Here is a 62,415-nt window from a genome sequence, read left to right as displayed (position 1 = left end):
TCAACTTATACGACAAGCACAAACAATTTCTAACAATATATATACGACAAATTTTCAACTTATACAAATGTTATACTTATACGACAAATATATATACAAACGACTATTTTGCACATACTATAATTTAACTATTTTTCACTTTATATAAACAATTATACGATAAGAATATATAAGTTTTCAGGTTATACAACAACTAAACAAACAACAAAAATAACAAATTGTAAACATTATCTACGCAGTCTCTATTTGTACATTCAAACAAACACTAACAAACTAGCATTTAAACTTCAAGTATACCAAAGAAATATTAAAACTATCAAACACAACAAAATTACCTTTTTTTAACACTAAATAATACAATAAATGATAAAATAAAAAAAAAGTTTAAACATTAAAATAGTTAAAATTTAACCATATTTGCGGGATTGTTGACATAATCCTCCATTTTTTTCAAAAACTAGCCAAAATTCCGAGAGAAGCCCAAAGATAGATAGAGTTTTTGTGTAGAGAAGGGTGAAAAATGGAGAAAAAAAACGTTTATATAGTGAAAAACAAGGGGATTTCGCAGATGGTCTTCAATTTCGCAGATGGCACATCTCATCTGTGAATGTACAAGCACCTAAAGCACAGCTGTGCTTTAGGTGCTTGTACATTCGCAGATGAGATGCTCATTTCGCAGATGGGGCATCTCCATCTGCGAAATTGTAGGCTAATTTTGTAATTTCGATTTTTTGGCTATTTTTGTAATGCAATTAGTGTAAATGACTATTTTTGTCATTTTCTCAATAAAAAAAATGTTAGAATGTAAACTCATACATAAATGTTAGAGATAAATACAAACTATGAAAAATACAAAATCGAAACGTAATCCTGACTTGTTGGTGACCGGCGAAGGGCCCAAAAATAAAATATTTTTTAAAATATAATGACAAATAATCATAATCATATGTATTTTGAGATAAAATACAAAAATACAAAAACGATCGTACATTTTATTATATTTAATTTTAATATTTTATTGTATTTAACTCCATGATAAATTAACAAATAATCGATAATCATATGTATTTTGAGGAGATAATGTCATAAAAAACCTTAAGTTTGGCAGAAAATGTCGGTTTTACCCTTCAACGGATTTTTGGTTTGTTTATACCGCAAACTTGTCATTTTTTGTCGGTTTTGCCCTTGTTACCTGTAATAGCAGGTTTTCAGGTTACTATGAATTACTTTTTGCTAAAAAACCCTTAAGTTTACAAATATTTTACAAAAAAAACCCCTTAAGATTATAAACATATAAAGTATAAATATATATTCAAAATTTTATAAAACTAAATAGTTTTCTACTGAAACATATTTTTAGCTTTATGTACGATAAATTTTATATTTGTTCGATATAAGGTTTTTATATTTAAATTTTAAAAAAGTTACCTAGTTTTATCAAAAGTTAAATATTTATTAATTAATACTTCAATTTTTCAAAGTAACATTAAAAAAGTCTGTTAGCTAATAATAATATGACATTAGTTACATTCAATTAATTTTTATAAAAGAAAAATAAAAATATTTTATATGACAAGGGTAAAACCAACAAGGGTAAAACCAACAAAAAAATAATTCATAATAACCTGGAAACCTGCTATTGTAGGTAACAAGGGTAAAACCAACAAAAAAATGACAAATTTGCGGTATAAACGAACCAAAAACCTGTCGAAGGGTAAAACCGACATTTTCTGCCAAACTTAAGGTTTTTTATGACATTATCCCTATTTTGAGATGAAAAAAAAACATAAACAACTTTTTATGGAATTAACCTTTCTCCAAATTCTCACCAGTTCCTCTCCTTCTCACCAGACTACACCTCACCATTCGCTCTCTCTAGCCCTAGACAAAGCCACCGCAGAAGCTTATCTCCGGCAAGGTCTCCACCACCATCACCACCTGCTATTTCCCTATACTCTCTATGATGAACCCCAAATATCAACGTTCACCGTCACAGTCACCACGATCTTCACCACCATCGGTAAAAATAAAGGCTTAAAAAAGCGCTCAAAACAAGGAAGCTCTCTTTCCGGACATTCCTCCATCTTTCATTCCTCTCTCTAAACCTGTTGTTTCTCTTCCCTATCTCTAACATAAAATCTAAATACCACCATCGTTCACCGCCGTTGTCACCACGATCTTCACCACCATCAGACAGCCACCATATTTAGGTAAAAATGAAACGAATCTTGGCGTTCTCTCCTTGCTTCTACTCTTCTTTGCCAACTCAAAAACTGTGTTCTCCTTCTACTTTTCGTTCCCAACAGATCTAGGTCAGATTCGTATGATTCCAAACTCACATTGACGGATCTGGATCGAGGATCTTCGAATGTTTTAATGGTAAACATCCATAATTTTCTTTAAACATTTATTCAATGAAATGCCTTATTTCTGTCTGGTTTACGTCATGATTCAGATCTTTAAGTGGTTGATAGAAGCAAAACATTGCAATGATTATTCCACCATAGATGGGTTAATACTAGGAAAAAAATCTTTATGGTAAATATGAAACTGTAGATGGTAATTGATGTAATCAATGTTTTAAAAACCGGTTTAAACCGGGAACCGGAGAGGAAGCGGTTCAACTATTACCAGTTTTACATTGATTTCTGAACCGGATTGAACCGGCCGGTTTTTAGAAAAAACCGGTTGAACCGGTCAAAATAAACCGGTTGAACCGGTTAAACCAAATAAAAACACATGAAAAATAACCATTTACATAATAAACTTTGAAGATTTTTTTTTTTCAAATCTATTTAGTTTTCTCTAAATTAAAAGATATGGTAAATGTTATAAATTCTTTTGATATGTTTGTATTCATCAAAAACTATATTTCGTTTTGGTATTATATTTTATTTTCTTTTTGAAATATATGAATTGATGTAAAACACTAAAACTTATGGTTATGTGTTATTTTAATGTATTTGGATTCATCTACAACTTATTTTTATATGTATGTTTAATGTTTGAACTTGTAAACATTAAATTCATAATTTCTATATGTACGTATGTGTAGGAAAATAAAAAAAAAACATGAAAAATATAAAAACCGGTTCACCCGACGGTCGAACCGGTTAAACCAGTTGAACCGGGAACCGGTAATCATACCGGTTCAATTAAAAAACCGGTTTTTAAAACATTGGATGTAATTCCTTCAGTTTTATTTTTTGTTTTTTAAAAAAGTTAAACTTAGCCTTTGGAATTAGAAAATAAGGTAAAATTATAGTTTTTGTCTATGTGAATGTGTGACTGAAAAATAAAACCAAATTTTTGTAATTCACAATCAGGGTGGTGTGTTTTGTGAGTTAATATAGATATTCAAAGATACAAAAGCGTAAAAAGGGTGCTTATCATAATATTTATTTGGATTTTTTTTTTTATTATTTTCCCTATTTTCTGGATTATTGTTTATATGGTGTTTGACTTTCCTAATCTGCTGTTTATAGGTTAGAAGGGCTACAATCAAATCATGATTCATGTGGCCTAATTTATATGAAGGTGCGTGCGTGCTCTTCTAATTTCCTTAAAATTTTATGGTTTTATTGAGATTTGGGTGTGGGCTTGTAAGTATTTGCAATTTGCATTACTAATTATAGCAACTTGCATAAAATATTACAATATCAAACATCATTAACATAAATTGTGAAAGCTTAACATAAGTTAGCAAAAAACTATAATAACTCTTAATTAATCAAAACATCATTACAGTCAACAATCCCTTTTCATGCTTAAAAGAAAATATTTTAACGAATATATCATTTGTTAGTATCTCAATTGATAGTTGATTTTACAAAAGCAAAAGAATCACAATTGAATAGATGAAATTTTTTATCATTTTTTTTGTTAAGGATAACATCTACAAAATTTCATGATTACATGGAATTAAAACCAATACTTGTTATTCGCGTTTAATCAAAATTATATATATATATATATATATATATATATATATATATATATATATATATATATATATATATATATATATATATATATATATATATATATATTGAAAAGATTATTTAGTGCAACGAAATAATAAAAAAAAATGCATTTTTGTTGGTATTTATTTCATTCAACGCATGCCACGAAGCAAACTAATAAATAAATAAATAAATAAAGTTTGTTGTTATATACAACTCACAAAATATTACGATCGAGGCTAAAATATATATTAATATTATAATAGTCCTTGTGAAAATAAATTACATAAATGGTCCTTGTTTAAGTAAACAATAAAAGATTTGAAAGTATAATGCTAAAGAGGGACTTTTTCAAAATATATTCCTAAAAACTATGTTTGGACGCGAGGATTCAAGTATAAATGTCTCTTCTTTCGAATAAATATAAGCATGCAATTCTAAAAACTAAGGCAACAAAATCAGGTGGAGCTGCACATGCTAATATCGACCTATGGACCAGAGATAAGTAAAGCTTTTTAACTTAGCAAGTTGTTTAATAATACACTTGTCATATAGATTTTTTGTACACAATTTGCTTGAAAATGAAGACCAATGTCTTAGGCATGTTACATTGCTTGAAATGGACCAATGTCAACATGCAGTTCGGATGGCCATAGAATGTTAGAGTTTTGATATACTTAAGAAGCAATTTATGCATGTCATGCCTTTGTCAATCAGAGGGAATACCAATGTGAGATAAATATGCATACCATATAGATTGTATATTTGGTTATGTGTTTCATTGTTTTTATATAACATTTTTGTAAATTCTCCGTTTGCCTTTTGAGGTTTATTAGGGTTTAGAGCCTCGAGATTTATTTAATATCTGCCGTTTAGTTACTAAAGGATGTTGTTGGATGAGCTGCAAGATGTTTCAAGCATATTAGTGACACATACGTTCGAGAGCCGAGAGGACACATTGATTAGGTAGGAAATAAGACGTAGATATAGTAGAGGATGGAGACGAGAGTATTCTGTTCACTTATTCACTATGTAGGATAAGTTTTTGGTTTTGACGTCTCCCAAGTGAGGAGAGACATGTTGCGTGGCATGCTAAAATTATAATTTTTTTTTTTATCCGGAGTGTCTTCAAATTAGTTGACCCAACTTTCTTTAAGACATCATAACAAGAGAAGAACCAATTTTTGTCGTTTTATCTTTTGTTTTCGGTAAAATGCAAGAAAAACAATAAACTTGCATCAATCTTTTTACTATAGCACCTTACTTTCATCTCTTTCCGGTACACCATTTTACTTTGAGAAACCTATAGTTTATAACAAATACACTAACAATTTTTATATTTCAAATGTATAGCGACTTTGTAAGAAAAAAAAACTAAAATTAGGTTGATTTTTGTTTGATTTAGCCTTTTGTGTTTAATCATAGAAGATTTTTATAACAAACAATACATATCCACATATTATTACTATAATAAGATGTTCGGTGGAGATACAAAGCCTTGTCCGTCATAGTGCAAATATATATATATATATATATATATATATATATATATATATATATATATATATATATATATATATATATGCAAATACAATCATTTATGCTGGTACCACTGTGTATGGATTTGTAACGCAAAAATCCAATATATATCATATGCACTATATTATTTGTCAGTCACGACGAGTTCAATGGCTTGTTGCATTGGGTTAGGTGTTATTCGTAGAGGTAATTATAAACAAGTATATATTCTAATGCAATGAGTTGGTTGCATTAGAAGTTATACTTGTTATGAATTACCTTGGGAATAACACCTTATCCCTCGTTTGCATTGAGTTTCGGCCATTTTGTAGCCCGTCCACCCATCCCACCCAAATGTGACATCATAATAAAAATGTTTGTGATTTTGTTTAGATCAGTTGATTACAAATTAGGTATGATACATATCACATCTACTTGATTCTGAGTTACAAATCCATCTACAATGGTACCAGCATACATGATTGCATTTGCATATATCCTTATATTATGGCAAACAAAGCTTTTCATTGCCATTGATCGTCGTATTGTAGTAATGATACGTGGATCCGTCATTCTTGGTTATAAGAAGCTTCCATGATTAGAAACAAAAAGGATATAAATAGAAAAGTGATTAGCATACTTCCATTTATCTGTTTCTTTCTATCACATCATTATTGCAATTCTAAGAAAGCACTGTATGTCGAAAAATCAATCTAATTATATTTTTTTATCAAGACTTATTTTTGAAATATAAATACTATTTTGTATTTGCTATAAACCAATAGTTTTTTCAAATTACAATGTTATATCGGGAAAAGATGAATATAGTGTGCTATTATAAAGAGATCCGTACAAATATGTTATTTTTCCTTGAATTTTACAGAAAACAAAACATAATGAGACAATAGTTGGTTCTTCATTTGTCATGATGGATGAAGAAAAGTTGGGTTTGATTTGAAGTCTCCAACTTTTTTTATTTTATAACTTTAGAATGCTTCTCGGCGTATCTCTCATCACTTAGGACATTAGCAACAGACACACGTGGGACATTGTTAATCGGGGAGCTGATCTCGCATACTCATTAGAAAACTCCCGTATCCATTTTCCATAATATCCAATCCTATATGGTATCTAATCAATGCATTATTACGACACAAACAACATACATATAACATTATATATCATGTGTATATTTACCTGACATCGGTATTCCACTGATTGAGAAAGGTATGGCATATATTGTTCATGTTGTTTCCGGTGTGATTCATTATGTTAAAAGAACTGATATGTTAGCCCTTGAGTTTGTCCCTTGCTCCGAATCAGAATCAGAAGGGGTCCATGTTGTTTCTCTATAGCACATTCCAAATTGATGTGCTAATAAGTATAACAAGTCTCGTTTATTAGTAAAAAAATTTAAAATATCATTAAACAATTATATGACTAATTTAAACAATATCTTAAAATTACCGCAGACTACCCACATACTTCTCCCCCTTGTCATAATCCTACGATTCACACGTTTGCTTTGGGGTGGTTGTGGTGCTTTGGGTTTCATGTGGTTGTATATTCTTAGACAATGCTATATCGTTGCTCCAACCTCTGTTGTTATCATACAAGTCTTGGTTGATTTTGTTCGTCACGCTGCCTTTATAGGAATGTCAATGCTCATGATTAGGATTTTTCTCCAATGCTTTCTTTTTGTCTAAACAAGTTCATTTAATAAAAGAATATGTTTGATTGCTTAACATATTTGATTGGAAGGAATCAATAGGTTTTCTCTCCAATGTTTTCTTTTTGTTAAAAGTTCATTTAATAAAAGAATATGTTTGATTGCTTAACGTAGTTATTCAAATGCATAGTATCTGGGAGGGATAATAACTTGAAAGGGTAACGAACTTTCGAATTTGTTCACATTTAGTCACTAAACTTTTTTCGTTATCTATTTGTCATTGAACTATTGAAACTCTTCATATTTTACCCTTATGACCGGCTGTTACCGGTCATAAGGGTAAAATGAGAACAATTTCAATAGTTTAGTGGCAAATAGATAACGAAAAAAAGTTTAGTGACTAAATGTGAACAAAATCGAAAGTTTATTTCCCTCTAAAAAGTTCAATGACTAAATGTGAACAAACTTCCTTTTGTATTATGTTTTAGCAAATAATTTATTTTTGTTTAATTGTAGCAACATTTGTTGATGAAGAAATCTATGAAATAAAAAAATAAAAAAATAAAAAAACAAAACCCCAAAAAATGTATTAAAAAAACGAAAAACCGAAACCGAAATAAAAAACCAATGGTTTGGTATTTTCAAAAATAAAAAATCACAATTTTCCAATCTGATTTTGGTTTTACAAAAATTCAACTTTCGGATTTCCATATCTAAATCCATCTTGCTTTTCTATCCAAAACTCCCCCTTTATGACATGAGAGAGAGAGACATGTAAACACCTCTATATAAAGGGGTCCATACCACATGTAGAGGTGTGCTTGAGAGATGTAACATTAAGAGTGTTAGTGTGTGTTAATTATGTAGATTTAGATCTAGATCCTTTTTTGTAAACATCTTTCATAATCGAATGCATCTCTTAACAAAAATAAATAATTTGCTAAAACATAATACAAGAGGAAGTTTGTTCACATTTAGTCATTGAATTTTTTAGAGGGAAACGAACTTTTGGTTTTGTTCATATTTAGTCACTAAACTTTTTTTCGTTATTTATTTGCCACTAAACTATTGAAACTGTTCAATGACAAGTAGATAACGAAAAAAAGTTTAGTGACTAAATGTGATCAAAGTCGATAGTTCGTTACCCTTTCAAGTCATTATCCCTATTTGGGACCAATTTTTATTGTTTTTTTTAATAAAACTAAAGGTTGATTTTTTTCAAAAACATTCTTTTATGAAGTTAAAAACTAAGTTAAATGGTGTAATTTATTTCATTTTGAGTAACGAATAATGGTGTAATTCTTGGTCTCATTTTGAGCTTGTTGATGAAATATCTTAAATGGTGTAATTATTTCATACATTGTGATTTAGTTTTAATATATTAAGTAAATTAAGGTAGCAATTGATGTCTTAAAAACAGGAAAAATCAAAGGAGGTTTAATCTTACAACTGAAGGTAAAGAACAGGAGGGATAAAAAAAATATATAAAAAGATAATGGCATTAACTGTGGAACTCGTTTTTAATCCTGTAAAATCTTTCTGGGGATAGGTTCTTATCTAAACTGCTATTTTTATGTACTTTTTTTTTGTAGTGATGGGCTCTTAAAATCTATTAATAGTTTCATTGTTGGCAACTCAAGAAGACAATTCTAGATGAGAACAAAATATACACTTACCAAGAAAGCCAGGATGAATGCATTGATTGGGCTTTATAACTGACGACGGGCATAGGGTGGAGTCTTACAGATATAAGTAACGGGCATAAGTGACAGACATAAGTGAAGGACAGAAATGACGGACATGTCTAACGAGCATGGCTCAACGGGCATGGCCCAAAGTGTTGGCCCAAAATGCATTACTTGTTGATCAGAACGTGTGATTCAGCATATCAAAATATCTTGAGCTAAAAGATGATCACGATTCAAACTCATGAACAAATTCTCCTTTTAATTGAGATGACAGGTAATTATATCTTGTAAATAGCTAATGTTTGCAGTCCAGAAAAAAGGCAGAAAAACTCTAACACCCTACTTTTAACTTTGATTGGTTTCTCTCGTTGAAAACTGACTTTACCATTGAAGTGCCATCTTGGGTCCTCACCCGAGATTGTTTCAAGTATCATCGGAGTCAAGGCTAAACGAAGGACAAAGCGAAGATTCGTGGCAAGTCTCTTTATCTCAACCGTCTCGTGAACCTAAGTACTCATCATTCGCCAATGATGAATACCTGCGTTCACGAGACGGTTGAGATAAAGAGACTTGCCATGAATCTTTGCTCTGTCCTTCGTTCAGCCTTGACTCTGGTGATACTTGAAACAATCTCGGGTGAGGATTTGAGATAACACTTCGATGGTAAAGTTAATTTTCAACAAGAGAAACCGATCAAAGCTGAAAGTAGGATATTAGAGTTTTTTCTTTGCCTTTTTTCTGGACTGCAAACCTTGGCTATTTATAAGATATAATTAGCTCTCGTCCGAATCAAAATGGAAATTTGTTAATCAATTTGAATCGTGATTATCTTTTAGCTTAAGATATTCTGATATGGTCAACCAACCTGTTATTAATGTCCGTTACTTCTGTCCGTAAGACACAATTAAATATAGAAGTAATGCATTTTGGGCCAAGTATTTTTGTTCGTAACTTTTGTCCGTCCGTTATTTACGTCTGTTACTTCTGTCTGGAAGCCACCCTATGCTCATCGTCAGCCCCCCTATCTGAAGTGATATGGGTAGTACACATTTCAATCCATACTTAATAGTATGCCCGCTTTGTCACTCTAACATCCATATGTATTTGAGAAAAACAAACCATGTACATTTAATTTCAACAAGAAGCCATTATACATATAACCCAGTGATAAAAGAATCTTGACATGCATAGATCAATGTCAATTGAAAGAAGTGGCATGTATCGGTTGATGTCAATTGGGAGAAGGAATTTTTGCATGCATGCGTCAATATCAATAATATAGATAATATTTCCATTGGAAAGAGTGACATGCATAGGTTGATGCGTCAAGTCGAGTGGGAGAAAGAATCTTTGCATGCAACTACAGAGAATCACATACGATATATTAGGCCTGGCAATCGTGTCGTGTTCGGGTTGGCGTGTCGTGGGTTGGCGGTTTGGCGGGTCAAAATATGTCAACCCAAACACAACCCATTTAAATATACAGGTCACGGGTTGGCGGGTTTGAAACATAAACCCATATATGATCCACCAGCCCATTTATTTATACGGGTTCACAAGTTGGCGGGTTCGTGGGTCCGAATTTTAGATATTTAAGTCTTAAACATCCACATGAAAATTAAAAAGATTCACAAAAACATGTTACAGACTTAGCCTTATAGGTTACGACTTATGACCTTAGACCATCCACCACGAGTCATAATGTCAAAACAGTCAAATGGTCTATGAATAAATGGTATATATTATATAATACTTATTAAATATTAATACTTGATACATAAATACATTTAAAAATATAATAATTTTTTTTATTAAGAATATAAACGGGTTGGCGGGTCAACCCATTTATTTTTTGAGAAACCCATATATGACCCGTTTAATAAACGGGTTGACGGGTTGGCAGGTTGAAAAACCCATTTATTTCGTGTCGTGTCGCGTGTCGCGTCGAGAATTGCCAGCCCTACGATATATATATATATATATATATATATATATATATATATATATATATATATATAGAGAGAGAGAGAGAGAGAGAGAGCAAAGAGCAAAGAGCCTGAATTAACAATCACATACCACACATACAAAATATCTAGCAAAACATGAGTAATGAGAAGATGACTTGTGAACTGGGTATAGAAGACATATTCTCAACTCTTTTGCAAGCAGGTTTAGAAACTCTTTTGCAAGCAGGTTTAGAAAGTGTGGCTAGCCAATATGGATTGCGTCTGTCGGATGGAGTTCTTCTACCTGTCCTACTCAGCATATCAAGGATCCACCTCCAAATAAAATGTGTATTTATGTCAAAACTATGGAGGCATGCCTTTGTTTCCCGATCTCCAAGTTTTTTGAAGATTTATTATCTCATTATTTTATACACATAAGCCAATTAAAGCCAAGTGCGATGTTCAAAATTGTGGCATTTGACCTCCTATTTAAGGAAAAAAAAAGTTGACCCTTTTGTTCCTTTATTCTGTATTTTCTACGTAATGTTTTAGTGAAGATCAATATGTTTTCTATAACCGTGATAAAGAGAGACAAATTGCAACAAATCCAAAAATACCATCTAGAAATGGAAAAATGAGTTCTTTTAGGCGAGCCTAAACCTCATACCCTAAGGGATGGTCTTTGGTGACAAATCAAGGATGGTCAATGACCCGACCATAAAAATTATCACCCCTCAACTTCGTAAGGACTTAAGCAAAATAGAAGGGTATTGTGTACCAGGAAATGAGATCGACATACTCGTTTTTGTTGCTAGTGGAAAAAGAGTTGTGTAGGATCGACACAACAAACTCATAGTCTCCATGCTAAACGTGAGGATTAATGGTAAGTGACTGTCATTTTCTAACAACTCTTACCCATAATTTGAAGTGTGATTTTCATATTATTTTTTCTTGTTGCGTTTAGAAAAAAAAGTATATTTGAATATGTTAAGGCTCTTCTGTGTGATTACCAAAAGGAATGCAAACTAGAGGCAAATGTTGTATCTTTAGATTTCTACTAGGGTAATGAGAGGTAATGGCCTGTGATGAAGTCAACAAGAGCAATATTACATGTTAATGAAGATGATACCAATGACCAGAGTGACAATGATAACACATGTCAATCTGTAAGCCTTGTAAGCAAACCACTTTTATGTCAGGCTTTGCCTAGTTTGCTAATACACCATCCAGAAAGAAGAGAAAAAGACTGCTCAATTGGTGTCTACTACCAACATCACAGACGCGAAGCACCGTCAAGGTTCTGGCGGTAAAAGCAGAGTTGATTTTATGAATGCCATGCAAGGAGTAGCCATGGAGGTTCCTTCCGTTTGAAGAGGTACCACCTTGTTAGAAATTTGGGTTTAATGACACTTGGAAATATGAGAATCGTGAATATCACTTTCAAATCGAAGTATTTGGGTGATACTCCCAAATCCACAATTGGATAAGATGCGGAGAAAATTAGAGAAAAAGAAAGAGAATGAGAGGGTGTTTTTCGTGAGTACCAGATTATGACAAAAAAAACTGGTTTTTGATCTTTTTCTGAAAACTGTCACAAGACAGTTTCAAACTGTCACAAACCGCCAAAACTGTTAAAACGGGTATTTGAATAAGAGTCAAAAATTGTTAAAACAACTTGACCCCAACTAGGGGCTCTGCCCCTTGGACCCTGCCAGGGGCTGCCACCCTTGGACCTCCGTTCGTTTAGGGGCTTCGCCCCTAAATAACAATATACTTTGAATCTTAAATGAATTTAAACAAGTGTGCACTCCGTACCTTTCTTACTTGTTTAATATTTATCAAAATTGATTTTGGTCAACAAGTCAACCTATTACACTTAAATACAATTAGCGAAACAATTCACCAATAATCCTCAACCCCCCCCCCCCCCCCCCAATTTAAGTGTAATCTTGATTAACTTAAAACATAACATAACAACAACAAACTCATGCATAAATGAAATGTCGTGACGATTGAATTTCACATTAGTATATTATTCATTCCAAATATTCAAATAACAGGGTGTCATTAAGGTTTGAAGTTTGAACCCTTTCTATTTATAATGAATACATGAAGATAATATACATCACAATTTACATTCTCAAAGTTCTAACTTGACACTATATTTTACTAGCTCGTGTTTCCATCCTTCAATAAACATATCAAAGTCAAGTCTTAACTTCTTGAAGAAGCTAAACTTTATGCTTATATAGGTAGTTCTTTTGTTCTTGCACCTAAAAATGCAATTTTCAAAGAACTTATAAGAAATAAAATGTCAACCTCTTTAACTTGTAGTATTAAACATATACCTTGGGATGATGATAATAATGTGTTTCAATCTTCAAATATCAAGCTTTCCACATTGAACTCAACATCTAATATTGTATTAGATTAGAATTGGGTATCTTAATATAAAAAAATTTAGATGGACTTTAAACCCATCCCTACAGCTGCCTTGTGTACATGATCTCTAGCTAACCCTTTGGTTAAATGATTGGCTAAGTTTAACCGAGTTCTCACAAACCCCACACATATCACACCAGTTATGATGAGCTCACGAATCATGCTATGTATAACACAAAATTGTCTAGACTTCCCATTATACACTAGACTATAAGCTTTAGCCAAGGTTGCAACACTATCACACCTGATAGAAATGGTAGATATCGATTTTGACCAGAGTGGAATTTCATAAATCAAATTGCTTAGCCACTCAGCTTCTTTACCAGCAATAGAAAATACAACAAACTTAGATTCCATGGTTGAGTTAGTAATACAAGTCTGTTTCTTGGGTGCCTAAAAAATGACACTTCCTCTAAGAAGAAACACCTAACCACTTGTAAAGGAGTTGTTAATCCAATTGGCATCAGAATAACCTTCCAAAACAGAAGGATAACTACTATAAGTTAAACCATAATTCATGGTCCCTTTCAAGTACTTGAATACTCTAACTCATAACTTGCCAATGATGTGTACTAGGATTACTATTTACTAGTATATCTGCTAAGCCTTCCCACAGAGTTTGCTATATCATGCCTAATACTAATCATGACATACATTAGACAACCAATAGCTCTTGAATATTCAAGTTGAGAGACTGGAGATCCTTTATTAGGTAGAAGCTTGAGACTAGGATCTATAGGAGTGCTAACAGGAGAACAATTCTCAAAGTTAAACTTTTTCAATATTTTCTCAATGTAATAAGATTGAGAAATTGTAATCCTATTGTTTCCTTGTTTAATTCTTATACCAAGAATTACTTCAGCCTCCCTTAAGTCTTTCATTTCAAAACTAGATGTTAATAATTTCTTGGTTTTATCTACTTCTTCTAAATTAGTACCAAAAATCAACATATCATCCACATATAGACACATCATAACTCCTTTACCAGAAGTATCAAATGTGCTATATACACACTTGTCAGCTTGATTTAATGCAAAACCATTAGACAAGACAACATCATCAAACTTTTGATGCCATTGTTTTGGTGCTTGTTTCAAACCATATATGATTTCTTCAACTTGTACACTTTGTGTTTATATCCAGGAATCACAAACCCTTCAGGTTGTTTCATGTATATTTCCTCATCCAGGTTATTATTCAAGAATGCAGTTTTCACAATCATTTGGTGAATCACAAGATTATGTATAGCTACAAGAGCTAATAATAATCTAATAATTGAAATGCTGGCAACAGGAGCATACGTATCAAAGTAATCAATGCCTTCCTTTTGTCTAACGCCTTGGATAACCAATCTGACTTTATACTTATCAATTGTGCCATATACCTTCATTTTTCTTTTAAGGATCCATTTACATTCTTTTGCAACCAGGAGGCAAATCAGACAATATCCAGGTATTGGTATGCATGATAGAATCAATCTCATCCTGAATTGTCTCTTGCCAAAAATGAACATCCCTAGAAGTCATAGCTTCACTGAAAGTCTTTGGATCATCCTAAATATTAAAACAATATTGATGTTGAGACACAGTCTCATCCCTTGTTCGTTCAACTAAATATAATTGAAAATTAGAGCCAAAAGATTTAGCTTTTCTAGCTCTAGTACTCTTTATAAGTTCAAGCACAAAACTTCTACCACCAAAAGCATCTTCAGCTTGAGTTGTGTTCTTGCTGAAAGATTGATGAATCATGTCCCTTGGTCTAGGTATAGATGTAAATCTTTCTTTATCAAAGATAGCATCTCTTGACTCTATATCAGTGTTCACAGACACAAAGTTATTAGATTCTAAAACATAAAATCTATAAACTTTGGAATGGTCAACATATCCAATAAAGATACAATCTATACCTCTTTCACCCAATGTTTTCCTTTTGGGTTTAGTGAGACTCATAACTGCTCGACAATCCCAAATTTTGAGATAACTCAAATTTCATACATTTTTACACCAAAGTTCATAAGGAGTATTCTTACTCCTTTTGTTTGGAGTTCTATTCAAAATATAACATGCAGTTAACATAACCTAACCCCTAAAACCTTCACTTAAACCTGAATATGACAATATGAAATTACCCATTTCTTTTAAAGTCCTATTTTTCCTTTCAGCTACACCATTTTGTTGTGGTGTATAAGGAGCCGTAGTTTGATGTATTATTCTAGTTGATTCAAAATAAACCGGATCATAATACTCACCGTTTCTATCAGTACGCAAAACTTTTATTAATTTATTTTTATGAAGTTCAAACTCTTGTTTATAAATCTTAAATTTATCAAGAGCTTCATCTTTGGATCGTAGCAAATAGACATAACAATATCTAGATACATCATTAATAAAAGTAATAACATACTTTTTGTTTCCAAAGGAAGGTGTTGCATGGAAATCACATAAATCACTATGTATAAGTTCCAACACCTTGTTTTCCCTAACAACATCTTTGAAAGGTTGTCTTGTGATTTTAGTTAACATGCATGTTTTATATTTTTCATTATTTATATCAAAAGCAAGAATTAAACTCATTTTGACATGCCTTTTAATCTCTTATAATGAATATGTCTTAGTCTAGCATGCCATAAATCAAATTTATTAAAGTTATGCTAGTGGTAGAAAAAGCCATGCAAACAAAATTATCATAACTAGGATAATTAATATTAAGCATAATCATTCCATTACATACATATCCGAAACCCATAAAAGAACCATGTCTTAACAAGATATATTATTCACTTCCTAATACTTGTTTGTAACCATAATTATTTAAAACAATTTCAGACACAAAATTCTTTTGAATCCTCTGTACATATAAAACATTGTTCAGACACAAACATTTTCCAGAAGTAAAATAAAGTAAAACAGATCCTAAACCCTTGATTGGTTCAGTTGTAACATTTCCCATTTTCAATACATATATACCTTCAATTGGTTGACCTTCCTTGAACCAACGAAGATCTTTACATATATGGCTTGTTGCTCTCGAATCAACCCACCATGCAACATCATCATTCTGCACATAAAATGCTTCAGAAATCACATAAATATAATTATGAACATATTTAGAATTCTGCATGGAAACATAAATCTGACCTTGTTACTTTTCTGGATCCTTGGATCCACTTGGTCCAACACTATCCTTCTTTACTTTACGAAGACGTCAATCTTTCTTGAAGTGACCCGGTTTGTTATAATTCCAACAAACCAACTTAGCCTTCTTGTTAGAAGACTTTTCATCCTTTCCTTTAAACTTCCTTTTTTCCATTAGACTTTTCGGGGTTCTTTAAACTTTCTCCTTCTACGATGTTCACAGAAGAGGAACCAACTTGGTTCTTGCCTTTAGGATTGTTATCAAGTTTTTGAGTCCTTAAGGACTCTTCAATCCGTAAATGGCTTCCAAGTTGAGTCAAAGTTAATTCCTCTTTGTTATGTTTTAGATTATGTTTAAAATCTTTCCAGGAAGGGGGCAGTTTTTCAATGATCACAGTCACAGAAATGGCTTCATCCATTTTCAGATTGTGTTGAGCAAACTGTCCCGGGATCCTTAACATTTCATGGAATTGTTCCATAATAGGCCTATAGTCAGTCATCTTGTAACCCATAAAGTTACTTACGAGAAACTTATTGCTTGAAGCATCTTCAGTCATGTATCCGGATTCAAGAGAATCCTACAACTCTTTTGCAGCTTCAACATTTTGGTAGATATCAAACAGAGAATCAGACATACCATTGAGAATATGACCATGACAGATGTAGTTATCATTGTCCCACTTTGATCTTCTCCTTGTTGCCTCCAAAGTTTCATCTTCAACAAATTTTGGCATGGGTGTACTCAGAACATCGACCACTTTCAGAGTAGTGAGAAGAAAGTGCATCTTCTTTTGCCATCTATGGAAATCTTGCCCTTCAAACTTGTTTAATTTGTCATGATCACAAAATACTTCGATTTTTGTTAGAAATTTGGGTTTAATGACATTTAGAAATCTGAAAATCGTGAATATCACTTTCAAATCAAAGTATTTGGGTGGTACTCCTAAATCCTCAATTGGATAAGACTCAGAGAAAATCAGAGAAAAAGAAAGAGAATAAGAGGGTATGTTTTTCATGAGTACTAGATTATGACCAAAAAACTGTTTTTGATCTTTGTCTGAAAACTGTCACAAGACAGTTTCAAACTGTCACAAACCGCCAAAACTGTTAAAATGGGTATTTGGATAAGAGTAAAAAATTGTTGAAACATCTCAACCCCTGCCACAAGCTCTGCCCCTTAGACCCTGCTCCCAAGGAAGCTGCCCCGGACCCCCGTTTTTTCAAGGGATTCGCCCCTAAATAACAGTGTACTTTAAATCTTGAATAAATTTAAACAAATGTGCACTCCACACCTTTCTTACTTGTTTAATATTCATCAAAATTGATTTTGGTCAAAAAGTCAACCCATTACACTTAAATACAATTAGTGAAACAATTCACCAACACACCTTTGGTACAACAAGCTCACTTGTTATTCTGGGTGATGGTTCAGGCTCTAATTGTGGGTCGTGGACACCTCAAACGTCCTGCAAGGCCGATCGTAGTGGAATTTTTCATCCATCTTGGAATATCACTTGTGAAACCGATGTGTTGGAATCGACATACATCTCTGACTTCATATCTAATGTCTTTCCACAAGTAACTTTATCCCAAATGGTCAAGATGAGCACCGACGAACTCACCAATAGACGTCATGCCCACATGGTGCAGTCAATGGCCTATAATGTGGGGTTTGATAAACGGCACAAAACTGAACTTAAAGAGGCTCGAGGTCTAACAGTCGTGGCCACCACTGAAGTATCCGAGTATAAGACCAAATATGAGCTTACCAAGAAAAACCAACAAGAACATGATCGTTTGGTTCGTCAGGTTTCCAACCTAGAACTCGTAGTAGCCAACCTTCGTGTTAGCAATAGTAAGTTAAATGGTCGACTCACCCACTCAAGGAATGATATGGATTGGATGCTACAAGAGCGTATTTCCGAATCTTTTGATAAAGCCATGTGTTCCGAGACATTTATGAGTAACTCCAAAAGACTTTACAAAGCATATAATGATTATTGTTTAGAGCATGTATGTGACATCCCCAAACTCTCGGCCAGAAAAGACCGATTTTCATTTATGCTTTTAAATAAATTCAGAGTAAATCCTTTTGATTTGAAAGAGTTGCGGAATTTGTTCCCAAAACAAAACATGATAAAATAATATTTATCAAATCATTTCATCAAGAGATGCATTTCATTATATAATCAAAACTCGGGATGTCATGTTCCGATACAGATCATGAAGCATAAACGATAAACATTACAAGTCATTCAACAAATATATACATACACAGACTTGTAAACAAAACAACAAGATGATCCATCCATCTTACGCCCTTGTGCCACTTCCTGTAATACAAATAAAACTGAGTGGGTCAAGCTTGGGAGCCTGGTGAGCATATAGGGTTTTCAACCCACAATAAATAAGTTATATTTAATTTCACCAACCAATCACTATCCCGATTACCCATTCCCGTTATCCTCACTTTACGTCCCTAAAACAACAACTATCTCAAGGGACCTAATCTAGGATTTTCATCGGGACGGACATCACTGCTAAGGGGTTTCCTCAACAATAGATATCCTAAAGGCAACCATGAGGGGGATAGAGTACACCGGTGAACACATCGTTCACAACACCTACAGGTTATGAACCTGCTAGCGTTCCACTGGACTGTCTAGAAAGAGTCCGTGGTCGTTATCCATACTCCGCTGAATAACTAGATCAACAACAACAACAACATCGAGGCCTCTCATCTGTTTATTACACACCAACTATCTACCCATGTTCTACCCAACATATTAGTAGATAAGAATATATTTTCATACATAGTTTAAAACCTATATATCATTTTCATTCAATATATATATTCCATATAACAGATGAGGCATACCACATAACACATATTTCATAGAAAGCAATTCAGATCTATGAGATGGAATAAAGTGAATATCCATTCACGCATACAATCACAAAATATACACATAGCAAGTATATCGCATAAAATACTTCATAGTTACTTGTTAGAAGAAAGTAACTGCACCCTCACACATATAAACCACAATTTACTTAATACACTCAAACCGCACTTGTATTATTATCGTGTTTATGAAAGGTAGTATACACTCACTTGATCAGAAGATGATCAGACAGCACTACGGCTTGTAGAAGTAGTAATCCTCAGCAGATCTGGAAGATCTCTACAAAAATCGAACTTCTCGCGGGCAGAGCTTCGGCTCGAGAACCGCACTTCTCGGGATCTTCGGGATCTCGGGACTTGCTTCGGGGCTCGAGAATAATACCGGGGATTCGGGGTATTTATGGCACGCAAATCGAGGTAAAACGGGAGAGAGAAGAGAGAAAATAGCAACCATAAACGGCTGGCCCTTCAAATCTATTTATAGGGCAAATTTGGCCCTTGCCACGTCGTGGCAACCTTTTTCCACGTCGTGGGCTTGGTCGTCACAGCATGCGTCATCCCAAGTTGCATCTGGGGGCCTTCCGGAGGTGACAGGAGATTTGCCACGTCGTGGCACTGCTTGCCATGTCGTGGCATCTGACAGTTTTGGGGTTTCGCGCCCCGAACTTCAGAAATTCATAACTTTCGCATACGAAATCCGTTTTCGACGTTCTTTATATCACCGCGAAGGTGAGATTATGCTCTACAACTCTCGTTTAGACTCCATTGGCTAATTGTGACTTTATTTTTAATATATTATAAGTATATTACTTATATATTATCTTTAGTAGGCCGGGACAGGAAAACTCCGTTCGAAATTCGTAACTCCTTCATCTAAACTCCGATTCCGTCCGTCATTCCGTCGTTGCACTACCATCGATGAGATCTTCAATTCTCATTTAGATCACTAAGGATAGTTATCTATCTACCTTAAATTCACTATTTACGCCGCGCTGGATCGTGCCGGTTCTGTCGCGAAACTTTGACAGATCATAACTTCTTCGTTATAACTCGGATTTCGGCATTCCTTATATATTCGGAAACCTCATTTCGACCACTACAACTTTATGTAAAGATATCAGACTTATCTCATACTTTACTTTTGACGCTTATTTTTATTCTTAATTAATCAAACCACATAATTAAGCAATTAGGCACAAAACACATAATACTCAAATAATATACTTATATTATTTCAAAACGGGTTACAAAAGTTAACCTAGACTATTACATTGCTAAAAAAACGGCAAGCCCGGAAACACAGGCGTTACAATGTATGCAAATTAATGAAAGAAAAGTATGGATTTCAGATCCCGGAACATCGGATGCTGAGTGGGCGTTACGAAGAATTGCAACATGCTTTGCCAACCTCTCCCAACGAAGATTATTTGGCATCATCTGGACTGGACCAATCCAGTTTTGAGGCTTTTAAGGCCTCTTTGATTGAAGAAGAAGAATGATCTAGGCTTCTTATAAGATGTATTGTTGTGTACCCTTGTAATGAATGTTTGTACTTTTTTCATTTGTAATGAATGTCTTTGGGTATTTTTAAGTTCAAAAAATGATGATTGTATACTCTTTAGTGCATGGGGAGAGAGTATAGGACATGTTCTCCTCTCGTAAAGGGTGAATTGTGTAATGTATAATGCTCAAACTCTCTCATGTCGTCGAGAGTAACTTCTAGGTTATTTGGATAACCCAAGGAAGTTTGTCTATGCTAGGTGTGAAGGTCACCCATAATATGTCTCATGTGAGCAATCATATGCGGGATAATGAGAGAAATTGCTAAAATTGATCACATTTAGAAGTTCACATTTGAAATTCCTCAAAGCACTCAAATGTTGTGATTCAAACTTGTGAAGTACCAAATGTAAATGTAGGACATAAGTACGAGAGTTCAAATTTAGACGTGTAAGAAACAAAAAATAATGTAAATACCGAAACTTTTGAATGAAGGAGAATGCTTTGCCTCCTAGAAGTTATATTTCCTTAGGTTTATGATGTTCTACGTGTGAGGCATTGGGATGCCTTTGAGTGTTTCGAGCACATAAGACCCGTTTTGGTGAGCTTCTATCACTTTGTAAGGGCCTTCCCAATTCTGGCTCAACTTCCCCTGATCTGCAGCTCTACTCGCTTCGTTTCGTCTAAGCACTAAGGGGCTCGTTGTAGCCAATGGTTCCTTTCGAAAGCATCGAGGAATAGGTCAAAGGTGTTTGGCTCGCTCAAGTTGAGTATCGATTGTTGAGAGATTTGTCAACTTGTTGTATATCTTGATATCTATAGTCTATGATGAGCAGTTGTTGATCGGTCGATCAGTTTCAGAGTTTGGTATGTTTTGTTCCTCATTCTTGTTTATGAAATTATTGTTCATACCAGGCTCGAGTTTGGCAGATGTCCTTGGTTATTGGAAGTTTGGATGTTGGGGCAGTGTTGTTTAGTTTTTCAGGTGTGGCTTTGGATTTGCGCAAAATCAAGTTTTGACATGTTGCGTTAGTAGAAGTGGTATCTCGATTGACCCGTCCAGGGTTTTGACATCATTTCTGAATGATTTTGGAAGTTTTATCGAGCTAAGTTACATATTGATAGGATCCGTTCAGTTTCATTCAAGGCGTAGGATCTTTGTTTTGGCTGAATGAGCATGTTTCTTTTAGCGGTTGAAGTTCGTCATTTTGGTTAGATCTACAGGTACTACACCCTCTGGGTAAGGTTGTGAGGAAGAAGGAATGTATTTAGTCTAGGGTTGGTTATGCGTTTCCCTTGGGGATATAAGTAATTTGAATATAATAACATGAGAGCACTTGGCTTGGGTTGTGTTGAGAGAGATGTTGATGGGGTTCCTGCAAGTCGGTGGGTTGATGGTTGAGTATCTTTAGGCCCTTGTGGTGCTGGTCTTGAGTCTTCAGGATAGTAATGAAATAACTATAAGATTGTTGTGATACCGTGAGCTTATCATCCTAGTGGGTAGATGGTGTCACGATGTATTGTGAACTAATGGTTGCATGACTCACATGGGAGGGACCCGATGGTTATTTGATTGAGACTCTTAGGTCTCGGATCATTAGTCTTATTGGTATGGTTAGTGTGTTGTTTTTGGAAGTTAGGAGATTTAGTGACCAGCTGGTTTAGATCATGTGGGCAGTTAAAGGTTGTTAGGAGTAATAGTTGTGCATCAGAATTCTCTTACGATGTGCTACATTTTGAAGCGAGTTTTATTGGGGGCTGATTATTTGAAGTTTGGATACCAATGTTGGGTATCGATTATGGAGACTTGAGTCATGAAGTTCGTTTCAAACTTCTCGAGTGATTTATCAGGTGGATGGACACCTCAACTGATAAGGGATTTGGATGGAATGTGAAATTTTGTAAGGACCATCATTATGGTCATGATAGCAGTGGTTTAGTGGTGACTTGTCAGGATGACAAGTGTGTAAGGTTTTGGGGCACAGTTTTCGGATTTGGTATTGGGAGGAATTCACGATCGGTATGTTTTGAGTATTCTTTCAGCATGTTTTGGAGGTGTTCTTAGTCAGGGACAATGGGTAGGTTCGACGAATAGATGATCATCAGTCTTAGGGTAAGGTTTCTAAAGTGTAGACTGATGGCTTCCTGGTTTCGGGGAGTATAGTGACAAAGTCGGTTTGTCGTTGTAGTTCTAAGAGTTCTCGATTTGTGCAAGTTTTCTTTGGAAATTGGGTCATACAGTTAGGGAGAGAAAGCAAACTGTTACGATTGAGCATTTTCAAGTTATTGGGTTGTTTGTTGGCAGTTGTGGGTTTCCAAGCGTTCTTTCGAGTTTTCTTTATAAGATGCCTTGATTTCGAAATGGTTAGAGGGAGTTCATGGAATATGTTGTTGTTTCAGGAATCGTATCCGAGACGAATTTCGAGGACGAAATGCAGTTTAAGTGGGGGAGAGTTGTAACATCCTGTATCGAGAAGTTTCTTATTTAGGGATTTTGGACAGTAAATGGATCAAGTAAAGGCCTTGGGCTTCAAGGGAATAGGTTTTAGACCCTATTGGATGTTGATAATACTGGTTATGCAATCCGAGCCCTTGGTTTGTGTTTTGGAGTCAAAGGGTAAAATGGAAAAAGTGATGTTTCGAACTTCCTTTTTGGAATAAGGATTTTAGTTCGGTATGTTTTAAGTTAAAAGTAATTAGATATGATTGTCGGGATCTTCAATAGGGAGTCTGACAGTATGTTGGGCATACACTAGCTAGTATAATGGGTGTACTAGGCTGAAGAACACGTTTTTAGGGCATTATGTTGAGCGTAAATTTAGGTACATTGGGTGTACCGCCGCAAAGTAAAAACCCTATTTTAATGATTTTGAACCCTATTTAAGGTCTCTAACCCCTTGGGGGTCCTTCCCATCATGAGCCTCTAACTCAAAACCCTAGTCTCCTCTCACTTATTTTGAGCCTTGGCATCATTTATGAGCTGATTTCTCCATTAGAAGGTGGAATGTTGAAGAACAAGGTAGTGGCAAAGTGTATGGAAGAAGGATTCAAGCATAGATCCAGCAAGATTACATCATTTCTGGACAATTTTGAGTAAAAAGCTTCAAACTTGCTCATTACTTTCATAGATCTTATTAATTTTCATATTTTTCACTTTTTGGTCACTTTAGTGCATAGAGTTTAGATCTTGAAAGTTTGTAACCTTGTTATGGATAAAGTTGGAGACTTGGACTTAATGGATTAAGTTGAGAAAGATGCATTTTTGGTCTTTGAGACTTAAAGACAAGATCTTGGTTGTTTAGACGATCCTAATGGATAAAGCTGGAAACTTTATCCATTATGGAGCTATTAAGAACCATAAATATGAGATCTTCGTCCTTTTATCCCTTCCATGCAAGACTCAAGATGTCTTAATGGATTATTAAGTTAGGGTTTTATCTTTTGGGCCTAGTGTAGCCATGGAAAGTCATAAAGGTGGAAACTTTATGAATTAGAATGATGTTATGGATCTGGATATGAGAGGTCTTTAAGGAATAAGTTCTTAATATGAAGTTTTTGATTCAGACGGAGTACGATGGGCGTACCAATGGGTACATTATGTGCACTGGGTTAGAGTCTCGTGGTTTTGGATGAGATGCGACTATGCCTGACATAGTAGCTGAGTACGCAGGACGTACTCAACCAACTGGATCTTCCATTGACTTTTTGACTTTCAGCTTTGACCGTTGACCAAGATTTTGACCAAATCTTATCTAGGGGCATTTTAGGTATTTTGAGTGGTAGTTTGAGTTTAAGGCCCTGGTTTTTGTGTAAGAGATTAGTAGATGCAGTAATCGGAGTAAGGTTCGGTCTAACTATCTTTTCAGACTGTGATGTGAGTTTCCCTCACTGCACTTGTGAGTCGAAGGCACCAATGTCGGCCTACTAGGTTATGTATCCTGGCATAGAGGATGTTGCTATGTTGTATTGATATGTCAGATATATGTGTCCTGGTATATAAGATGTTATGCGGTAGTGATTTGTAGATTAATCTGTTTTTCTGTTGACTGGTTATATGATTATCTGTTTACTGGATATATGTTATCTGTTATATATATGTCGACATAGTGTGGTTGGGTTGAGGAAATATTGCTCTGTGCGGAAGCCAACAAACTCAAGAGCAAGCCATACATAGGCTGAGGGCCGGAAAGGCAAGTCAGACTTATGTTGCGGGCTTGAGAGCAAGCCATACATACGTTGATGCCCAGTAAGGCAAACCAGACTTATGTTGTGGGCTTGGGTGCAATCCAGATATAGGATGTGGGCCAGAAAGGCAAACCAGACTCATATTATGGGCTCAGGGGTAATCCAGTTTGATGGTTGTGGACCCAATATGCATGTTGTTATATGTTTGTGTGGTGGTATTTTGAAGGAACTCATTAAACTTTGGCTTACAATTTTAGTTTTATGTTTCCGGTTGTAACACCTGTTCCAGGAATTGTCTATTGGGTTCAAGCTTTTAAGGTTTTGGTACATGGACTCGGCGAGTTGGGAGTCCAACTCGTCAAGTGGGGGCATTAAATCAAGGACGCGGGATCGAGACCTACTCGGTGAGTCGGAAGACCCAACTCGGCGAGTAGGAGTTTTAAGAGGAAACCCTAGTTTTTAGGGTTTGCACCCTATATAAGGATCATTATCTACCCTTGTGGCCTCCCTTAGCATCTTATTATCTCTAAGAAGAACGTTTTCGGCCGTGAACCTTCTTGTCTGGGAGTGACAGCCTTTGTGAGCAATTCTTGGGGTTTTTGGGAAGGATTTCAAAGTTTGAAGACGAAGGGTCAAGGGAGAAGCAGTAGATCGAGCATCTACTCTGTTTTGGCCATCTCGTTGAGGTATAAATTCGTTATCTTGAGTTGTAGATTTTAGATCTCTTTCTTGGAAGAAAATGGCCATTCTTGAGGCAAAATGAAGTCAAGTTTGGATATGGACCTTCTAAGGTCCCGAATTGCATAAAGTTGCATCTTTTTATAAGCTTATCCCCTCTCCATGCATGAAAACCTTATTTGAAGGTTATTTTTTGTGTTATGGCAATGTGAGGCCATGCATGCTCGTAAAGTTTGCAAATTTATGGGACATCTGCCCTAGAAGAAGATATATCTGAAGTTTGGGACCTTAAGTCCCATTAGAAAGGACCGTAAACATGTTGGACTAGGGGAACTCGGCGAGTCGTGAAAGTGACTCGGCGAGTCAGGAAGGGTTTTCTCATTCACGGTCAATGGTTCACGGTTGGGAGTTCACGACCATGAACTTCAAGGAACTCGAAGAGTCACTAGGGTGACTCAGTGATTTGGTGAGTTAAACAAGGAACTCGACGAGTGTCAAGTTACACTTGACGAGTCAAGGTCAGCATGGATTATAGACCTTAACTTTGACCAGGGTTGACCCTGGGGGTATTTATGGGATTATGCTGAGTTATTCACTCATTGATTATAGGCAGTTTGGGAGGAGCAGCATGAGATATATCTGACTTCAGTTTGCCAGTTCAGCCTTTGAGAAGTGAGTCTTCTCACCATACCAACGGGTCTGATGCACCAAGGTCGGCCCATTTTATGATAGTTGGTATACTTGTTATGTAAAGGTGTGTAATATGTATGTATGCGTGATATGTGGTAGAGATAGCCTTTGTGGCTAATGGTAGAGACAACCTTTATGGCTAATGGTAGAGATAGCCTTGTGGCTAATGGTAGAGACAACATTTATGGCTGATGGTAGAGATAGCCTTTGTGGCTAACGGTAGAGATAACTTGTATAGCTAATTGATATGTGCCAATGGTAGAGATAACTTTTATAGTTATTTGATATGTGATATGTGGCAAAAGTAGCTTATATAATTACTTGATATGTGCTAATGGTAGAGATAGCTTTTATAGCTATTTGATATGTGATACATGATAGAGTAGCTTTTATAGCTAATTGATATGTGATAACGGTAGAAATAGTTTTTACAGCTAATACGATATGTGTCATGTGGATTGTGTGTGGGGTATGCTCTGGGGGACTCACTAAGCTTCGTGCTTACGGTTTACAGTTTTGGTTTCAGGTATCATCAGTTTGGAAAAGAAGGGCTCAGATTGATCGTAGTGCACGCCTATGATTTCCACAATGAATGATTTTGGGACGAACTCTAATAAATTTTTTTGATTAACACTGTTTGGGAATGTTTGGAATAAATGGTATCTATGTTTGGGTTGGATTATAAATGAAATTTTTACCCCTGATTTTTGGGTCGTTACACAGGTACTTCAGATGATCGGGACAAGGGGAAGGCTTGATCGTGTACATCCTTCATATTTTATGAGATTTGATTTTGTGATACTTTGATTTGTGATTTTGACTTTTGGAAAGTAAGTTTGTAAACATTTATGGTTTGTGGTTTGATTTTGGAAAATGAAAAATTTTATTTTGATTTTCGGAATGTTACAGTAAATTTGAAGGTTATTGGGAAATGATCACCATTGAATAAAATTGAAAAACACGATGTTCGATTTGAATAAAATAAAACTTAATATTTTTGTGACATTTACCCTAATTTTTTTTTATCTTAATAAGCTTAAAAAGTAAGGTTATGTTTTGGATTGTTTTTGATCTTTAAAAGTTTTTTTTTGGACAATGTTTATTGATTTATGAGGATAGCAAAATAAGTTTTTAAAAATATTTGAATTAATTTTTGTAGTGAATTTTTTTTATACTTAATCTGATTAAAAAAAGGTTATGAAAAAAAAATAAGGGAATAAATGAGACTAAATAGTTCAATAAAGATCGTAGGGTCATTTATAGTTTAAAAAAACTAATTCATAAAAACCTCTTGTTCAAAGAATGCAAAACTCCATTTTAAAAAGCATCAATACAATAAATTTTTTTTACTTATTACTTTTGAAGTAATCTCAAATACATTTTTTACTTACTTCTTTTTAAAAATCCGATAATTCGATAATTTATTTTGAAAGGAATCCAAAACACCCTCTAAAGTTTAAGCGAGTGTTTGGTTTAGTTTTTCACAGCCAAAAGTTATTTGTGGAAAAATTACAAAAAGTCAGGATTTCCTTACTTTTTTAAAAAATTCATTTTCTTTGTATAAAAACTCCAAAAGTAGTTTTTAAAATTAATTTTGACAAATATTTTTTGTTTTTTTTTTTTTTAAATGACTTTGGATCGTAAAAAACTAAGCAAAATACCCTTTAAATACCACCGATAACCAATATTAAGGGGGTGTTTGGCTTAGCTTTTAAAGGCTCAAAAGAACTTTTCCAAAAAGTTATAAAAAGTCAGAATTTTTTAACTTTTCCAAAAAATTACTTTTTTTTTAATTAAAACTCCAAAAATTATTAGTTTATCAGACATTTTTTTTTTATTAAACCACCCCTAATACTAGATGGAATATATGAACACGTGAGAATTGTTACCTGACCGGTGCTAGAAGCCAAGCCTCCTCAAACACGGCACACTTCCCCAATTGTACGAAACTCGACGGATCTTCGGTCTTCAACAACCGGGGCTCCACACCCGGCGCCACTCCCATCTCCTGAGTTGCCGCCGCTTTCTGCTCCACCGCCGATGAACTCTCTTTCTCTCGTTCCTTTCTCCTCCGCCTGCAGCTCTTCTACCCTCCCAAAACTCAAACCTTTGTACACACTTCATCATCACCCTTACATAAACATCAACCAGGTCATCTCTCTCTCTCTCTCTCTCTCTCTCTCTCATTTTATTTTGTTGTTGTTGGTGCTTGATTTGAGTTCTGAAACCCTAGTTCTGTCCGTGTGTATCCGTTTGGGTTTTTTATTTTCTATAGAAGCGGAGAATCAGAAATGGAAGATGCAGGGCGGAGTTAATTCACGATGCGCCGTTCGTCTTTGCTATCGGCGCGTGTGTGCTCAACTCGTTAGTATTTCCTCTCCCTGTAAGTCCCAACGACGAGGAAGATGGTGACTCGGTGATCGATTCAGCTGATGCAAGGTTCGCTGTCATGGGGATTATAAGCTTCATCCCTTACTTCAACTGGATGGTGAGCATTACGACCTTTCTCTTGATTCCGCTGCTTGATTAAGAAGAGTTCATACTCTGTACATGATATTTTTTTTTGTGTTTGTTTTTGATGATTGATTGTTGTGTTGTGTCTTATTGTTTGTAGAGTTGGGTTTTTGCTTGGATGGATACCGGCGATAAACGTTATGCTGTATATGCCATCATTTACTTGGCTCCATACTTAAGGTTCTTAAACTTGTCATTTACTCTTTGATTTTGTTGATTTTGAATTGAATTGCTTCATATGTTATAGATTGGTTGTGATTGTAGGACAAACTTATCACTGTCACCTGATGAAAGCTGGTTACCTATCGCAAGCATTCTTCTTTGCATTCTTCACATCCAGGTAAAAGCTCTTCAAGCTCATAGTCTCCAATCACCATAACTACATCTCTGACATGTTTATACTTTATAGAGCTGATAATTATACGATTGGCAGTTAGAAGCAAGCATCAAGAATGGAGATCTTCAGGGATTCCAATTATTTAATGGAGCTTCAGGGAACAAATCTCTAGAGAAAGATGTGAGAATCTCTAAACAGGTACTGACTGATTAATTTAATTTTCAAATATTGTTGATGGGGTGAAAAGTTTTTGGTTGATCAGGGGAGAAGAAAAGATGAACAAAAGTTGCCTTCTTCAAATGATGAATCAAGAAATATGATTAGTGGTTGGGGAATTCCTAAAAAGCCTGCTCAAAAAGCTGATCATTTGGACGAAGAGGGAGATGAAGGGAAAAAACATTAGATCAGATGATTGTTTGATGAATCAATCATTTAGGTAACATTTTATTGATCTCACCAATAGATATAAGTTGTTGTGAAAGAGTGTTTTAGTTTCCACATTTGTTGAAAATAGTGTTGATTGCTCTCAAACTTCAATCATTATAGCATTTACAATTCGAGACATGAACAAAGTTATGTTATTTTTTTCTTATCGGGAACTTTAGATCTACCACTGTGAAAATAATTTTTTGATATTATTTTCATTCGTTTGTTTTCTTATGTTGATTTTTCTTAACTTTTATCTACTTCTATCAGAACTTTAATTTGTAATGTCTTTTTCACAATATGGAATGATTATTTCCAAGAAAGTCTAAAAATGCCATCTTTTAATATATAAACAAGGCCACAAGGGGTAATGTCACTATTTTTTGTACTTAGTTACTGTGAACTATTTAGACCTTACTTACATGATTGTTTAAGTTTTATCAATATGGTTTCTAAGAGTAGGTGTTTTACTGGTTAGTGCCTTTTTTTTTTTTTTTTTTTTAAAACTACATGTCATCACTCATCCCAAGGTTGAAAAAAGATAAGTAACTTGAGCAAAATCGGTTACATGGCATTCATGTGGCATCCATGTCAGCTTTAATACTTTATTTAAACAACTCCTTACAAAGGTGTTAGGCATTGGAATCGCCCAATTTTTCTTGATGATCACGTGGACCTTGTGGATACCCTGATTGGGAAAGTACATGTTCATTAACAAACAATTTCAACTAAGTAGGTTGAATAGCTTCCAAAAACTTGAAAAAGACGATTTGTGAAAATGCTTTATAGTTTTGAGAAACTAAAAATGTTCAGCAAACAAACATTTCTATTAAATAGACATACGATCGAAATGATCCAAACATGTTATAGATATTAGTCCACACATATTTTATGTACTGGGCCTCATGTAGTATCACATCTCTTCTTGTATAGCTGTCGGGCTTCAGGCCCATTTATCTTGTAATTGTATATTCGTATCCTTTCTAATGAGAATCTAGTAATTTATCGGAAAATAAATTTTGTAAAATGGTACTAGTGTTGTAGAAAGAAAAAAACCGGTTCCTTGCTCTTTGTTTATAAAAGAGCAATGATTTGACATATTTGCTCTTATACGTTGAAGCCATCAACTTCGCCACTTCATCACCATCTCTTCCGTTGCTGCTTATGACGTCCCTTAGCTGTGAATTCTCTATGATAGGTGTGGGCGTTCTTAATTACTTCCTCCATGTTGCAGTCACTAAAAGATGATATACATAAATTAATTTTTTTTAACGAGACTAAGGGAATAAACAATATCTTTCAGTGAAACAAAGGGTGCGAGTGAGGGGAAAAAACTTGCTGGTAGCCATAAGGGAAAATGACATAAAAGCCCTTAAGTTTTCACAAAAATGTCGGTTTTACCCTTGGACGTGTTTTAGGTCCGGTAAAGCCCGAAGTTTTGTTTAATTTGTTCATTTTTACCCTTGTAGCCGGTTTCCAGGTAACCAACCGGACCTAAAACACGTCCAAATTAAACAAAACTTCGGACTTTACTGGACTTAAAACACGTTCAAGGGTAAAACCAACACTTTTGTGAAAACTTAAGGGCTTTTATGTCATTTTCCCTGGCCATAAATCGGAAATTTTATTACCATTGCCAATGATAATGTGCTTGTTTAACTTGCTCAAATTGAAAAAAAAAAGACTGAGGGATTCAATCGGTAGGAGTGTAAGGACACATGGTGAGTTATTGGTGACGGGAGGAACTGACTATAAGCCTGTTGACAATGGGCAAGGCGGGGGCGGTCTACTGATGTTGGGTCATGCTCATGATGGAAAGGGTGACTAAGACCGTGGGCAATAATTGTTGTTTTGGTTGGGGTTGTTTTGTCTATGCACACAACCACCCATATCGCATCTAGTTTGCTTATCTGACTATGGGAAGAGGATCTAATAGTGTAGGTGGTGGTGTTACTATATTGGCTATTAGTGTGTAGTGATGTGATGACAACAGTGGTGATCAAGGTGGTCGGGTTATTAGAGGCAAATTTAGCCTTGTCGGTGTCTTCTAAAATTATGTTGGATTTAGCTTCATAAAATGGTGGTAAGGGGTTAGACTGTTGGATCAAAATGGCAAACTCATAAAGGGTATAAGGGTTCGTTAAGACCAAATACTAGTTGAAGCAAGAGACAATGTCCGAAATCGATGTCAGACCGAGAGGGTTGAATTAACCGGTTTTGCACTTGAGTCATCCGTTGTTTTCGAGAGTGAGCGTAGACCGCATTTCCAAGAAAGGTGGAAAATGAGACTTATAAAGAATAGTGGTGGAAATATGATTATTTTTCGGTGATAACCCATTGATGGATTTGCTAAGTTCGATGACACGTGCTCTCTTGTTACTAACCCGACTTTCGACTTTCTATATGAGTCTTGTTGACGCTTTACAATATTTGGCATTCACCCGACCACCCAACAAACATCACTTGTGTCTTTCAATAGATGTGCTTATACATGCATGATCCCCAAGAGCCTCACTTCATGACTCTCAAACGTATTCTCAAATGTATTTGTGGTACTTTGGATCATGGTTTACAACTACATGCCTCTCACTCTCGTGGTCCGGCCGTTCTTGGGTATTGTTTGGCCTGACTACCCACTTCAGGTTACTGCGTTTTTCTTGGTCAAAACTTTCTCTCTTGGTCATCCAAAAGACAAGGTACGATATCTCAGTCCAATGTCGAACCCTAGTATCTCGGTGTTGCGATATCGTTGCTATTCGGGTGTTGTGAATGTTGTTGTTGATACCGGTTGCCTTCACAATCTTTTGCGTGGGCTTCATTATTTACCGCTCTTCGCTACTCTGGTATGTTGTGATAACGTCATTGACGTGTATTTGTCCACCAACCCGGTTCAATATCAACACACAAAACATATTAAGATCAACATATATTTTGTGTGTGACAAGGTTGCTATGGGACAAATTTGTCTTCTTCATGTCTTTTCATCGTCTTAGTATATACTATATACTAACATTCCCACTAAGTGGTTTCCTTAATCTTTATTTCTTGATTTCATATCCGGTCTGGTCTGAACGTTCGATCTAGATCTCTTGTTCCTATTGCAATGGGATGTTAGCCGTATATTTATATGGTTATGTATTTGTATATCATGTGTGGACCAGTGTGCAACATCCCATTTGTAGCTAGCCCATTAATCTTGTATTGTTTTTATATAGTTGGTGGGATACAATATTGAGTTTTGGGAAAATCATTTTAATATAGAAAAAGAAAGGGTTTGAAGATTTTTATCTCTTTGATACCATAAAATACTTTAATTGTCTGCTTGTTTATTCCCTTTACATGGCTTGAATATAAATACATAAGAAGTGGTTTATCAAAGGGTACAATAAACCTAGTCTAATACAAAGAATCCTAGTCTAATACAAATTCTTTACAAAGTAAATAAATAAATGAATGAATAAATATGAAACATGAATGATACGTCTAATAAATACAACCTATTTTCATTTTATAATCAAAAATAAACATGACTATACAAAGAATACTTAATATCATAATCAGAACCACTTCGGCTAGTACTCTGCTTGTTTTCGTAGACGTCTCGGTGCTTTGGGTTTTAACAATAGGCTTATTTGGAACACGCTTAGGTATCTTCTTTTGTTCACCAAGTTTCTCAGGACTTTTAAGAAAATTCATATACCATATTGCAGAGTTCTTTGGGTACCTTGTGTATTTCCCATCATTGTAATCTACATAAAGTAGACCAAAACGAATAGAATATCCTGCTATCCATTCAAAATTATCCATCAACGACCATACAAAGTACCCCTCTACCCTAACGCCATCCCTACATTAATAGTGTAACATGCTCCGATTAGAATGGAGGTGAAGTAAAGAAAAGGTAGATACTACACATAACACATTATACAATTATTTTTTTTAACAACAAAGAAACAATACATTATACAATATAAGTTTACCTAACCGCATCTCGGAGTTTTTGAAGATGAGCATTATGATAATCAATACGTTGAGTGTCAACACAGGCTGCGCCAATTCCGATGTCGTCACTATTTTTGTCTGGCCAACCTATATAAAATGATCCAATTGAAAATGTAATATTTCCTATAAATTACAATGAATTAAAACAACCATTTATCATAAAGGAAAAAAAAAACAAATTTGATTACCATTTTCTGTTATGAAAATCAATGGATCTCCATAAGTATGTTTTATGTGCTGCAGAATTTTGTAAAATCCAAGTGGATAGGAGTACAACCAGTCACTGCCTCCCTACATTTGATCAATCACAAATTAATAGTATTAATTAAGAAACAAAATATGACACAACTCCACACTTTGTTACTGAAATTAGTTATACCTGTGGACCGATAGGCTTCCCATCAAGACCCTCTGAGAAAAAAAATAAAAACATATTTATTTATTACATCATAAACTTTCCGTATTAAATTAAGGATTAATTATTTTACATTCAGGTTGGTATGTTTATTTAAAAATATATATATATATATATATATATATATATATATATATATATATATATATATATATATATATATATATATATATATATATATATATATATATATATATACCTGCTTGTTGATGGACATTGCTATCTGTCACATAGGAGGGAACTTGACTTGGTTTTGCAGAGGTGGCGTAATAGGAGGTATAATAATTCAACCCAAGAAAATCATAAGAACCCTTGATTGACTTGGCTTCCTCTGCCGTGAATTCTGGCAAACGGTCACCGGTAACATATTTTATCATATTGTCGGGGTATTTTCCGCTAAATAATGGCTCCATGAACCTAAAATTAATTCAACATTTAATACTTGGTTATCATATATAGAATAATTAACAAATCTGTATAAAATAAGTTCCACATGCGTAATTAATGATACACATGGACTCACCATCCTAACATGAAGTCTATGGCTCTGAGGGCTGCATCCTTGTCTTCTTGTTTCTCAGGATTAAGTGGCTCGCAAAATACTGCGTTTAGTGTAATCCCAATCTTACCACCTTGTTTTTTCTGAAAAGATTTCGGTCCCAAATGGATAAGAAATATAGATATGGTGATGCTCATGGTTAAACATAAAACTAGTTCATATATATTCATTTTGTGGGTCATTCTTTTTAATCTTTCCATGAAAGTAACCACAATGCATGGTTTTATTATAAGAGTTAAAATATTTGATAAAGGAGTCGAATGAGATGTAAGGTCAATGAATTAAATTCAACCATATATATCATCCAATTCTTCAATGGGAAAAATGAAAAATACACGCAACCCACATAACAAATACATATATACAACCAAAAACAATAACCAAGATGAATATGATATATATATTACTTGAAATTTTTGTCGATATAGATTGACAACAGAAGCATGAGAAAGGAGTAAGTTTTTTGCTACTATATACGGCTCAGTCCCAGGATCCCCAACGCCGTCTTTTCCCCTGCCAGGCGGAAATGTACCATCAGCGTATCCACAAGAAGCATAAGAATGCGGTTCGTTTATTGTGATCCAATTCTTCACTCGATCACCAAACTCCCAGAAGCAAAATCCCGCATAACTCGTAAAATCATATCTAATAATCAAATATGCACAATAATATAATATCCGGATGAGGTTGCATTTTGTTTTTCAAATTATTTAATAGCTAGCCCCTGTATGTATATTTTCTTTTTGATCAGTTTTACTTACATAATCTTTTCACTTAGGAAGCCCATGTATTCTTCTTCCAGGGTTTCGGGAGTGTCCCAATGAAAGAGAGTGACATATGGCGTAATTCCACAAAGTATGAGCTCATTGATTAGGTTATTGTAGTAGTCAATACCTTCCTTGTTGATGCCATTACTTGGTCTTCCACCTAAAAATTCAAAGCTTTAACTAAACAAAATAAATGTATATATATAAGTTAAGTAATTTTTTTTCGTAATTCACCTGGAAATACTCTAGTCCATGAAATTGAGAATCTATAGGCATTTAGACCCATTTTTTTCATCATTTGCACATCCTCCTGTTTATAAATCAAAAAACAGAAAACGGTTTGGATTAATGAAATGTTGCAAATTGATTTAAGAGTACACTAAGGTTAAGCATGATTAATTACCTTGTATTTAAAATAAGCATTGGTGCCGTTGTTTCCATTATCACCATTAACAATGGCATCTAAAATAAATTAAAGCAAATTTTCATGAAGTTAAATGATGAAAAAGAGTATTGTGATCGTATTAACAAAAAAAAAAAATGAATATGAGAAAGACCGACCAGGGTTGTTGTGGCAGAAGACATCCCAAATGCTTTCACCTCTACCACCTTTAGATGCGGCACCTTCAATCTATATCATCATCAATTATCAAACAAGAATGTGATACTCGAAACGTGGATTGAAATTGCACATGTTTTTCGGTAAAAATGTAAGTAGAAGTCTTTAGTCACAACTTACCACCACATTTACATTAAACTTATTTATTTATTTATTTTTAAAATATGCAATATTTTAATATTCGGCAAAAACTGCTTTCGGAAAATATACTATTGAAAATGTTTTTAAGTTATCAACAAACTCAAGAAATGTTATAAAACTGTAACGAGCGCTCAAGTTTTTTATTTCCACATGTACATGTTATACCAATGTATAGAAATGTCATATTACAATATTGCACTTTTAGCCAAAGTTTTAGATTTTGTTAAGAATTTGATCCAAACTTCATTTTTTGTTAGAATATATATGATCCTAATTTATTGAAGAAAAAAAGAATCACCTTAAAATTATTATTATTATTATTATTATTATTTTTTTTTTTACAAATTTTTTTATAACTTTTAAAACCTTTTTCAGATCTGTTAAGACATTTTTAAAACTTTTTAGAAACTTGCCTTTTTTATATAACCTTTTATAAACTATTTCGTAGTTTTTTTTAAGTTTTTATAAATATTTTCATAACTTTCTTTATACCTTTTTACAAAGAAAGTTATAAACTTGCTTTATATATAAAAATTTTAATACAACGATTAGAACTTCTTTTACAATTCTTTTGAACTTTTTTTTGGGTATTTATAACTTTTTTTGAACAAAAGAAATTCTAAATGTAGTAAAAACTGTAAAAGGAAATTGTAGAAAAAAAACTATATAAAAAGGTTTAAAAATATTGTAAAAAATATAAAATTTTAAAACAAAACTAATTTTGAATCGAATTTATACATAAAAAAATTAGACTGTATTCGTAACAAAATTTAAAACATTATCCAAATATGTAAAAATAAAATATGACTTGTTATGTAAGGTAACATGGGTAAAACTTGTGCAAATACAAAATTAAGAGTTCATTACCTTTTTATAGCATTTATTTTTGGGTTTTTGGTCAGTTGAAGGCATTTCTAACAATATATTTTCTAAAAATAGTTTAAACCTTGTAATATTTGACAATGTATTTTCTAAATATAGTTTAAACCCTTTAATATATTTTCTAAAAACCCTTTAATAATGAATCAAGAAATTTGGACTAAAAACAAATCAGAATATTGAGTCATTCGTATAATCAAATCATTCCTATAATCAAGGTATATATGTAGAAAAACTAACTAGTATATTAACTTATAAGTTATGAAAGTTAAGACACATCATGTTTTCGCATAAATAGGTATCTTCAGTTTCGAACAAAATGTTATCGTGGATGTTGGAATAACGTCCTATAATTAAAACATAAAAAATATATTATAAAGTCGAAACATGCCTGATATGCAGAAGTAGCAGCACCCCAAACGAAATCCGGTTTAAAATCATTACTATGTACAAGATTTTGGAAAAGGGAAAATTTAGCTCCAGTATTTTGGGTTGTTGTTTCCATATTTTTGGATTAGATTTTCAACTTTGTAGGTTATGAAGATAAGTTATGGGTTTACCATCCAATTTATACTAATGTAATGCATCCATCATAATTGACTTTATAAAAAATATTTTTGAAATAAAAAATCTAACACCCAAGATTCAATTGTATTAAGGTTTAAACTAAGTCGTGTTTTTTGAATTGAAGAACTGATTTGTGGGGAATAGCCGTGGAACGAGAAAAATTCAAAAGAGTAATTGAAATCTAAAAGTAATTGAATATTATCTAACGTGTGATTTTTGTGAATAAATTGACTTTTAGATGGTCGGTGACATGGCAGAGTTATCTATCCTCATCGTCGACAGGTGACCATGATAAATTGACATAAGCAAATCTAACGTATGACCATGCATGATATTAGCATAAAAAGGAATTATAATGCATAATGCATTAAGTTAATTATCAAAATCGTTACAACTCAACAAAACTATTCATGATATAAATATGATTTCCAAGTGAAATTAAGTAACATCATTATATCACTCACGATCATCAGAGTTCATCACCATATTTAATCGTTTGATCAAAGTTGTTGATAAAAGGAATACGAAGCATTAATGATGATGAGATTGTTACAAAATAAACAAGAAAATTTTGTGATGGATATTGAAATAGTCTTAACTTAATATTAGACTTTTTCACTTATTTTCGTAATAAAACACCTTATAGTGTTTAACTAAGATACTCCACCTTTTTACTATAGATAATAACCATTACGTGTTATCTTTGCGTTGTAGATTAGATCTCTTTATAAATAAAGTTTGTGGTAAAATGAAAAGGTTTTCGGTTGAATTTTATTCTGTTTTTTTTTTTTTTCTAAACTTTCTATTAGTTTAATTGGTATCAAAATAAAATTTAAAAAAGTAGGGAAATCTTCAGAAAAATCATAAAATTTTACCTTAATTTACAAAAAAATCTCAAACTAAAATTTATTTACAAAAAATCATGAATTACTGGTTAAATTGACGATTTGACCATTTTTTTGTTTTACCGGTTTTATTACTTACCTGTTTCACTAAAGTCTCATTATTTTACCATAATTTGCGAATAAATCCCAAAATAAAATTTAATGATAATTTGACCTTTTTTTTAATGTAACATTTATTTTATCGGTTTCATTATTGATTTAGACACCTAGTTATTGAATTAGCTAATAAGATGGATATGATGGTTATATAATGCTACATTTACTGTCAAATTTGATATACATCTCATAGGCTCATTTATGACTATGTATCTATCTCAACAAATAAACCAATAAAATGTGTGTTCCCAGGAAAAAAAAATGCAGAAAATTAGTTGATGTCTGATGAGATGGATATATTAGATTACATAAGATTAGATATACAATTTGATATTTCTTATAAACGTAAAAAATAACACATTTGTTGCTAGTTTATGTAATTATTGTAGTCTTCGTTGGCTGCATGTTATGTTCCAAAAAAAATATACAAAAGATCAGGATATCAAGTTTATGCTAAACATAGCATTATATAACTCAACATATCCATCTCATCATCTCATTTAATGACTAGGCGTCCGGATCAACTATAAGACCGGTAAAATATATGTTACATAGAGAAAATGGCCAAATCACTAAATTTTAGTTTGGGACTTATTCGTAAATTATGGTAAAATAATGAGATTTTAATGAAACACGTACGTAATGAAACCGGTAAACCAAGAAAAATGGGTCAAATCGTCATTTTACCAGTAATTCATGTTTTTTGTAAACAAAATTTAGTTTGGGACTTTTTTGTAAATTAGGGTAAAATTTTAGGACTTTTTTAGAGATTTCCCTAAAAAAGTATATTTAAATTCACTTATTTGGTTATTAGATGTAATAAGTTGATAAATTATTTTCTAGTGTTCAATAATTTCCGATTATATAGGTTAAACTAGTAGAAAATCCATGTTTCGCATGGGTTAGATGTTATGGTTGAAAAGTTGGCGACTTCATTATATTATTATATAATTTTGTGATTACAGTTGATATAGTAGATGTTGAAAAACCGATGCAACATAGCAATTATGCAAAACATGAAGCATACATTAATAAGAATTAGGAAAGAAGAAGCTGAAAGTATGTTGTTGTTTCTTGCATGAAGGCCAAAAATTTATAAACCCATTTTCATTTTTATGTCGTGACGGAATTATAAAAAAAAATAAAAATAAATAACATCCACTAGTTGGACGAAGACTTAATCTAGTTAGGTATACAATAGTGAATTCAAACGGTATAAATCCACACAACACCTAAAATAGGGCATGACATAATCAAAGCAAACTTACCTTTGCCAGTAAAGTGTCCCACATATCTCGTGCCTTGTGTCTTCGAGTCAGTCAAATCTTCACAATAAGAACCGCAACAACTATTGTATTTCTTTGGACATATGATGGTCATTCTTGCTCCTTCTTTATCATACAATGGTACTTACAGTCATTTTGGCACCATTCAGAATGCCAGCATCATACAAGTCCTGAAATTAAACAATAAACTCTTTTGAGATAAAACAACAGCATAATTTCCAACTCAATGAACTTCTTACTACTTCCTCAAATTGGCAACTTATCTTATACCTGACTTTCTTTTTGCTTGGGAACCATACCGGACTTAGACCCTTGATGACATCAATCATCCAATTGACCACTTTCTTGTACTTGTCCAGTAAGGTGGTCAAATCTTTCTTATTTGATAAGTGGGTCGATTTGATAACTGGTTGGGTGTCTTCCTTCTTGGAGAACATATCCTTTTAAGGGTCCAACAAATTTATCATTTTCGGCTCTTTTGGTTGGTCTAACGGTGAAACGAGTTTCTCATTGGGAGTAGGTGGCTCAGCCTCTTTTTTGTCAACCTCCAACCCCTCCTCTACAACTTCCATGCTGTCATCATTCTTAATTTCTACTTCTTCCTCGACAACCTTTTCCACTTCTACTTCTTCCTCCTCTTCCCCATCTTCAAACTGCAATGTTGGGTCATCAAAAAATTTCCCATCATTCAAGGTGATGGCAGAAACGGTATGCCTTGGGTCCTCTTCAGTCTGCGATGGTAATTTTCCTTGAGTATCCAATATACTCACAGATTGAGCAAGTTGTGCAATTTGTTCCTCTAAGCTTTTGAGGCTAGCTTTGGTTGTTTCCTGGAAGATTTAGGTAGTAGTGGCAATGCTTTTCACAATGTCTTCCAAGGACATGCTCGAAGTTTCAGCTTTTTTGGGAGGTACAAAATATGGTTGTTGGAATTGTGGAGTTGGTTGGTATTGGTCATTTCCCCAAGCTTGGTATGGGTTTTGGCATTGGTTGTTTCCCCAAGTTTGGTTGTTTTCCCACCATTGATCATGTTGAGGTTGATCGTGACTCCATTGATTTCGCCAGTAGTAGCTTCCCCTTTCCTGCACTTCCACCCATTCCCCTTGTAAATATGGACACATGTTGGTGTGATTCTGAGTGCAAAAATCACAAGGAATAGATGTGGGATGCACAATTTGGTCACTTTCAATCATCATAACTATCTGGGCTAGCTCAGAAAGTTGGTCTTTATTGTAAGGAGTGTTCATCTTCAAGCTACACTGTTTGTTTTTGTTTTGTTTTTTTCGTAGAGATGTACATGCTCAAAAAACTCTTGACATAAACAATTAGTAACACTGTGTCCCCGGCAACGACGCCAATTTGTTAGGGGTGTCAAACCCAAAAAATAATAGGGGTACAATAGACTCCAAATACACTGCTTTAATATACTAAAAAGTAGTATAAGGCAAGCAGGGTCGAACCATAGAGACACAGGACAAAAGTCTATACCTCTTTGCACAAGGTACTTTGGTCACAAAGGGGGGTTTGTTTGCAAAAGTAAATAACTAAATAACAATCTACTTTAAAAGCATGCACAAAATGAAATAGATTTGTAAACAAATTGTAAAAGTGCTTCTAGTTCTAGTTCTCAATGTTGTTGTTCAACTTGATTATAACTTGATGTAATTCATGATTGCTATTCTAAGTTGGTACTGAAAGATATTAACACACTCTAATACCTCTCGCTTGCCAAATTATCTAACCAAAACACGCTCTTTGACTAGACCTAGCTTTACTAATTAAACCTAAACACGCTCTTAGATTGCATTGAAAAACTGCATTAAGTTTTGTACAAGTTTCCCAATAATGTTCATTTCTTCTCATATGCTCGGAAGTGTGAAAACATGTGATATATGTTTTACAATAAGAAAACTTATTGCTTGTTACCAATTATTAACTCAATAGACCGATTAGGTGCCCTAAAAGTTAATTAACTGCACAAAAATTCAATTCATGAAAGTGGCTAATCAAACACAAATCAAATTCAAGGATTCTAGTTTAAACAAAAACATAATCACTAGAATAGAATCACAAATCGAACATCAAATCATATGCTTCAAGTCAAGCAATCAACATGTTTTGAACAAGAATTAGAAATTAGGGTTTCTTAGCCACACATGGCTAAGAACAAATCAAACAAGAATAAAGATGGAATTGCAATGTTTAATTCTTACTAAAATGAAATCAAAAGTGTTTGTAATGATTAGGTCTTCTCAAAAGCTTTGAGAAATCTCCCAAAATTGCCCTAGATCGTCAGAAACTGCTCCCAAAACGTTCTCCCTTCAAATGACGTCTTCTCCTGTCTTTTATTAAAGTTCACGTGCATGCCATGAGGCCATGCGTTTTTGGCATGGCCATGCCTTTTGCCTATGTGTTTTTGGCATGGCCATTTGTCTTGACCATGTGTTTTTGGCATGGACCATGCTTTTTGCTAAAATTCCAAAAAGTCTTCACTGTTGACTCCATCTTCAATCTAGCTTCACCACGAGTCATGTTGCTCAAATATGAGATGATAAAGGACAAACACGACCTGTGTCAATGTGACAAGAACCGCATTTCAAACATAGTCCTTTGCTATGATGATAATGCAACAATGACTCGGGTTATGTCTTCATGCTTTCCTCCATGGAATGACAGGTTCATCTTATCTGTATGCTCCAAAGCTCCATGCATCCATGCATCCAAGCTCCACGTTCCATGCTCCATAATGCCTGCAAAATAAATCAAAAATAGTGAAATACCAGACATTCTTAACGAAATATGCAATTTCCCTAATAATCAACTAAATGCAAGAATTATGAAGTAGAATGCTATAAAAAGACGGAAATAAACATGCAAAATAGGTGCATAAAATGCACCTATCAAGGAATATAATTGTTCATTCTATTCTAGAATAAATATAATTCTTTCTGTTTGCTGATTTGTATTTGGGCGTGTTTTGTTTCATTCAAAAAACCTATAAAATGATGAAAGGCCTAGTATGCTCAAGAGTCATATTAAAGTGATATTACTAAATAACATATGATACTAATGGGTCACACTAACAACAACTTGATACAATTGATTATTTATTAGAAATTGATTTTAATAAATATCCAATAAAACTCTTATAATTAGATTGGAAATTATTTATTTCATGGAAATAATAAATTTCATTAGCAAGTAACTTAATATACATCATATGGTATGATTTATAAGTCATGTACAAACTTTTGGACTAGTTGAATCCTTTTGTCTTTTCATAAAAGACAAGGTTTATATTTTATAAAAGAGTTTATAAAAGTTTGACTTTCTTTCTTCTCTTTTATGCAATTTTCGAAATATGCATAAAATGAAGAAGTGTATGACTTATCTAATCATGCTTTAAAGGCATGAGAGACATACTTATGAGATGGAGACAAGTTTGTCTAAATTTGAAGGAACCAACGGTTAATAACTTCACTTTTAGACACTATAAATATGAGGCTTCCACTCTTGAAGTTTTTGCCCCATTCTCTTTTGCTATGGCCAAGAGTTTCTCCCTCCCTCTCCATATCTTCTCTAATCTTGCACTTTGAAGATTTGACGCTTGTATTTTGCTCTCTTTGAACCATATTAGGGTTTGGTTCAAAGCTTCAGAGTTTTATACAAAAAACTAACATTCTACATCAAGTTGAGCCATTGTTGGTGTCTCAAAGGTTTCATATTCTTCATCAACTCCAAGCATCCCAAGAGGACCTAAAGAACTACAAAGGTTGTTGTTTCTTCACCTTTTCTTTGGTTGGTGTTTTAATCTTTCCTAAAACTTGCAAGAAGATCCTTGGTTGGTATAAAATGTTTATGTTATTTCAAAAAATTAAAGTTTTCCGTTGTCATATTTTTCAAGTTTATGAAACTATTTTTGTACTAAAACCCAATAAATGACACATTCTTGTTATTAATAATTTCATCATTTTAGTTGAATCAAAATGTTATTTTATAATAGTTACCGGATATTTTTTTAATCTTATTTGGTTTTTAATGGGCTTTTATTATTATTATTATTATTATTATTATTATTATTATTATTATTATTATTACTTTTGCTAATAAGAAATTTTGTAATGACTTATTTAATACATCCTCTGTCCCAAAGTTATATTTCATCTTTCCTTTTTGGTTTGTTCTAAAATAACAATCCACTTCTAAAAATAAATAACATTCTTACCAAAATATTTCATCATTATTACTTAACCAACTAAGCATTTAATGGAACATTAAATGTAAACTAAAGATAAAACTGTTATTTTATTGTATAAAGTTAGTGGTAATTAATGATTCCTTAATCTGTGTGTTTTTTATCTGTGGACAATAATTATGAGACGGAGAGAGTACGTAATAAGATCATGTTTGGCGGCTTGAATAAATTAAATGAAATTTTATATAATACATGTGAACGTAATATACAATTTTGAGTTTTTACATTATTTTATAGATCACTTAATTATAATTAATGAATTTCTCATTTACAAAAATTAAAAATATATACAACTCATTAGAAAACCAAATAAGATTATCACTAATAAGATTATAACAGTATATATATATATATATATATATATATATATATATATATATATATATATATATATATATATATATATATATATATATATATATATATATATATATATATATATATATATATATATATATATATATATATATATATATATATATATATAGGTTCATTTGAAACCATGTTAATTTTGTAAGACTGTGGGACACAATCAAAAAATAAATTTAAAATGCAAAATAAAAGGAAAAATTTGTAAAAGAAAAATTTTAATTATTATTTTCGTCATTTTATTTACCTATTAAAAATAAAAATTATCTTTTTTTTTTTTGAAAAATACATTAAATATTCTAATAGAATATTCCACTGTAAGTATTCTAATGTGATTTTTAGAATGTTAAAATATTATTGTATTCTACTAAATTTGTTAGCTATGTAAAATATTCTAATATTCTAATAGAATATTCTACTAAATATTTCATAGATATTTCAAAAAACCGGTAATTTTTTTATTTTTATTTTTTGAATAAAAAAATGATGAAAATAATATTTCTTTAAAAAATTCTAAAATTTTTAATTATTTTACATTTTAAAAATATTTTTTTATCTACAAAATGAGTGCTAGGATTGTATCTTCTCGTCTCTCAAAATATAATGGTCTCAAATTAACTAACCATATATATATATATATATATATATATATATATATATATATATATATATATATATATATATAGGCTCTATCGAAAACAAAAAAAAAACTCTAAAAATCATAAAAATACATAAAAAAAAATACTTAGAGATCATAAAAAAAATTTTGAATTTTTTTTAAAAAAAATAGCAGGTTTTTGTTAAAATTCGCTGAAAGAAAAACAAAAAATGAAAATTTTTTTTTTGTACAAAAAAAATTCAAAATTTTTTTCACCGATTTTTTATAAAAAGCTGTGATTTTTTCAAAAAAAAAAAACTTTTGTGATCTCTAAGTATTTTTTTATGCAACTTTGTGATTTGTCTGGTTTTTTTGTTTTCCAAATAACTCTTCCATATATATATATATATATATATATATATATATATATATATATATATATATGTTCAGGTTCATTTGAGATCATGCTAATTTTGTGAGAACGTGAGCCCAAATTTAAAAATAATTTTAAATTGCAAAATAAAAGGAAAAATCCAAAAATTCTTTTTTAATTATTATTTTTGGAACTTTAATTACCTAAAATAATAATAAAAATTACTGTTTTTTTTTTTAAATACGTGAAATATTATAATAGAATATTACATTGTAAATATTTTAATATGATTTTTAGAATATTAGAATATTCTACTAGATTTGTTAGATATATAGAATATTCTAATATTTTACTGGAATATGTAAAAAATATATATTTTTTTATTTTTTGGAAAATATAAATTCCGAAAATAATATTTGAAAAAAAAATTTCAAAAATTTTCAATTATTTTGCATTTTAAAAATGTTTTTTTATCTACTAATTTGTTTGAGAAAAAGAAAATGCATATATATGTTATGTATATGAGGCGTAAACACAAGAAACTAAATACACTATCATCAAATCCTTTTTTCTTTAATTGAAGTCTTAACTGATGTCAATATAGGCTATGTATATGAAGTCGTGATATCAAAAGTATCATCAAAACCTGTAAATGAAGTCTCAACTTATCTCAATACATGCTAAGTATATATTGTTGTGGTGGTGATAGAAAGCAGACTAAAAGAAAAGATGATCTCTTATTTATCGAACCGCATGTCTGTCTTTCATAAGTAGAATACCAGATACGACTTTTGGCTTCACTGGGATGTATCTGCAATCTTCAAGAAATTTGCTATATTTTTCTTGCGCTCGGATAACTCTAGCCAGGTTTGTCAAGTATGTATAATCAACCTATCAAAATTGTACGTGTAAGAATTCAAATCAACAAAATATTTTAATATATTTTTTTTGGAATTCAACAATAAAAATTACTTGTATGAAAGTAATTTTTGTTTATTGCTCATACAAAATGTGATTTGATTTTTTTTTTTTTTTTTGTTTTTCTCTTCGCTTTGATTCCATCCACTCGGCAGCCATGTAATGGAATCATGCATTCCGATTCAGTCAAACCAAAATCCTTTATTTTGTTTATGTATAACATATAATGAAAAATAAAAAGGGGATAGAATTTCCTCCAACCCCCCCCCCCCTTCTATGATTTTTGGTGATTCTAAAGGAATTAAATTTCATCCATTCGCCAGCCATGGAATGGAATCACGCATTTCGATTCAGTCGAACCAAAAAATTTTATTTTGTTTCCGTACAACATATAATGAAAAATAAACAAGGGGATAGAATTTTCTTCCCCCCCCCCCCTCTTATGATTTTTGGTGAATCTATAAGGAATTCAATTCCATCCATTCGGCAGCCATGGAATGGAATCTCGCATTCCGATTCAATCGAACCAAAATTTTTTATTTTGTTTCCGTATAACATATAATGAAAAACAAACAAGGGGATAGAGTTTCCTCCACCCTCCTCCTGCGATTGGTGAGTCTGAAGGAGTTCAGTTCCATCCCTTTGGCAACCATGGAATGGATTCACGCATTCTGATTTCGTCGAACCAAAACTCTTGATTCCTTCCAAAAACATTCTCTATCGAAAGAAACATACCTAGATAGAGTCTCCATCCTTCTCGCCAAAAAAGCTTCCTTCGCTGGATAACTTGTCAGCATTGGGTTTTTCCGCATGTTTCTTATTAGCTCTTGCAGAAGTTGACAAAACCGCAGTCGGTACAACAGTGCGAGTAGTGGTAGGGATAAGTGTTGGTTGGGGGTAACCAAACAGTGCAGGTTTTGCATCCGATATGAACACAAAATTTGGTACGTTTAAATTGTAGTCCAGTCCTATTAAAGTGGTGGCGGAAAAGTCCAATGTAATGAAGTAAATCAAAGGACTCCAGTACCAAAAGTGGCTGAAAACAGCAAGACCAATGATAGCCTCCATCCTCACTTTAGTGTTAAGTTCCAACCATCAGCATCAAGGATTCCGGATGTCACGGACCGAGTTTCTGGAAAATTCCATGTTCTTCTGGAGAACTCTGGAACGATCAAGTATCCTTGAGAAGTCTCCGAAGAGATCAAAAATACTCTAGGAGACCCCAGAAGACACTAGAAAATTATAGGTGTTCGCGGAACATGGTGGACGAATCCGGAACAATCAAGAGAGAACTAGAGTAAGCTAGAACAATACGGAAGATCCTATACCATCATAGAATCCTCTAGCACACAAAAGAATAATATAGAACCTTATAGAATTTTGTATGTAGAATAAGATCTTCTAAGAATGATCTAGAATACTCGGGAATGTCCGGAACCTAGAAACTTCCCTTGAGGAGGTGTAAGGTTCCTATAAATAGGGAGAAGGGATCATCTGCCCAAACCACCGAGAAGTTGCTTTGTAAAGAAGTTGAGTTATATAATATAAGCTTTCCTTCATACTTGAAGTGTTCTTTGTCGTGACTCTTGCTTCCTAAGTTCGTTAGTACATCTAGATCGTCAAAGTTAGCCTGACTTAGTTGGAGAAGCACTAAGTGGCACACAGTATTGACTAGTCTAAAAGAGTCATCTCGTGACACGGATGCCAAAATCGCACCCATCTTTGCAAGTTTATCTTTGTTGTCACTGAGTATCTCCCTCTCGAGTTGCCGACTAAAAACAGATGACAAATTTTTTTATTAAAAATATCAGTTTAAATAAGAACCTATCCTCACCAACTCATAAAGAATCTAACAAGATTAAAAAATTTAACTTTGTTTTACTTTCCCATTTTCCAAGAAATTAGGTTATACCTTAATGAACTTAATATATTAGAACTATACCATATAAGTAAGATAACCTCAAAATGGGACCATTATTTGAAACTTTCTAACAAAAAGAAAAAATAAACAAACATGTTTTGTTTATGTAAGGCTTATGGATGATGAGGATAGGTTTACAAACAAAGTGTAGAGGAAAAACATTGAAGAGACATACTCCACATCAAAAACTACTTACAACCATAGTGATCAAATATCGACTTTGTTGTAGAACATTACCTAAATTCCCCTACGCGGGAGTCCATCTCTTGTGTGGCTTGGATCATCACCATGGACATTCCTATGAATGCGGCTTGTCGAAAAAAATAGAAGGGGTTGGAGCACCGATATGGCATTGTGTGAGCAGGTACCAGAACATGAAATCCCTAAGGCCATAGTCGCCCCATATCGAAGGTGGGGATCATACGACTGTGAAAAAGGCGAGATCGGGTGTGTGGTCTGCAGTAATTATTAAAGTTACTAACTACCACAGCAATCATGGAATCATGGAATGTGGTATAAAGAAAGAGAAAGAACACATAACTGTTCGGGTTCAGAGCAGAGGACCAACCCGAGGGATAACACCGCAGTGCTTCTAACATCATCACTCGCGTCTAAAATAGCAAAATGCAGAAGTTGTTGGATTGCCTTTTTATTTGTTGTCCCACTTTATGGTAATGCCAATGCATAGATGCCCCCGCATCTTATTATTGAATCTCCATCACGGATCATGATATCAACTAATTCCCCGGCTTCTTCTTCTCTTGCATACACTGTAAGAGCAACGCCCAGTGCCAAACCCCTATACGCGCAAATAATTTAACGTTAACAATATCAAAAGGACAAAATAAAGTTATAAATTGTAGTGTTATCATAACTCACCTTATCTGATTTTCGTGGTGTGTTTCATGTGCATGCGTAACCATTGTGTATGTCCTCTCACTTAAAATTCTAGCATTTACCAATCCAAGACTGATGCCAGCAACAAGACCTGAATCAACAACAGTGGTACCATCACCGTCTACACTTACACAAGAGGCAACACCCAATATCTCATCATATGTATTATCATCAACACTTCCTAATGCTACCAAGCCTAAACCAAGACAAGCTCCATGCCAGATAACCAGCACCAAACAAGGTTTAGCATAAGGTTTTATTTTGATTTGTTGCAAGTAAGTAGTGATGGAAAATACAAACCTCGATCTCTGATTCTTTAAGGATATCCATTATGAATACTTTAGTTTTTCCATCATCATTTTCGTTAAGAACCCCAAGAGCATATAGGGCACCACCTTGTAAATAAGGAGGCCCAACCAAACCGTTACCTGCTCTGTTCATTAAAGATTTTACTTTTTGAGTTGTCCTTATAAATGACACCAAGCCCAGCGACCGCGTTGAATTCTGCCAACCTTTTTGCCATGCCCACCCATTCTTAACATAACAATAGCAACAACAACAATCTTTTGGTGAAGTTAATTCATCTTGCAAACCATGTATGTTATTGTTATGTACATAACACTGTCTACCTGGTTTTCTACTAAATAGCCATCCAAAGAAGTACCTGCATGCATTAATGCATGCGCATAGATGCTTGCACCATGGCAAGCACAGTTTTTCATGGCCACTGACCGGACTATTTTGTTGATGATGTATGGATCCGCCCTGTTTGTTAACAAAAACTATTCCATAATTAGAACAAAAAATCATTTTGATTCTTGCATTCCTTTTAGCATATATCTCCTCACCTACTACATTGGGATCTGGGAGCCAATCACGCACATGCGAAAAAAAACTGTCATTCTCAATCTCTACAACATCAAAAGCAAGTTGATACCCAATAATTGCATCATCACGGCTCTCCGATCGTAAATGTGTTTCTAATAGGGTAGAAATATCATCCGGTTCTCCCAAAAACATAAGTAACCGACATATATCAAATGAATCTTGAGGCTCCGTATCCCGATAAAGCTCAAGAAGAAGATGTAGAATCTGCCATAATTACCTCATTCTGATATTCTCTCCTACCCACAACTTCATGACATACATCCATGTAATATGATAGAGTAGCATGGATGTGTTTACTATATCCAACCTTCGGCATTCGATGTCCATCGCAATCGCATGTAGATGTCTCTTCTCAGTAATACACCTTAAATTAATAAATAAAAAACGAATAAGATGCAAAAGTATATTAAAATACATCGGTGGGGTGCTAACCGGGTCAACCCAATCGGGTTCGGGTTATTCGGACCCTGATCCATTTCGTGTTATGCAAAACAAAAATACATATACTCAAACCCTGATCAAAATTCAAAATCTAAACAATATGTTTAAATATATCTTCCTGTATCAAATTTTGAAAACTAGAGAAAACAAATCATATTATTTAATAACTATATGTTCCTGCGTTTATCAAATAGAAGCAGTAGACAACAAAGTGTAAAAAAACAACTTACTTGAGGACTATACATGCATGAAATAGAGCTATGAGACTCACAATAAACATGTATCATGGAGATTAACAAATAACTTGCTTGATTACTTGAGTACATGGAGTACAACCTGCAAGGCTAGTAGTACCCCATTATCTACTGAAAAAAAAAGGTCTTAATAGGAAGATCTGTGAAAGATGGTTCTTACCTAAGAATTTGTCCATTTGATATGGTGCTTATGATTTTGCTCATTATTGTGTTGAAGTTGACTCATGTTACTATGGCTATGCTTTGGGACAATATTGATTTTCTATGGTTATGGAGTTGTGATAATATAAGGAAAGAAGATGAAGAATGCAAGATTTGGTTGGTAAAGGGTGAAGCTATGGTGCTTTGGTTGGATTAGAATCATGGAATTTGGTCTATCAAAATGCATTGGGTTGTTATGCATGCTCATAGATTGAGATTCGAGTTTGGGATGGTTGATCGGATTAAGCCAACCCGAATAAATAAAATTCATCTAACCCGAAACCCGACCCTATTAAGGTACGAAGTTAAACGGGTTGACCCAAATAACCCTATCTCAACATACAGTGTAACGTCCCAAAATTTAAGACTAAAAATTTCTTTTAATACAATATTACTGAAAGTAAAATCATCGATTCAAAACATAACTCAAGTATTAGTTTTCAAAACACATGATCATTATCAGAGTAAACATTCCCAGGCTTACAAATCTATGGTGTGTGCCATGCGATCACCCCGAGCTCCTCCCTCCGCTACCGGAAGTACCTGAAAACAAAACTGAAAACCGTAAGCACGGAGCTTAGTGAGTTCCCCACCTTACCACATACCATGCATAACCACATAATGCACATACTGGGCCACGCCCGCTATCCTGGGCCTCGCCCGCTACAACGGCCCTGCCACTCCAGGCCCCGCCTGGCTTCGAGCCCCGCTCGGATACATATCTGTTTCACTTAGGCCTCGCCTGTCACAGGGCCCCGCCCACTAACATATAATAGCACATACACATATCACATAATATCACATAAGCTAAACATATACTAACGGCTCTTGCTCTAAGGCCTCGCTTATCTATGGGCCCCGCCCGTGTCCTGCTACTGATGAGTCATGGAACCCCGTCCATACTCCTGCTGATAGTGAGATACGGGCCCAGCCCACCCTCACTCCTTTCCTATCTTGGGCCTCGCCCCTGGACTGCTGCTACTGAGATGTGGAACACCATCCACACTCTGCTATTGGTGAGATACGGGACCTCGCCCACACTCACCTCCCTACCAGGCACATACAAGTATCACACAGACAACAAGTATAAACTATCACATAAACCAATTCTTGGGCACCCGCCCTATGTCATTGGACCTCATCCGAACATCATACTAGCATATTGTGCCTAGGGCTAACCCCCGGGTCTTCTACTCATAACTACATGGGTCGGCATTGTGGCCGTAGACCCATTCATACAAAGGGAAACTCACCTGCACTGGCTGAACTTGCTGATGATCCCACTAGCTGCTGCCCGACCACTGACTGAACTCCTGCTTTACTTGCTCCCCGAGCTATCAATATCAATGCAACACTTAGTCTAACTGACCCCCGAAAGACCACCAAGTCAATTCCGATCTAAGTCAAAGTCCTGGTCAAAGTCAACCTTTCCAGGTCAACCCTACTCACCAAGTCCACTTACTGACTCGCCGAGTTCATATACTCAGGGTCCTTCCATTCGCGACACGACTCGCCGAGTCAGTCCATGACTCACCGAGTCCAATGATTTCCGAGTCCTGACCTGTCCAACTCGCTGAGTCTCCACCCGACTCACTGATTCGAGTCTCAACTCGAAGGGTTTGGGGCTTCGCGACCTGACTCGCCGAGTCCAAGAACAGACTCGCCAAGTACCAGGCAATCTTCATCCAACTCGCCGAGTTGTTCATCCAACTCGCCGAGTTCATGCCCAACATCATCCGACTCGACAAGCTGTTCATCCCACTCGTCGAGTTCCTCCTCATCTTCATGCTACTCGCCAAGTCCACTCGAAGGACTCGCCGAGTCCAATCAAATCTACACACATGCAGAGGACTTTTGAGTCATGCATGGACTCCAAACTGTAGATCTACCCTTCCCAAGCCTATCCCCCACGTAAAGTTGCAAACTTTACGTGTAGAGATGGAGATCTAGGCAAAATACACCATAAACTAGGGTTTAAGGCCAAGGGGCTTCAAAATCGACTCAAGGGCTGATACTTTATGCTTCTCCAGTCCATAACACACTTGGATCTGAAGTAGCAACTCCAGATCTGACTTCTAACTCAAAATAATAACATTATGGCTAAAGAGCCCCAACAACCACACATAGATCTAGGTGCAAAAAGGGTCCAGAAACTAATTTATTACCTCCAAGTGCTCAGAATGAACTCACAATCCCATATCTATAGCCCCTTCTTGCTCCTCCAAGTTCCTTCTTCCTTTTCCAAGCTTTAATGCACCTTCCAAGGCTCAAATAGGAGATATGACGGCTAGGGTTCGGTATCCAGGGCTAAAGAGGCAGTAAGGAACCCTAGGAAGAAGATTAAGACGTTTATATAGGCTTCAAGTCCCGAATTTAGGGTTTTCCACTCACAGACCAGACTCGCCGAGTCACCTTGGCCGACTCGCCGAGTCGGTCACTTACTCCTCAACCCGGATCCCGCTCTGACTCGCCGAGTTCCTCCTTGAACTCGCCGAGTCGCCCCTTAACATTAAGGTTTTCTTTCCTTTCTTGGCCTTCAAAACTTTGGGTGTTACATACAGACCCTACTAAACCCGAAACCCAACCCTATTAGGGTTCGGTCTTTTTTTACCCTAATCTTCATTTGCAAACGGTGTACAAAAAATAGGACATGCGTATTATTTAAACAGCTTATTAAGTTCAAGAGCTTTACCTAATGAGCATTCTTTCAAATATAGCTTCAACCCTTTGGTCAACATTAGCAACTTCACTTAATTCGGCTGCCTTTCTTTTCATAATAGCATACGAGTCGATTGCTTCACCTGAAATAAGAAACATCATGTCAAAACCAAAATTTTGTTTTAATAGTAGCATATACTCCATAGACCACTACTTATACTTTAAAAGGTATAAATAGCTATACTTACCGGTAAGTGTCTGAAAAAATTTTGAGTTTTTAGAAAAATCAATTAAGTTCCCAGCATCAAGGGCATATAACAAAGATTGATTTGGTTGTTCTTGATAATAATAAAGTGAGAGAAAGATGTGTTAAGTTTTAACCAAAATAAAGAACATGATGCATTAACAAAATAAGATGGTAATGTAAGGAAATAGAGACCTTTCACAGAACCAAGGCAGCCAAATGTCATTATTCAATCTCTCCTTCTTCATATAAACTCTCTCTAGATAGAAGAAAAAGTAATTGTGGTTAGAAAATTACATAAATGTGAGGCTATCTGAAATCTTTGGCCAAGAGTGTTCAGATTCGAAAGGGTGTGAAGCTTGAGGGAACGATGAGCCTCTTTGAGCATTGATAGAACACCCCCCCCCCACACACACACAAAACTAATTAATGAAGCGTCCATTAACAACGACTAACTTGAGATTTGGAATCAACAAAACACAAAAAAAAAATTGATCTAAAGCAAACACATAGATAAATAGAATAAGTATATATGTATGTATGCGTTTGTGCAACGCAATCATATGATTCAAACAGTCAAAAAGCTAGGTTATACACAAGAACAAAAAACTAGGGTTTAGAACATAGGGTGAATGAGTAGAAGAGGAGGTGGTAGTGGTTCGCTGGCAAAATCGGGTTGTGAACTAGGGCTTTCAACGATGCAGGGTTTTTACGGCGTCAGATAAAGGCGAGAGGGAGGGTTCTGCGGCGAAATTGGAAAGGATAGTCTTCGGCATCACTGTGTGGGTGATATCGGTGTGGTTGGTTCGCGAATGGCACCAGAGGGAGGGAGGGGTACGAGATAAGAGGAAGGAGAGAAGTGAAGGAAAGTGCAACTGTTGGCGGTGCGACTCCTTCCATATTGATTAACGATGGAAGAAAGGGTGCACGAGTTAGAGGGCGGCGGCGGTGGAGTCACCAGAGAGACAGACGATAAGGAAGATGAGAGAGAGAGGAAGAGAGAGGAGGAGGATGATCGTACATGGCCGGCGACAATGGTGGCGTTAGTTTGAGCTACGGGTAGATGTGAGTGTTTTTGGGCTATGTCGCTTCGCTACGATTGGGGAAAACTATTTCTGACGCTTAGTTTAGGGCAACAATGTCGTTAGCTAAAATTTGAAATAAAATTTTCGTTTACCGCCGAATTATCTCTTTTATATATAACCATTTGATTAGATCAATCAATTTTCCATATTTATTCACACCATTATTGTAATTGAACAAAGATAAGAACGAAAAACCAAATAACAACTAGTGTCATACGCGTCCGGTGGACAGGTTGACAAATGTATAAATCGTATATTGATTTATCTCAATCTTATTGCATATTACTTTCATTCATTTATATATTAGTTCAGATAAAATCACCCACAACGACAAACAAAGTAAGATCTTTTGGAAAAACGTAGTAAGATCATTAGGCATATGGTATCCCAAAAATTGTGTTTCGCCATAAGGATAAAAAAACATGAATGTACCATGTCATTCCATACATTTAAAATAATTGAATGATAAATATGTCTAAAAGCTATTATTAAAAGCTTAATCTATCTAATAATTTAAATTAACCTATAAAAAAAACTTAGGACTACAATGATACGAAAACTGAAATTTGAAAATTGGAAGAGAAATACAATCTAGAAAACAATGTCAAAAAACTTCAAAAGTAAATTGAATTCAACTAACAATATCATCTTCCGAAGACTCCTCACACAATCGTGGAAGTCAACGCTTCATTGGTGTTATTGAGGATCCAATAAACGATTTTTCAGAAAAATCAACTTCAATAACCGCACAAGCATCCTAATTGTAAAAAAAAAGGAAAATAAGAATCATAACTAAGAAAGTAATGTATCAAATGAGATGTCAAAAATCGTTGAAATTTTGTACACAATACATTGTAACTTACTTCACTTTCTCCATAATCTTGTAAACCACATATGGAGATAGGTGTCTTAGAAATATCATCTACAATAGTATCATCACCAACCTAATTGAATAGATCAATGAGAACAATAAGAAAAACTTCAAATATATCAAATGAGGTGACAATAATCGTTGAAATTTTGTTTCATATCGTAAGGTAAAAAGAAAATGTACACAATATGTTGTAACTTACTTCACTTTCTCCATCATCTTGTAAACCACATATGGAGATACATGTCTTAGAAACATCATTTTCAATAGTATCATCACCAACCTAATTGAATACATCAATAAGAACAATAAGAAAACTTCAAACCTAAAAAAATAAAACAATAGTAAAAAAAATTAATAATACATTGCCACATCTGTCACTATCTTCCACATCCTTTTCCTCATATACATTTTGTAACAGCATCATTTACATTACTATTAGTAGCAACCTAATTATAAGAAAATAACATAACTAAAACCATGTGACAAAACATATGTTACAACTTACATTATTAAATATATTTCCCATGTCTAACCTCATACACAGGTGCCACAATAGCACCATCTTTCATATTACCAGAACCATCCTAGTAACAGAAAATAAAAGATAAATAATAAGCATAACAAATAATTGATAGCTTATTTTATTTCCTTATTTTTATTAGTTTATTTTATATTTTTAGATCTTTTTTATCATTATTGCATTGTATTTTATTTTATTTTCTTTATTATGGATCATATTGGGGACTTTTTATGTTACATGAGGTATTTTGTAGGATTTTGGAGCTCATTGCGGTTGCGGTTTGACTGAAGTTGGGCTTAGTGGGCTTTTTGATGCATTTTTAGGCTTGGCGGATCCGTTAAAGGAGATTTGGGCTTAAAAGGCTAAAGACTTGGATGAAGTGGGCTTGTGAAGATGGATCATGGATTGTTAATTTGGGCTTGGAGCATCCATATTTGAAGCTAAAAGATGATTGGTTAATTTGAATCATGTGGATATGGAGGGGACCAAGGGAATCTTTGGTAGCGGGATGGTTAATGGAGGAAAAATGAGCCAATAACATTTCAGCAACACTTACGCGGGTGGAATTTCCATCGCGCGGGTACCCGCGCAACTGCCCAGTTTTGGGCATTTTGGTCATTTGGCTTGTCATTACCTTGGGGGTTGGATCTTTCAGCTATGACTTCGATTTTCCACTATTAGAGACCAGAAGAAGGCAATTTTAGAGCTCAAGACTCAATTCTTTTCATCTTTCCAAGTTAATGGTAGTTTCTTTATGCAATTAGACTTTTGTGATTGTTATTTTATTGCTATGAGTTGCTAAATCCTCTATTTTGGTAGACCTTGGCTAAAACCTTTGAATGTTTGTGGGTTTTTGAAGGATTTATGCTTATTTATCATATATCTTATGTCTATGATTCTAGTTCATATTTCCTATGCTTGTTTAATGCTTTGATCATGAGCTTGGTACTTTAATAAGCAATTGTTGGTTTATTTCTTTGGTTTGGCATTGAATCATTGAATTTACTTAGAACAAGGGCTTTACGATGGTAGAAATCATCTCTAGCTTATGAATCATAACTCTTTTATGGATGTGTAAGCATTGTCATCCTCTAGGAATTGGGGATTCCTTTATTCTTAAGGCTAATCAACTTCTTGGGTTCAATTGCTTCAATTGGATATTTGATTTTGATTAAGAAGGTGTGTTGTGGGCTTCCCCAACCTCCATACAACTTATGAGGAATCTTGTCATATCATGATTCATGATTGCTATAACCAATTTGGGATGAATGATAAGCTTCATATTAAATCCTAATGATAAACACACAAATGTTCATTGTGTTGAATTGCCTTAGTTTACCAATTCTTTCCAATATTTGAGCATCTCATCATCTTGCTTAATTGCAAGCTTTTTAGTTATTCAAGTCTTTTAGTTTTCAAGCAATCACAACCCCCCCCCCCCTTTAGTTTAATTGTAGTTAGTTAGTTTATTTACACTAGTTCTATTAGATTGCATTGGTGATTGAATACAACCATTTCCCCGATGATTGATGCCCCTTTTTACCATTATATTATGTTTTATTTGCAAACAAAGGATGTAATTTTATTGGTGGACTTGACATCCCACCAATAATGTAATTGAACTAAATATACAGCAATTTAAACTAAATGGAAAGAAAACATGGTATGAATTAATTATTGCACTCAATATTATTTACCTTATAAATGAGCTTGTCAGAAACATCAACCTGATGATTATCACAAACGACCAAATAATTGTGCAAGTGAAATACATAAAGAAACATAAGATATAATGAATATAACTTATATTTATAATTTATAGTAAAAAATACAATAAAAAGTATTGTTAATGTTGATGTTGTTGATTTAGGTGATACTGATTCAACAACATTTGTTTGAATGGGAAATAAACCAACATCATCCTAAGTATGCACACAAAGAAAACAATAACAAAGTAACAATTAAAGATTTTCATTATGTAACAGAATTAAAATTGGTAAACAAAATATTATAACTTACATCTTTATATTATGTATGATTTAATTCCGAAATAGAAGCATTAAAACCCTCATCTTTGACATTACGTAAGTTATCATAATACGAAAAAAAAATATGAATAATGATCATATTAAATAAAGATGATTTAAGAAAATATGTAGTAAAAATCATTTAATGAAATGAAACATGATCTGTAGCATAATTTCTAAATTTAAGATTATTTACATGAGAATTCCACTTATCAAAAACACAAACTCCTTGATAAACAAACAAAAAAAAAATACAAAAACAAAAAAATACATAATGTAAAATAAGATATAAACAATACAATAAAAATGTATAATGTAAGATCCAACAGTTTTTTGTAACTGAGAAATGACCTCATATGTAGGCAACGTCTTTTCTTGGTTTGGAATTTTACAATTGCACCATGGTATTTAGTAACCGTGAAACGACGCACATATTGTGGCGCTAAATTGTAATGGTCAATCTTAATTGAAAAAAAAATACTTAAACCACATAACCTTTCAAATAGGAAAGTATGTACTCAATTAGGATCATTACCACCCTATAAAAACATAATAAAATAGTATTATATGTAAGCATTTGTGTGGGTGTTTCAATATATATATATATATATATATATATATATATATATATATATATATATATATATATATATATATATATATATATATATATATATATATATATATATATAGAGAGAGAGAGAGAGAGAGAGAACAATACCTCCAATAAATTCATATTAACTAATTCACCAACAGTAAGGCCCGTAAGTTGAGTAGCATATTCATTAAAGAAAACACATCTCATCTCCTTATCATTATCACCTGCTTCAAATACCAACTTATACATATACAAAAGTTATTAGAAACATCATATAAGTATTAATATATATATATATATATATATATATATATATATATATATACACATATATACACTTCACCGGGTTAATTATATACTACCTCCGTCCCAAATTAATAGTCCACTTTTGAATTTTGAAGTATTTTTCTTCAACTTTGACCTTAAATATTTTTGTTTTTGATAGATAATACTTGATGCAAAATATATGAATGGATTGTATTTTTAATGTTTTTTCATTGTTATAAGTTTTATCAAGTAATATATAACACAAATAAAAATATTTAAGGTCAAAGTTAAAGAAAAAAGACTTAAAAAGTTAAAAGTGGACTATCGATTTGGGACGGAGGGAGTATAATTTTCTGACAGCCAAAACAAAAGTACCGATTATCAACGAAAGTACCCTTCATATAGCATCTTGAACACTGGATGAACTTCCAATCATTAAACATATCTATGTCAATGATGGTTCCAACAAGAGTGTATTGTGTACCTTTCATAAATGAAATATAGATATAATTCATTACATATTTAATATAATAATTGATATTTCATAGTAATAAGGTACTACCTCAATGACTCCTTTTTGTATATCACTATACATATTTTCTATGGTTGCCACAAAAGGACGTTCAACTTGTCTCTCCGATTGAAGCAAGACATACATCACTTGACTATAATCTGACAACATAAAAAAGTAAGGTAAATTGATAACTGTCTTAAAATAAATTAACAAATAATAAATATAATAACACGGTTACTTTTATTTATTTGTAGCAACATTGTCTATTGGAAGATTAAAATACAATTCAGATCCAACTGTAGTTCTCAAACTTAGAACACCTACAATAGTAACAAATATGAAAAATTAATATATATATATATATATATATATATATATATATATATATATATATATATATATATATATATATATATATTACACGTAAACATAACTAACATGTTATTTATAAAACAAAGAAATCACACCTCTGAACAATACAACTTTGCAAGACATTACAATGAGTACACTTTTCATCTCCTTAAAACTTTTGATATGTTGATCGGTGTACTTCTTAGCCAACTTACCCCACAATGTTATACTCACTTTCATATCATTGTAGCAAATAAAATTAGTGATAAGCATCAACCAATGTTGTAACATATTAAATTATCGCAATTATATATATATATATATATATATATATATATATATATATATATATATATATATATATATATATATATATATATATATTGATAATATACCATTGATCAGAAAGAACAATCTTTCGCAATCCTACTTTACATGAGTTAGATGGTCGTGCTGTTTCTTCAAGAGAACCCCACTCACAAAGATTCCCAATGACATCTACAATATAATAAGAAGTTACTTAAGATTTTGCAATTTAATAAGAAACGTAGTAAAACAATATTAATCTGTAAGATATTTGTCGTCCCCAACACGTGAACGAAGCTCATTGAACGGAAATAAGTCAAATACATAACGTTGAAAGACTGTTGATGGCAAGTGGGAACAATCCTAAATTGAAACACATAGATATTTGGGTCTTAATTTCACTACTGGAGCTCCAGAAAATCTCTTGCTAAGCGCAAGAGATACAAAGGATCAGGTAGCCCCCGAATCAAATAACACTAGGGCAGAAATACCGTTCATAAGGAACGATCCTAAAATGAAACATATTAATATAAGCAACAATTAAATATAAATAAAAAGATAGGGAGAAGATACATACCCGTCACCACATTAGGAGCTGCTCACACTTCCTCTGTTGTCAACTGGAAAGCCCTACTCTTCGCCGCAGGCGCATCTGCCCAGCCTTGACGGCCGTCAGTAATCCGAAGAGTTTCAGGAGCGGGTGTTGATACCGGTCCTACTGTAGCTAAACTTAGACAACGTGCCTTCTTGTGACCCCTCTGATTGCAATGAAAGTAAATCAGATCAGATATCAGGGTGGTGGTGGTGGTAGCAGTACAATCCCTTCAAATATGACCAGTCTGGTTGAACTTGAAGCAGCCAAAACCACCCACCCTGCATGCCCCCTTGTGCATCTTGTCGTGCTTGCCACAACAGCTACGACCCTGATGGCCTCTCGATCTAAAGTCAGATACCTTAGGCCTCTTGACCGAACCCTCAACACTAGGCACATAATCAGGCTTCCTCTTCTTCTCCATCTCCAGGTCAATCTCCTTCTCCCTGGCTCGAGCGATCATATCCTCCAGTGTCTTGTAGCTAGATCGTCTCATAAACTGTCGAATGTCACTCCTCAACATCTCATGATATTGGGCCTTCTTCATCTCCTCGTCCGCCACATACCGCGGAACCAGAAGCGCCCTCCCCCCTAAACATAGCAATGATCTCAGCCACTATCTTAGTAGTCTGGCGGAGATCCTGAAACTCTCGTGCCAGCTGTTGCACCTCAATCACCGATGCAAACTCCGATCGGAACCTGGTTGAGAAATCATCCCAAGTCATCACATCAATCGCATCATCACCTACAATACGCCCTACCTCCTCCCACCAGTCTCGTGCCCTGTCCTTCAGAAGACAAGAAGCTAATCTGACCTTGTCCCCCTCGGGACAACGACTGGTGCGGAAGGCGTTAGGAACATCCACTAACCACCTCATGCTTGCTATCGGGTCCCTCGCCCCATGATAATCTAGAGCTCCACATACCTGAAACTCCCTGAAGGTCAAAGAACGCGTCTCAACCAAAGTCGCCATCTCGGCGCAAAAGGCGCTCAACCGCTCATCCAGAATCTCTAGTATACCCTCCTTGACCATGCAAAAGATCACAGGAGCTTGTTAGAGGATACTGTACATAATCTCAGACGAGATGAACTCTCTCGCCTGGTCATCAAGCTGCCCGACTCTAGAACCCGAGCCCGAACCCTCACCAGCACCAGAACTGCCAACAAGTCTGCCTCTCAATGTCACCATACTGAAAATAGACCACATAAACCATCCGGATACACATCAAAATATATACATCGAGGGAATCACAACTCCACAAGTTCCCTGGTTTCATCGTAGCCCTCCTTGAATCGAGTACAAATCCTCTTCTTTCAATAGTACGGGCCCATACTACCTTCCACATCGATCCGTACTTTCCTCAAGGATTGCCTTGATTTCACTAAGTCACTTTATATCCATACCATACTCCCTCTTAAATAAGCTCTCATCA

The 62,415-nt window shown here is 34.1% G+C and overlaps 3 protein-coding genes, 1 long non-coding RNA gene and 1 pseudogene across 5 annotated transcripts; 2 read left to right on the top strand and 3 right to left on the bottom strand.

The window, feature by feature from the left end:
- The first annotated feature begins 1,784 nt into the window (after positions 1-1,784).
- LOC145091607 (uncharacterized) lies at positions 1,785-27,213 on the top strand. Its single transcript, XR_013702230.1, has 4 exons — positions 1,785-2,210; positions 2,307-2,379; positions 3,486-3,537; positions 26,844-27,213. It is a non-coding gene; the product is annotated as an uncharacterized LOC145091607 (long non-coding RNA).
- Positions 27,214-28,173: 960 nt separating this feature from the next.
- Positions 28,174-29,828, top strand: LOC145091605 (uncharacterized). 2 transcript variants are annotated; one of them, XM_079029359.1, is made up of 6 exons: positions 28,174-28,468; positions 28,593-28,805; positions 28,932-29,011; positions 29,096-29,171; positions 29,265-29,348; positions 29,431-29,828. In XM_079029359.1, exons 1-6 carry the CDS (start codon positions 28,358-28,360, stop codon positions 29,569-29,571), a joined length of 705 nt encoding a protein of 234 aa, XP_078885485.1. In that variant the 5' UTR covers positions 28,174-28,357; the 3' UTR covers positions 29,572-29,828. The 2 variants fall into 2 exon arrangements, with proteins under 2 accessions (XP_078885485.1, XP_078885484.1); XM_079029358.1 differs by having other exon boundaries at positions 28,176-28,468; positions 29,265-29,366.
- Positions 29,829-32,900: 3,072 nt separating this feature from the next.
- LOC145091604 (beta-glucosidase 24-like) lies at positions 32,901-37,497 on the bottom strand. Its single transcript, XM_079029357.1, has 12 exons — positions 37,368-37,497; positions 35,899-35,968; positions 35,741-35,799; positions 35,572-35,647; positions 35,332-35,497; positions 34,978-35,215; positions 34,535-34,653; positions 34,211-34,428; positions 33,976-34,007; positions 33,785-33,887; positions 33,575-33,683; positions 32,901-33,441 (listed from the first exon to the last, which is right to left on the bottom strand). The coding sequence occupies exons 1-12, from the start codon at positions 37,479-37,481 to the stop codon at positions 33,078-33,080; spliced, it is 1,668 nt and encodes a 555-aa protein (XP_078885483.1). The 5' UTR covers positions 37,482-37,497; the 3' UTR covers positions 32,901-33,077.
- A 9,581-nt stretch (positions 37,498-47,078) lies between these two features.
- On the bottom strand, positions 47,079-47,411 carry LOC145095062 (26S proteasome non-ATPase regulatory subunit 1 homolog A pseudogene; annotated as a pseudogene).
- Positions 47,412-48,930: 1,519 nt separating this feature from the next.
- Positions 48,931-54,073, bottom strand: LOC145095061 (26S proteasome non-ATPase regulatory subunit 1 homolog B-like). The gene is made up of 8 exons (XM_079033003.1): positions 54,043-54,073; positions 53,852-53,941; positions 53,638-53,746; positions 50,267-50,413; positions 49,791-49,926; positions 49,458-49,695; positions 49,144-49,357; positions 48,931-49,063 (listed from the first exon to the last, which is right to left on the bottom strand). Exons 1-8 carry the CDS (start codon positions 54,071-54,073, stop codon positions 48,931-48,933), a joined length of 1,098 nt encoding a protein of 365 aa, XP_078889129.1.
- Between the last annotated feature and the right edge of the window lie 8,342 nt (positions 54,074-62,415).

The sequence above is a fragment of the Lactuca serriola genome, chromosome 3 (genome assembly GCF_051521515.1).
Source record: "Lactuca serriola cultivar US96UC23 chromosome 3, Lser_US96UC23_V15, whole genome shotgun sequence".
In the NCBI taxonomy this organism is placed as follows: domain Eukaryota; kingdom Viridiplantae; phylum Streptophyta; class Magnoliopsida; order Asterales; family Asteraceae; genus Lactuca; species Lactuca serriola.
Note: the sequence above shows the minus strand (reverse complement) of the source record. Positions and strands in the feature narration are given on the sequence as shown.

Bases quoted from the DNA above. Each gene is read 5' to 3' on its own strand.
- LOC145091605 (XM_079029358.1), top strand. From the start codon at position 28,358: ATGAACTCTCTTTCTCTCGTTCCTTTCTCCTCCGCCTGCAGCTCTTCT. The intron at 28,469-28,592 runs GTCATCTCTCTC...TATTTTCTATAG, and splicing joins CTTACATAAACATCAACCAG to AAGCGGAGAATCAGAAATGG. The intron at 29,367-29,430 runs GTACTGACTGAT...TTGGTTGATCAG, and splicing joins ATGTGAGAATCTCTAAACAG to GGGAGAAGAAAAGATGAACA.
- LOC145091604 (XM_079029357.1), bottom strand. From the start codon at position 37,481: ATGGAAACAACAACCCAAAATACTGGAGCTAAATTTTCCCTTTTCCAA. The intron at 34,654-34,977 runs GTAATATATATA...AAATCTTTTCAG, and splicing joins TATATCGACAAAAATTTCAA to AAAAAACAAGGTGGTAAGAT. The intron at 33,888-33,975 runs GTATAACTAATT...GATCAAATGTAG, and splicing joins GGAAGCCTATCGGTCCACAG to GGAGGCAGTGACTGGTTGTA.
- LOC145095061 (XM_079033003.1), bottom strand. From the start codon at position 54,073: ATGACATTTGGCTGCCTTGGTTCTGTGAAAG. The intron at 53,747-53,851 runs GTAAGTATAGCT...TTCTTATTTCAG, and splicing joins ATTTTTTCAGACACTTACCG to GTGAAGCAATCGACTCGTAT. The intron at 49,696-49,790 runs GTAGACAGTGTT...TGTTATGTTAAG, and splicing joins GCTATTTAGTAGAAAACCAG to AATGGGTGGGCATGGCAAAA.